The sequence below is a fragment of the Vicia villosa genome, linkage group LG4 (assembly GCF_029867415.1).
Source record: "Vicia villosa cultivar HV-30 ecotype Madison, WI linkage group LG4, Vvil1.0, whole genome shotgun sequence".
Classification (NCBI taxonomy): Eukaryota; Viridiplantae; Streptophyta; class Magnoliopsida; order Fabales; family Fabaceae; genus Vicia; species Vicia villosa.
The window spans coordinates 189,964,489-190,036,577 of record NC_081183.1 but is presented as its reverse complement, the minus strand read 5'-3'; the positions used below and the strand labels follow the sequence as shown (position 1 = coordinate 190,036,577).

General features: G+C 31.7%; 4 protein-coding genes and 1 long non-coding RNA gene across 8 annotated transcripts; 1 reads left to right on the top strand and 4 right to left on the bottom strand.

Annotated features, from left to right (window-relative positions):
- Positions 1-24,921: 24,921 nt before the first annotated feature.
- Positions 24,922-26,104, top strand: LOC131594123 (protein SOB FIVE-LIKE 6-like). Its single transcript, XM_058866217.1, has 3 exons — positions 24,922-25,369; positions 25,685-25,750; positions 25,833-26,104. Exons 1-3 carry the CDS (start codon positions 24,965-24,967, stop codon positions 25,848-25,850), a joined length of 489 nt encoding a protein of 162 aa, XP_058722200.1. The 5' UTR covers positions 24,922-24,964; the 3' UTR covers positions 25,851-26,104.
- Positions 26,105-28,966: 2,862 nt separating this feature from the next.
- On the bottom strand, positions 28,967-35,140 carry LOC131596470 (WD repeat-containing protein PCN-like). The gene is made up of 11 exons (XM_058869125.1): positions 34,830-35,140; positions 34,584-34,727; positions 33,710-34,016; positions 33,566-33,629; positions 33,121-33,231; positions 32,807-32,972; positions 31,731-31,854; positions 30,828-31,402; positions 30,237-30,418; positions 29,874-30,134; positions 28,967-29,452 (listed from the first exon to the last, which is right to left on the bottom strand). The coding sequence occupies exons 1-11, from the start codon at positions 34,998-35,000 to the stop codon at positions 29,128-29,130; spliced, it is 2,430 nt and encodes an 809-aa protein (XP_058725108.1). The 5' UTR covers positions 35,001-35,140; the 3' UTR covers positions 28,967-29,127.
- Positions 35,141-36,402: 1,262 nt separating this feature from the next.
- Positions 36,403-46,042, bottom strand: LOC131596469 (70 kDa peptidyl-prolyl isomerase-like). Of its 3 annotated transcripts, XM_058869122.1 has the most exons (14): positions 45,792-46,042; positions 45,617-45,703; positions 45,215-45,460; positions 44,945-45,025; positions 44,757-44,837; positions 44,217-44,411; positions 42,927-43,046; positions 38,407-38,496; positions 38,105-38,280; positions 37,609-37,731; positions 37,359-37,505; positions 36,948-37,075; positions 36,765-36,864; positions 36,403-36,649 (listed from the first exon to the last, which is right to left on the bottom strand). In XM_058869122.1, the coding sequence occupies exons 1-14, from the start codon at positions 45,973-45,975 to the stop codon at positions 36,542-36,544; spliced, it is 1,866 nt and encodes a 621-aa protein (XP_058725105.1). In that variant the 5' UTR covers positions 45,976-46,042; the 3' UTR covers positions 36,403-36,541. The 3 variants fall into 3 exon arrangements, with proteins under 3 accessions (XP_058725105.1, XP_058725106.1, XP_058725107.1); XM_058869123.1 differs by lacking the exon at positions 42,927-43,046; XM_058869124.1 differs by lacking the exons at positions 45,617-45,703; positions 45,792-46,042 and having other exon boundaries at positions 45,160-45,281.
- Positions 46,043-49,618: 3,576 nt separating this feature from the next.
- On the bottom strand, positions 49,619-54,055 carry LOC131596468 (uncharacterized). 2 transcript variants are annotated; one of them, XR_009282311.1, is made up of 7 exons: positions 53,752-54,055; positions 52,896-52,989; positions 52,687-52,737; positions 52,544-52,592; positions 51,550-51,632; positions 50,553-50,999; positions 49,619-50,477 (listed from the first exon to the last, which is right to left on the bottom strand). It is a non-coding gene; the product is annotated as an uncharacterized LOC131596468 (long non-coding RNA). The 2 variants fall into 2 exon arrangements; XR_009282312.1 differs by lacking the exons at positions 49,619-50,477; positions 51,550-51,632 and having other exon boundaries at positions 50,714-50,999; positions 53,752-54,052.
- Positions 54,056-61,939: 7,884 nt separating this feature from the next.
- On the bottom strand, positions 61,940-62,674 carry LOC131594122 (uncharacterized). Its single transcript, XM_058866216.1, has one exon. The coding sequence runs from the start codon at positions 62,536-62,538 to the stop codon at positions 62,020-62,022; it is 519 nt and encodes a 172-aa protein (XP_058722199.1). The 5' UTR covers positions 62,539-62,674; the 3' UTR covers positions 61,940-62,019.
- Positions 62,675-72,089: the final 9,415 nt, after the last annotated feature.

Here is a 72,089-nt window from a genome sequence, read left to right as displayed (position 1 = left end):
AAGCAACGTATTTTCAAAACTTCTCATCTATTTTCAAAACTTTCATCTGGTATTTGAAGGGCATTATTCCCGGTGAAACTCTTCAGAGACCTATGTGACCTATTGTCCATCTTCACTTCTTCTATTTTCAAATCAACAAAGCATTTAAAAAAGTGAGCTAAGCAATTAAGAGCCCATGGATAACCATGGATACAAAGGGTGCTTAAAACCTTCCCTTTGTATAACCAACCCCCCGAACCCAAAATCTGTCAAAAGGTCTTTCCTGTTCTTTTATGCCTTTCCTTTTTTGGATAAAATAAAAGTCGGTGGCGACTCTTGCAAAAAAAAATAAAAAAAATAAAAGAAAAAAAAGAGCAAGGAGTCAGTTCGCAAAAACCGAGTTTACAATATTTCACTTTCACCTGAATATGCAAAGGTAAGGTCATTAGTGAGTCGGAAAATAAACTTGCAAAGCCTGATGTAATGGAGTTGGATGAAGAAGTCAATTGTAAGGGAGAGAATAATGGTTTGAAAAAAGACAAGTGTTAGGGAGGGATAAGTGTGATGGAAAATAAAATGAAAAAAACTACTTTGTGGGGAGGATCACTACATTGGATGAAGATAGAAATGATTAAGGAAACACTCATTACATTCTACACTAGGAAAAGACATTTTTTTAATAAATCATTATGACACCTAGAAAGTTGAGTTTCTCTGCTAGTCCCCTCTCTGATGCTTTCACTTCTCAACAACATGAAAAGAGATTCCTCCAAGATTTCGCCAATACAACCATCTTGAGAATTCACACCCTAGATTCATAAGTCTTTAAAGAATGTAAATTCTTTAATATTTTTAAGGAACTAAAGTTATCCACCTATCTATAAAGTTGTCGCGGCGCAAAAATTGTCGAGTGAATAAACGCTTGAAATCAACAAGAGTCTCCATTGAAGTTTTATTTTTAAAGGAAACGTCGATAAAACCTTTGAAGAACAAAAATATGGTTGTCGCAACCAAATTCAAGTTCACAAGTCAATCATGTGCGGGGAAGGCATCAGCACCCCGCGACATCCGTTGTATCCAACACGAATCGTTTAATTAGTTTTGCGAATAAGAGTTTAGGTATGTTCCGTACTGGGTATGTTTGTGAGGCCGCGACCTAGACTGAATCCTGGATACAAGGGCATATGTCCTAAAGACAACCGATGTCCACTTCTAGGAAGCATCCGGGTACCTTAGTCGAATAAGGTATGGTAGTCGGGTATCATATAAATATGTCGAATACCGCTCTTAGACGACATTCGGGTACCTTAATCGGTCGGTAAAAATTAGTCGGTTGGCATGAATAGGTTGCGTACTAGGGCATGTGAGGGGTCACAAACTCAGCTCGAGTATAACGCCTAACTGCCACATGTTGCTTGGCTATAACTGATGATTGAATGCATCATTCATGACTCTACATTTAAGACGCAGTAAAACGTCTGTAACGATGGAAGTCCAAAATACATCTCTTTAATGAGGTTCTAAGGACTAAATTAATGTTATAAAAGGGGCTCTCGCTAGAGGGATAAGCAAGATACTTCTCTTGGAACAAAGTGTACAGTACATTGCTTCCAAATTCCCTAAGCCATTCATAACAACATCGTATTCCAAGGCTTCCCTTACCTCTAAGGGCAAGCTCGACCTTAACTGAGTTTTTACACAAGAACAAGGTACAAACATTTTATTTTTCTTCAAGTTATTGTGATGTATTTACATAAAGAGATAATAGAGGAAATTAGGATTTTTATTAGGGTGTTTGGCGAGACATTGAATCTCTCTCCTACGTATCCCCATGTGCGAAGGGAAACTCAAAGTTACATAGTTTTGGGTAACAAATATTTGTTTGTTGGTCAATTTTAGAAAATTATGTTTAAGTCGCATTCAAGCGAAAAACATTGCTTTATACCCATATAGGGGAGTAAGGAATATTGCTTGCTCTGTGATAGAATGGATAACATGATATGGAATCTCTCAAATTATGTTTTCATCGCATTCGAGCAGAAAACATTGTTTGCTACTCGCACGTGGGAGGATTGAAGTGTTGTTTGTGCTACACGTCGGTATGAATAAAACATTATTCGTTTATGAAAAGTGTTTGTCATGTTGAGGCGGAAAAAGTAGGTTTGATTGGTTGAAATTGTTTTAGGTGGAAGATGAGTATTCTAAAGACAAGTTATATGGATTGTATCCAAATACCCAGGGACTAGGATGGATATTAAGTCCAACTAATCCTTTCTCATCCAATTTTATTGTGAAAGGTTGATTTATGAGTCTTTGAGACGATATTACAATATTCAAAAAGTCATTGCAAGGTAAATGACTCTCTACTTATTCTGATAAATTAATTTATTATTATATACTCAAATAAATATAAATCTAGTCTTATGAGTATATTTTTTTGGGCTTGAGACTTCACATTCAAGAAGTGGGTGAATTGCATGGTTTAGAAAAACATGATATTGAAAACAAAATTTTAAAACATTTCACAAGTTTAAGTAATGGAAAATAAATAGTTAAGAGAAGAAGAATAACACAGAGAATAGTAGAGGTTCGGCCAAATCAAAATGACATACTCCTCTCCCCAAGACTTGGTATTGAGAGTTTCCAATACTACTTGAGAGATTTTAGTAGGAAAGACTTAGAATCCCTCTTATAAAAGGAAATGGTAGTTGGCCTTCAACCAAATATTACAAGATGATAGATATGAATGTTTGTGTCTTTTTATTCAATATAACACAAAGAGTGAAATGACCAAGCTTCCTTCTCAACGGTGGACTGAAGTGGTTTGTCTCTTTTCCACAAACACATACCTTGGAGCAGTTAGTCTTTAAGTTCCAAAATATTTGAGCTCAATTCCTGTGGTTTAACAAGATAACCAAACAAACTTTGAGATTTTAAACAGGACGGTCTCTTAACCTATACTCCTCTGATTTAACAGGATAAGAAAACAACCTCTGAGAGTTTAACTTGGCTAATCTCTAAACCTATATTCCTCAGGTTTAACAGGATAACCAAACAACCTTTGAGATTTTAAACGGGTTAATCTCTGAACCTAGAAAGATTTTAATATCAGCTAATCTTCAACCAATTTTGGTTTTAACTGGCTAACCAAGAATTAAAGAAGACTTTAATATCGACTAATCTTCAACCTAAACCTAGGACTAATCATACAATCTCCAACAAAAGCTTTTATCGTGTTTAGCTTCTAACCATAAATAATCCCTAATTGGACAGTATTTAACCAAGGTATGTATAAATGATAGGGTTAAATATACAATACCCCGCTGTAATATAGCCGAAATTCGCTTTACCTCCTGTAAAACAAATTTTTTTGATCACCCCCTTAAAATGTTAAAATACATGTCTTTTGCCCCGTAAATGCACAAGTTACCATCCTGGAATATATATTTTTATTTTACCCCCCAGATTTAGTGCTTAATTTGTACGTTTAGGGGGAATTAAAAATATATATTATAGGGGTAATCCAAAAAACAAATTGCAGTGGGGTAAATCGAAAATCGCCTACATTACAAGGGGTAAATTAGTATTGACCCTAAATAATATCCTTAGTGAAATTTTACAATTCTACCCTTTCTAGAATTACACAAATAAAATCACTCACAAAGAGACTTTCTTCACAAAAACATTTGGCTATAACATCTTGTGAGAGAAAGTAAAAATAAAATTTAGAGAAAGAGTGAGAAAAGGAAGAGTTAAAACATAATTTTGGATGAAATGAAATGAGAAAAGAAGACTCTATTTATAGGAAAGAGGTATGCTCAAAATGAAATTTGTATTCAATGAATTTTACTATTAGCTAATCAATTAGACAAAGGTGTTAATCGATTAGATTTTAAAAAATAATCGATTATAAGTTTCCAAAATGGAAGTTTAAGATATATGGTCATTGCACAATATTAAGGTGTTGTCTAAATGAATTGGGGTGTAATTTTGAATTGACCTAATCGATTATACCAAAGTCTCAATTGATTAGATTGGTTAAATATTTCCCTCTAGCCATTTCCATAGTTTCTAAGTCATTTGGCACAATTCTAAGACAATTTTTAAGATTTTTTTTCTTGATAAAATATGTTTGAAAAAGGTTTTAGTATGTGTGTTCTTATAGCCATAAACTTTTATTGAAAAGCCCCTTTGATGTTACACAAGTTTACTCACTTACTAAGTTAGGAGATTAACTCATTTTCTACAAGCCCTTTTTCAGATATTATCTTTTGTGTTGATATTGCTTGAGATCACTTGAGATTTTTAGATAAACACACTTTGCATGCCTTCCTTGAATAGTCAAGTTCATCAAACTATTCGATGATAAATATTTATCATGTTGGATCAGTGGAAGTGCATGTATACACAAATTAGATTATTATTTTATATTGTCATATATTCTTGTGTGCATCATAAAATATGACATATTTTAAGAAGACTTCAAAATATACACTAACTCTAAGAAGTCTTATTTTATTATACTAAGACATATATTATTCTATTAATCTCAGAAAGCATCATAATTTTATGTTTAGGTCGATATTGAAAAGCCACAATAATTCATTAGCATGCAATAATATTGTGTTATTCTATTTTCAACGTCCACACTCTTGAGGTCATAAATACAAAAGTTCATGTATAATATCAATATGATAGTGTGTTATGAATGTACTTAGGATTGAATTTAATTACTCTAATAATAGGGTATGCCCATATGTAACTACTATTCTTAGACCTGTGTGGATATTCCATGACCTATAATTTAATACTCATTAATTAGTATAACCACTAACCATAGACTTATGCAAATGAGTTAGTCTTTGATATTTTGGATTAGTGGGAGTTTATCATTGCATTCATATGCTTGGACAATTTTGTATAACATATTTCTCTTAATCTAAATATGTTACTCTAAGTCTTTAACATGTATGATTTGTTTTCTTATCGGATACAATATTTGCAATGTTGAAGCTTACTTCTCTTTCTATTGGTTAGTGTTTTGTCCATAATTGATATTCTAATATTAAAATTAATATTTTTTTAATAATTAATTATTGTCATTTAAGTGGGAGATTGTTAGATTAATTATTTAATAAATCAAATATGGATTGATATAATTAATTATTAACAAATTATATTATGGTCAATTGTTATAAAACACTAATTTTTGATGAATTATTTGATTGTATTTTGTGTCTAATAGACCGTGATGGGTTGGACCATTCAGTTAAGTCCAATGAGAGGTCTCGGCCATTTATTTAATTAATTGTTGCCCCATTAGACGATTAACATACATTGAAAATCCTAAACATAAATGAGGGTAGTAATTGTATCATACTCACTTCTCCGACGGCAATCTCATCAACCTTACAAGTTATGTTATTCATGATCTACCACATTTATAAATATATGCTATAATTTGTATCAATCGATTATAAAAGTAATTTATATCAAATTCTTCACATAAAGCATAAGGGGATAGGAGAAGTTGGTGTTAAAAGGAAAAGTTCACGATGTCCTATCAAACCCCACCAACAGCCGAAGGAATAAAACAACCATCAGTAACCAATCTCGAATATTGTCCCAGGCCAATTGGGACAGGACCACTCGAACCAAGAACTGGACGCATCCTGTTTTATGGGGCAGTCTCATGAAAGAATATTGGGAATTACTTAATGTACTCTAAGTATTTCTTTCATACTTAGTTTAAATCCAGAATTATTTCTATAATCGAAAATGCATCTACGGACGCCTTCCAAATACATCAAATACATACGTTAATGACTATTCTGGTTTGAGATAAAAATAGTTATGAAGTTTAACCGTCACTACCTCCATAGCTCATTAATGCCTCTTTCTTTCATGTTCTTCATACACAAAATCAAGGCAATGGATGAGCTAAATATTTCATCTACATGTTTGGAATTCCACAACCTCATCTTTCATACACAAATAACACGAAGGATTAAAATACCATGCAACCAATTGAATTAAACTAGACATTTATTTCTAGAAGTATACTTTTAGATTTATTCTGGAAATATATTTTTGGACAATTTTTTTTCAAAACGAGGGTGGGACTCATTTACGTATGGATTGTGTGTATATGGGTATATGGTAAATCAGAAGTACATCTCTGAAATAAAGTTATAAAAAGATATGGGGTAAGACTCAACTGGGGTGTGTTTTGGTGAGACTCAGGGTACGTCCAGAAATGCATTTCCAAAATCAATGGGCTTTTTGGGAATTTCATAGGAGTGTTTTTCCACCATTTAGTGTGGGATAAATTTTTTCCGTAATATATCGTATGAAAGAGGGACTTGTGGTAGACATAACTTCACTCAGGCCCAATAACCTTAATAATGTTTGATTGTTGTTAACTACCTATGAATCACAGACACTCTGAACACGACACCTACATTGAAACGATGACATTAGTAATAATTTTAAAAATTGAATAAATTAAACGTAATCACAAGTGTTAGTATCGTTGACTTATGCGAACACAATACACATTTTCATAGAGGTGTCGGTGTTACATACTTCACGACATCGTGTAGTACTCTCAAACCCCATCAAAATCTAAAAATATCAATTTTTATGTCCGGAGATTGAAATCCGAATGTACCATACTACAACAAATAAACAAATTTCTTCATGAGAAATGTACATCTCCAAATAAAAAATATATACTGGTTTCAATACCCAAATAAATCATATCAGAATCCAGATTTCAATCTCCGGATCCAAATACAAAATAACTTGTGTATGTGAGAATAAAATGATGAATTTAGAGTTCAATCTCAAACAAACCCCTAGAGCAAATTGTAAATGTTGCTTGGGAGTGTATTTTGTAACAAAGGGATGAGACCAAATTTCAATATCCACAAAAATCTCGAGACTATAATACAAATCCTTAAATAGTATTGTGAACAATAATAAAACACGTGAAAACGTTGTTTCAATCCATTAGCACTACATCATTGCAGACTGTTATGAATTAGCTGTTTACCACTAGTGCCGAGAACCTGAATGGAATTCTCTTAATGAATTTTTTTATGAACATGGAGGAGACTGACAAGTATGTATACACGCACTAACTCATTCATGACATATTCTTCATACGTAATAGTTTTTTTCTCACACAAAAAATTATACACATAAGTCATTCATAACTAAGAATAAATTTTTATATCTCATTCATAAACCAAACATCAGAAATAAATAACTAAACCATTCAAAATGTTTACATCAAGATAAAAGTTAAAATACAATTATTGGGTATATAACACCTCGGTTCCTCCTCTTCCTCCTATACTGCAACACATTTCATGCCTATGATAACATTGTCTATAAAGTGACCTCTCGTGACTCCCTTCATGAAACTCTTATCTAGCTATGATATCTCTCCCAAGAGCAACAATACAATGACATATAGGCAATACATCAACGATATGGTCTTCCCCTAGCTTGTTCCTATTCTAGTAACTTCTGTTGAGCTGACCTAGGGGGATCTCCTTCTGAATCTGGTGTCAAGTAAGGATGGAACACTATAAAATCATTTGATGTAACTATATACCATACTCTGTGTTTCGTGCACTACGATCATCCTCTGGCATAAGATGCTCATGGTAGCCAACAAATATCTCATTAATATCTCTACGGAGGACAGTGGCAGTTGCAACAAATACATGGTATCTAGGTATGCCCTACAAACACCCAAACTGAAGTTGCCTTTGCCTCATAGAGTTTATGTTTTGTTTCTTAACATTTAGTTTTTAGTTTTATTTTTATTTTTATCGAGTCTCCTCACATGATTGTTCATCTTAGGGTTTAGTTCTTAATTCTTTTTAACGCAAGAATAATTCAAACTGTTTGATTATAGTCCGAGGAATATACTTGTGGTTAAATTATCAAAGTTTTGAATCAAAAACACATTTGAGAATGGTTCAAGTCATGTCAAGTTTAGATTTTGAAAATTTTATTCATTTTGCAAAAATTAAGTTTTTGGAAGTGTAATTCAAATCACAAACTTAAATGATTTGAATCTTAAATACAAAATATCCAGGAATTTCTTATGTGAAGTCATGATTTGAATCACATATATTCTGACTCGAATCAAACATATTTCTAAAAATAAGATTTGCATATGCTTTTGTGATTCGAAACGCAACAATCCATGACAAGAATTAGAGAGGTTTGATTTGAATCACAAAGTGCTAAACTCGAATCAAACATAGATATCAATTTTTGAGTTTTGGTTTTGGGTATATGATTCGAATCAGAGGTTTTCTTGACTCAAATCACAAAAATGCTTAACTTTAGTCATAGGGTCAGTTTTTCTTGGTTCTTGGATCTTGATTCAAATCATTTGATCTCTTAACTCACCTCATACTCTTTGCTTGTTACTTAAATAAAATAGTATTTTTTCTATCATTTTTGTGCTAGATCTCTAGCACATATATAAACCTTTTTCTCAATTCCCTTTCACAATGTTGGAAAACATGCACATCCAATTTATGATTTACAACACACATTTCTCTCAACTTTGGAAAGAGTTTTTGAATCTTGTTTTGAGTTTTGAAAATGAAATATCTTCATCTTCAACCTTTTGCATCATCTATTTTTATTTGGATCTAGCTCTCATCTTAGGATACAATATTTAGGAGGAGGATCATTATTGTGATTAACGTTTTCTTTGAAGATTTCTTGAGGATTTCAAAGGTTTGCAACTATCTGTGTGGTTGTGGTGGGGATTGAGAAATCCATCAGAAAAATAAGGAGTTTTTTTCTTCATAATTACTTTGATAGATATATGTGGAAGCCAACATACAAAGTTGGAGTTCTTCTCATCTTCAGACAAGTCAAGGCTCAAGATACCAGTTGTTTACAGATTTATGGTAAACAATCTCTAGCCTCTAATTAAAGTTAACTTGCAGGATCGGATACAAAATCCTATAACATAGTGCTAAGATTAAAATGGTTTTAGTGTTTGGATTGGATGTAAAACTGGATGAAATAAACCTAGGTAAAAGCTTTGAAATGCAGAAAGTAGAAAAAGTAAAGACAATTGGAAAAATAGAATGCAAGATTGAAAATTTAAAGGTAAATTGCTTTGAAATTAAATTGGAACGCATGCGTATATTTTCAGAAGTTACTCGTTTCTCTCTGATGCGGATACTTTGAGTTTTTCCTTGCAATGTTACAAAATGCAACCTCTAAAACTGGATGTAAATTGTGTTTATATAGACATAAAAAGTAACTGCTACTTAACGTTCGACTATTCACATTCTGCCACGTATTAATTTCATGCAAAATTTCTCTTTGACACTTCCCTACGTCTTTGCCAACCGCTTGCAAAAGCTGTTTCCTTCAATTGCCTACGGAATTCGACGTGACATTTGGTTCAGTCCCAAATAATTTTCCACGAATTTCAACTAACCCAACTGTGATCCTTCTAACAATATTCCTTGACACCTCCACTTTCGGCTAACACTCTTTCCCTTAGCCTTTAAATTTCAAAAATCTCACACCTTTATTCATGCTTTGGTCGAAAAAGTCCTAGTCGAAAATTTCTGGCTAACACTGGATAAAGATCACTGTAGAATAGAGACTTGGAGCTACAATCTTAGATCCGGAAGATTTTATATTCGAATCCCAATGAAGATTTTGCAAGAGCTCAGTGTCAAATATTATGTACAAGACAACGAGGATTTGGATCGAAGATTTTTATTTTCAGCATTGTTCAATTTGTGACCGTACAAAACAACTCTATATAAATTTGTCAAAATCATGGTGAAAGAGCAAAAAAGTTTCAATGGACAACCATCGGAGACTAGAGTAGGTGCAAACAAGGAAGAAAGTGTTGAACCAATATATAAACCTGGTGCAAGCTTCTCTATCCATATTTTTTTAATTTTCTATATAGTTACATGTTTAGGTTTGTCGCTTTTCTTAGAATTAAACGTGGTTAGGTTTATTTGCATTAATTGTCATCTCGTTCATAAGTGTAGGTTTTGCTAGATTCTGACTTTGAATTATTCTTGTTTTTTATTAAACCTTAAGATTGTAATATTATATTTCTTTGTTGTATTGAAATTATTTGTTTACACACCTTGTGTGATACAATTGTAATTCAATAAACCTATTGATTAATTTTGGTTGATTGTTTTATCTACTTTCAATTTTGTATAATGATTAAGTGTTGTGTATATCCCGTCCAAAAGCATATATGTTGTTGTATGCATGTTTTTCTACCACACAAATATTTTTCAAACTCTGACTTTTTGAAATAACAATTTTTAACAGGTCAAATTTTTTAAGGAGGTCTATCCAAACCCCTTTCTAGACCGATTGAGGATGGGGATCTAGGGCCTCCAGCTTGTCCACCATATGAATCCCTTATTAGCATTGTTGGATATGGTGAATGTTGTCTTCCAAAGTTTGGTTCTGACACCGAAGGTCGTCCATAGCGGCAAGCATCTCCGCTATGACGTTTTCCTCGTCATTAGAGTCATCGTTGGCCGGAGTCATGAGCGGTTTTAAGGCCCGGCCAGGCTGGGCACATGCCCAGGCTCTGGTCCTTTTTTTTTTTTTTGGATATTAGGTTAAAAAATTGAGAAAGAAGAAGTAGGGAGAGAACTTTGTGGTTTGATTTTGATTAATAAGGTTCAATTTTGGGGTTACTGACAAATCTCCTCATGAACCAAATATGATTAAGCAGGTTCAATTTATGTTCAATTTATTCTCTGTACCAAAACAATGTTAATATAATCATGTTATGGGGTTTGATTTTGAAAGTCCTGGAAGATTGATTTTTCAGATTGTTGTTTTTTTAAACAACTTTGGTATCTTTGTTGTCTACACCATTTTTATTGGTAACTCAATATGACTATGGAATTTTGCTTACATGACCCCCATTTTACAGAAACTTTGTTAAATGTGTTGGTATACTAGTATGATACGCTTAAAACTTGGTGTATACATGTAAATCATACACTTGCATTCATATTGGATCCAAATTTGGTTTTGCTAATGAGTAATTATGCTTAGAAACTTCAATAGAGTTAACCTATGGTTTCTTTTGTCTTGAAAAGTGGACAAGTTGAATTTTAGATTACTTGGTCCACATGTGATGTACTTTTCTGGAACATCTTCATTTGGAATTCATAATTTCGGTTTATGGAAGGATGGTTTGGCGAATATTAGTCGACCGGGTGGACTATTGTTCTTTTTGTGACAACTCTTGTAGTATTTGCTCCTTTAGGATTCTTTAAAAAGATAGGTACAAGTATGTTACATGATTTAACTATCTCATATAGTGTGTTATTATTGTGAATTACAATTTAGCTTTTCAATTTCATTTTTATGTTTGTAGATTCATTGAGATATACTTTTGGTTTAGCAGTGGCTATAGCAATTGTTTTTAGCAGTGGCTATGGCAATTGTTTTTCTAGTCATAACTGTGGGAATCATGTTTGTTAAATTGTTCAATGGAAGTATAGAGAGTCTGGTTGCTTCTGAATATCGTTGATATGGCATCTATTTGGAACCTCTTCACAACAACTCCAGTTCTTGTGATAGCATTTGTTTGTCATAACAATGGTAATCTATCTTAATTAGTCTTGTAATCTTAAATAAAGTCAACCTGCAAGAGCTTTTTCAGCAATGAAGATTATCAGGTTTAAATTGTGCAATAAGATTAACGATGTGTGTTTGAACGACTTGATGGTATGTTACACCGAACGAGAGATATTCAAGTCACTTGATGATATTGATATTATTCAAACGTTCATCGCAAAGAAGTCTTGCAGAGGACATTTAGTGTCTTTAAACTTTTGCCCAGACTTCATAATTTTTCTGGCTCCGCCACTGGCCGGAGTAGCCATCTTCTCGTTCACCATGGTGTGGGATGAGTGTAAAGACAGTACTCTGGTTTAATGTAGTGACAGTGGCCCAAGTCAGTTTTACCGAAACTCCATGGTGGGTGTCAATTGTACTAGATAAAAGTATAATGAGTGTGACAATTCCCAACAGATAAAGGCTATCAGAGGCTTTAAGACTGTTGAGGATTAGAGCTAACTCACACAATGAAGTAAGAAACTCTGTATGGATGGTTCTCTCTATGTGTTAGAGGTTGAATCTCTTTTTATGATAATAATGACGTATATATAGTTCAGGGGACTGAACTGAGTCTCTATAATTCAACAACCACTCTAAACGTGAATGACTGATATTCCGAAATCTCAAAAATATAGTAAAGTCTCATAACTTCAGAAATAACGTGTGTTGACCCATTAAACACTCTACATATACGTACGACCATGCATCATGGACGGAAAATCTAAAGACTTAACTTAAGTGACTCATCTAATAAATAGGCACTAGAACCCAAACAAGGGCATCCGAACTAACGTAAGAGTGAGTCAAAAAGATAAAAAGTTAAGAGCATTCCCCTCATTTTGTTCCCTAAACTTCTCTAAATTATAGTTCTCAAATATATATTTTAGTTGTAATTTGTCCAGACTTATTTTTTCATTGAATGCTCTACACCAATTTCTTTAGTGAGTTATGAATATTATTAATGAGAAACAGTAAAAGTTAGCCATATACTTCAACATACTATTTGTGTACATATATGATAAGAAACAATAATAGTTTTAGTTATATTTCAACATATACTATTTGTGTATCTATGATTAAATTAAATTTATTTTTTATTTTTATGGCCATATAACCCGGGCCATGTAACCCGGCACGTGACTGGTGATCATGGCTTCAACAACTAAATTAATATTAGTATATTAAAAATATAATAAATAAGTTTTTTTTTTTTTTTGCATGGTTAATTGAGTCAGTCAATTGAATATATGTTGAAAGTTAAAACATTTTACAGCACTTTAAATTTGTAAGAAACTAGCCGTCTACCCGTGTTGCACGGTAAAATAAAATATATACTTATTTATAAGATAATTAAAAAATGTAAATTGTATATAAAAAAAGTTCATATATTAATTAATTTTTAGAAATCAACTTATTATCTTACATATGTAAATAATAAAAATCAAAATTAAGCTATAATAATTAGAAAAACTATGATAAACAAAATAAAAAAAGAATAATAAAAAAATGAAAAGAAATTTTGGATTAGTTGGATAACTAAAGACGTATTGTAATAGAAGGTGGATTTCCTTATTTTTCATGTGTGAGAGTTTCGTTCTATTTGTTTTAATGGATTATGATAGTTTATTTTATTTTAAATAGTTTAAATTAAATAAAAAAATAAAATCCATATTTATAAGATAATTAAAAAAATGAAAATTGTATATAAATAAAAATTCATATACTAATCAATTTTTAGAAGTCAAGTTATTATCTTACATACGTAAGTAAATTTTGGATTAGTGAGATAGCTAGAGACATTGCATTGTGATAGAAGGTGGATTATGATAATTTTTTTGTCTTAATGAATTATGATAATTATTTTAATTAATTAATTAATTATTTATTTATCTTTTTTATATAAATTTAGAAAATTTTTGAATTAGGAAATAGAAATATAAAATAGATCAAAAATTAAAAAAATAAAATAAAAACCATATATTAAAAAATAAAAAATGTTTCTAAGTTACTTTCTCATACAACTCGACTTCTTCAATATTAATAAAAACATTAATAAACAACAGTAAAATATTAATAAGATATTAATTAAAAAAATAAAACTATGAAAAGAACACTACAAAATAAAACATAACCAAAATTAGACAATAAATTAGAAAATAATATTAAAGTAAGAAATAAGAATAGAAATCATTAATTTAGAATAATTTGTAAAGATCAATAAGATCATTTACAACCTATTTGATAAAATACAAAAAAAATAATAATAATAAAACCGTAGTAAATATTAGAAAACAATAATAAAACTAAGAGAACCCAACAAAATAAAACATAACCAAAAATTTTAAAAAATTATTAAAATTAGAAAGAAAAATAAAAATCATTAATTTAAATTAATTTGTAAAGTTCATTTACAACCTATTAGATTAACCAAATATATCAACTAATAAAACAAAATATTTTTGAAAATTTGTGATAAGTCTATACCTAGAAAGTGAATTAGCTAGCGACCATCAATAAAATTAGAAGAAAGTAAAATAATATAATGTTAAATAATAATTAAAAAGTAATAATAAAATAAATAAAGAGTAAAATTCTCTTTACATGACAAAAAATATATTTTAATTCATCTTGAAACTCATTCTATTTCACAACTTGATTTATTAAGAAAGAACCTTTACTAAGAAAATGTATTTTAGAATGCTTCAAAATCACCTGCAAATAAACACAACTAAAATTAGTAAAAAAAGTAAAATTAAAAATAAAATAAAATAAAATAAAATAATATTTAAACAAATAAAAATAAGTAAATAATAGAAATATAAAATAGAGAATACAAAATTACCTTAATATAAAGTGAAACAAATAAAAATAAATAAATAATAACAGTTACCTTAATACAAACTGAAATCTAGTCACCTAAACAAAAGAAAAAATGAAGTAAAATGAAGTGAGGTTGAGATTATCATAATCTAAACAACTGTAATGGAATAAACATACACATTCATATTCATATAAAGAATGACAAATTGTATCTATAAGTGTTGAAAGACATAATAAATATGCAGTTGTATTAGCAGAATGTGTTGATAGTCTTTGTTTAGTAGAAGATTACTTAGATTTCACCAAATTTGTATCTTTAAAAAAAAATATGAAATAAGATATGATGTGGTCTACGTAAATAAGTAGAAGAAGTTTTGAAATAGAATTAAAAGACATGAGTGTGTAGAAGGAAGAGTTCTGGAAATTGATACATAAATTTAAATCCATCATAGCTCATTTGAATGATAATGCATCCGAACATGTGAGTAATGCATCCCCACGTTCTATATACATTGTTATGACATGGGAGATGGAGAGAAGTGGTTTTTTTGTTAGTGGGTTATGATATGGTTATGTTTAATATGTTTAATGTTTTAATGGGTTTATTTAAATTCAGTTATTAATTAATTAATAAGTAAAATTAATAAAATGAAATTATTTCAATTCAATATTTAATGTGAGGGTTAATTTAACGTGATGGTTAGTTGAAAAGTGAGAGTTAATATTTTATATATTAATAATTAATTTAATAATTAATAGAAACATTGGTGAATGGGGCAAAAAGAAGAGAGTAAATGAATAGTTTTTTTTTTTTGTTTTTTGTTAATTTTAATATTTTTAGTTAATTAATTTATTATAGATTTTGGCGGGAAATTTTTTGGGGAAGAAGTTGTAGGATTATAATTTAGTATGATATGTCTAAGATAATACACTTTCTATGCCAATTGCTACCTGAATAAAAAAACTACACCTAAATAGAGTGGAAATTTCTTCACCCACCTCTTAACCTTTTTGCTCACCCCTGGTGAATTTACCACACTACCCCTAGTTTCGGAAGTTCATTTCCGAAAAGGTACTTTTTTTTGAAAAAAATGTGTTTTCGGAAATGAACTTCCGAAAACGTGTTTTTTTTAATATAAAATATTGATTTCGGAGATGCATCTCGGAAATAAAGTTACATTTTCAGAAAATGTAGTGTTTCGGAAGTTCATCTCCGAACTCACCCCCCTTGGAGGAATTCGGAAATGCACTTCCGAAAAAAGGTCTGGACAGAAGAAAAATAACAAACAAGAACGATTCGCTTTATTTAATCGGATGAAGACGATGGAGGAGACGCTGCAACAGGTTAGAAAGTCCTGATCCTCTAGAAATCCATACCACATTGTAACTTACCAACATAATAAACAACAACAAAAAACTTATGAGCAAACTATACTTACATCATAGTGGTGTAGATCCTTATCAGCCACTCGCAACTGAAAATGATTAGCACGAACTTGAATTTTCCTTCCCAATTTTCCTTCTCAATTTTCCTTCTGAGACGACGGAGCCGACTCTAGAGTAGCCTTCTGTTTAACTTCGGCAGTCAGGCTCTCGATGGAGATCAGAGCCGAACTCAAGGAAGCAACCGGCGCTGCGACAGATGGAACAAACGGCGCTGAAACAGATGGACGAACAACCGGAGCTGCAACAACAGACGGAGGAGAGGTAACCGGGGCCGGAGCATATGACGGAGGAGGTGGATGTCCGGAGGAAGAAGGATTGGAGGTACGTCCACCGCGAGAGCCACGGCCACCACCACCACGGCCTGATCCTGCAGCATTGATGGATGATTGTTGAGAATGTGCAGGAGATGGTTGACTCCGGCGATTTTCGGGATGATTTCCTCCACCGCGGCGAGACATTATGATGAAAGCAGTAACAAGAGATAGAAAACGTTAAAGCAAAGAAGAAGACTTAGGATCGAAAATGATTGGGATATTTTGAAAGAAAAATGGGTGAGAAGCTTTTAAATAGGAAAGTGTTTTAGAAGTTAACCGTCTGAGAGTGGTGGGGAGAAGGAAAAGGGAACTTCGAAATTTCAAAAGGTTTTTTATTCTTTTAAATAGGGCGTGGCTGTGGAGCTTCCCAATTTTTGTTACGTAGGCTTTTAAGTAGGAAAGTGTTACCACATTTCTTAGAAGGTAACTGTCTTAGAAGGCTTACGTAGGCACATGTGTCCACATTTCTTACCTGATCAGGGGACGTCATTACAAAAAAATCAAACAAAGGGGTGCGTTGGGAAAGTCAAAGTTCTATGTTTATAATCCAGAAGATGGATAGTGTTCGCGGCGATGAAATCCAAGAATCTACATATTGAAATCAGAACAATCCAAAAACTAAGATGATAAATCCAATACAAAAACATTGTGCGATACAATCCGAAATCGGAACAAAACAAAACAAAACACGTCAAACAAAACAAAAACACGTTATTCTGTCCGACGAGCGTTACAAAATACACATCAAACAAAATAAAAACACGTTATTCTTCCCGACGAGCGAACTCCTCCGAATGAAGATAATTATACCAATCCTCATCCCACTCAGTATCAGAACCATCAGCGTTGATCACGCCTGAAGACTGAGTCTGCACGTCCGAGCCATGGACCCCCAGGGGACGAGAAGCAGAACCAGTCAAAACCTTCTTCTTCTCCTTCACCTCCTTCACCTCATTCACCTCCTTCTTTGAAGAACCCTTTCTTCCCTTAGCGCCACCCATTCCTGCGTAAAAATGAAGAAAGAAAGGTCCATGAGACCTCCTTTTATAAAAGAAGAAAGGGACACAAACTTCAAAGAAACAGGCACAATAAACAAAGGCGTTAAAAATAAAGTACTTGCAAATTAAAACGGACACTCCCTACCCTCTCTAGAAGACGCAGTCCTGCGTGCTGGTTGATTGTCTGACATGTTCCTGTAAACAATTGAAATCGATTAATATGCGAGACAAAATAAAAAACAAAAAAATTTGAACTTCTGATACATTTCGGAAGTTCATTTCCGAAAACTGGGATGGAGGTGTTTTCGGAAATGAACTTCCGAAACACCCCTGCGATGGAGTTTTCTGCAACTTCCATGGCAGACCCCTAAACCAAACTTCAAACCAAATCAAAATGCTTCTAAACAACCTAAATACTACTAACAACCTAACCATATATCATTTATGCAATTAAAACCCTAAATAACATGCATTTGAATAATAGATCTAAAAATTTCAAAACTTACAAAGTGTTAGGATTGAGGGCTTTTGAATGTTGTTTAGCAGTGTGATTGGAGCCTTGATGCAGCTTTGGAATTCTGTTTGCACAAATTTTCGCCTTTGCCACTTTTTGTTTTGATTTAGGGTAAATGATTGGGGGAGGGGGAGTGTTTTGATAAATCTGCAGAAATCGCAGTATTTCGGAAGTGAACTTCCGAAATAATGTTTTCGGAAATGAACTTCCGAAATAAGTCATTTTTTTCAAAAAAAAGACGCTTTCGGAAATGAACTTCCGAAGCAGGGGTATTTTGAGATTTTCGCTGGGGGTGACCCCCATAGAGAGGTGGCTAAAGAAATTTTCAATAGAGTAGCATATCCAATTGTACACCTAGATATATTTTCATAATTTCTAGATAATTAAGTATACTAGTAAAATTAATGTGAGATATATGATTTTACAAGAGTAGTTATTTCTGGTCATTGATTGAACTGAATCTTACTCTATTGCTTATGAAAAAAATCTTGCAAGTACGTTTTATTCTTTATAAAATTGTGTCTTAAGTATTTCGCCAACATAAGATAGAAATCACAGTTAAAAAATATATATAAATATTTAATTAGAAAATATTTTCTGAAAGCAATCCTAAAACCCAAAACGCTTCAAATATAAAGAAAGTTGAAGTATTTTTAAAATTTTGAAATGTTTTTAGGGGTTTGGTAAATCAAATTACCAATACGAATGTGTGTTTGAATATAAATTGCAAACATTATTAATACTAAATGTATTGTCATTAAATTATGGCACACTGCGTAGTTTTATTGAGGAATTCGGCACTATAAGTACTCTAATATTGGATATAATAAAAGTTAATATGTTTAATAAAGAATCAAGAAGTTAGAAACAAGGAATGTTGGTGGAGTCTAAGGCGCTTGTCCCATAATATCTTGGAAGAAGCATCCATAAGAAGTTCAACATTAGAAATAAGTCATGAAAAATGTCTAGAGATATGTAAAGAGGAAGATCAGGTACAAGAAAGATTAGAGTGTTACTATTACCATGAGAAATGTCACATGAAAAGAGCACTCAAAAAATGGTGATGCGAGTAATTGTTGTGTTAAGGTGGGTATTCATTCAAGTCTCACATCGAGTAATGTGGAAAAAAATATTATAAATATAGGGAGTTAATTTGAGTTAATATACCACAACCGTTCTAATCTTTTTGGAGTATTGGGGATTTGTGTGTTTGGAGAGGGTTTAAAATTTTTCCATTGAGAGGGTTTTTTATTTTTCCGTCCAAAAATAATTGTTAGAGTTTTCTATTTTTTTCGTTCAAAAAGAGTTAAGATGATTTACAATTTTCCATCCAAAAATTGCAAGTTTGTAATAAATTTTTTATTGTGAGTTTATTTTATTTTTTTTGTAATTATTTTTTTTAGAGATTTACTCAAGTTATATTCCCAACATTATGCATCAAAGGAAAGGTTTTGATCAAGGGAGGAAATCACAAGTTTGCTATCATCTTATTTGATTTGAGTTTTATTTTCTTAAACAATATTATGGCTACATTGAGGCTGTATATTCTTTTGTTTGATGGGAGAATAAATTTTCCTTTATGGCAATGCACGACACAAGACTATTTGGTCCAGCAAGGTCTAGATTGTGCTTTGGAAAAGAAAAAATCAAGTGAGATGAAAGAATCATATTGAAATTCAATACAAAAAAGATAGTGAGTACAATTCGGTTGGCACTTGCTCCACATATTAAAGTGCAGTGTTGAAAGAAACCCCTCCAAAGAAATTGTGGTATTTGTTAGAAAGCAAGTTTGCATCAACCATATTAACCAATAGATTGATAATGAAAATGAATTTATACTCATTTAAGATGGAAGATGAAGATAATGTATTTGACCATATTAATAAATTTAATGAGGTGGTTTCTAGAATCATGAATGCATAGGATGATATCAAAGATGAAGAGCATGTGCTATTTTTGTTGGCTTCACTATCCAAATCTTACAAATCATTAGTGAAATCAATGTTAGTAGAAAAGAGTGCACTAGAGTTAGATGAAATAGTGAAATCATTGAAGAAGAGTCAACAAATGAAGAGTGTTGATCAATCTCCTAACAATCATGTAGTAGTAGCCAAAGGAGAACAAAGAAATAAATATGGTGATCTTATGGTAGAAGTTTTCAACCAAGAGATATGAGTTATGTCAAGTGTCATTACTGTCAACAATTTGGTCACATGCAATCTCGATGTTCAGAATTTATAGAGGATGTGTGAAGCATAAAGAAGAAGACAATAAAATTGAAAAAACGCTCCTTTTGTAAATATGGTTAGTTGTGAATACGATTTTTTAATTTGTGAGGATGAAGATGACTATGAAGTGAAGTGGTGTGAGACTTTGAATGAAAAGAGAATATGTTATGTTAAAGTGGGTACTCATCTAAGTCTCACCTCGAGTAATGTGAAGAAAAAAGGAGTAAAATATTATTATAAATATAGAGAATTAGTTTGAGTTTATTTACCACAACAACTCTAGTCTTTTGGCTATATCAGGAATTTGGGTATTGTGTGTCTAGAAAGAGTTTACAATTTTTTCGCACAAAAATTGTGGTTGAGATGGTTTTCTATTTTTCCGTTTAAAAATAGTTCTTGAGAGAGTTTTCTATTTTTTTTGTTAAAAAATAGTTGCCGAAAATTGCAAGTTAGTAATAAATTTTTTATTTTGAGTTTATTTTATTTTATTTGTATTGAACTTTTGGAGGTTTACTCTGGTTACATTCCTACCAGTAACATAATTTCTACCATTTTTCAAGGTAGTGAGGTAATATTCGTTTGAGGATGGTCGTGTTAATTTGACGTCACAAAATACTGGTAGGAGTCGTGGATTCTAGTTCATCATTCTATGTAACCTCGAGAATGTATTTCTTTTCTTCCTATACAAGCGGGTGATTTTGGTCATGTTAGGATGGAGAATGATAATATATTTAAGATTATGGTAAAATAAGATATTTTCCTAGACACAAACATCGTCTGTCACCTAATTAACTTTGAAATATGTGAGAAATGTTCCTTATATGTGTATTAGTCTAATATTAATGTGAAGAAGATTATACTAGTGTTTTTAGGGATAAAAATATTAAGATGGAACAAAGTTTCTTGGGAATGGTCTGATAAAATAAAGGGAACACTCTTTATGTGGTAGAATCCAAAGTCAATAATGGGTCATTAATTTTCTTGAAGAAGACTCTTCGATCGAGCTATGACATAAACAAATTGAATATATGTGTGAGAAGGGACTTCAAGTTTTATCCAAAAAAGGTATCTTAATAGATGTGAAAGGTTTTAAAATGTCTCTTAAGCCATGTACAATTTATGTGGTTGGTAAATCATATAGAGCTTTATTTTGTTACAAGGCCCCATGTAGAAGACCAAATATGATAGACTTTGTGTGTTCTAATGTTTGTGTCTCAATAGACACTAGTACTCATGGAGGTGTAAGGTGTTTTTTTTTTACTTTTGTTGATGATCACTCCAAAAAGGTTTGGGTGTATAACCTCAAAAAAAGACCGGGTGTTAGTAGTTTTCAAATAGTTTCATTCTAGTGTTGAGAGGGAAATCGGTAAGAAATTAAAATATGTTTGCACTAACATCGGAGGAGAATTTGTGGGAGCTTTCAAACATTACTACATAAGTTATAAAATCTAGCATGAAATATATGTTCCAAAAATGTCTCAACGCAATGGAATGCTTGAGATGGTGAACAAAACTATTGTATAAAGAATGAGAGCAAGGTTATCTCATTCCAAGTTACAAAGACTTTTTAGGGTGAAATTTTGGTGAATGTAGTTGATTTGATCAACTAATTATTTCATCCAGCTACGTTGAATAGTAATGTTCCAAACAAGTTTTTGACATGTAGATGTATTTTACAATCATTTTTAGGTGTTTGGTTACAAAGAATTTGTTCATTCTCGATAAGATGAGATATCGAAAGTCGACTCTAAGTCGAAAGAAAGCATCTTCTTAGAATATGAAAATGAATAATTCTGATACTGATTATGGAATCCTACTGAGAAAAAAGTAAAGAAGTTGTCTTCTTTAAAACACATAATATTGAAGATATTCATAAGAGAGTTAAGTCTGTTGTTTCTAGAGAACATCCAATAGACTTGAATCCAATTCATCTTCTAGAATATTATGGGGGAAATGAAATAGAAGATACTAGAGATGTAGAAAATGAACCCCTAATTGATAATGATCTAATTGAATAAGTAGCATATGATAATAAAACTGGTGGTAATAATATAGATATGGTTAAACACTGGGAGCATGAGAACAAGAAATTCAATAGCTCTATTTAAGTATTTCACGTATGATGCATACACTGCAAATTAGATATTCTTTTATGGAATTTATCTTACACGTTGATGGGGGAGAACTGCAGTCTTATGACGAAGTTATGATAATAAACCATAAGGAGGAATTTGTTGAAAAGTGACTCCAAACACAAGGAGAGGTGAATTGTGATATTCGAATTTTAAGAAAAATTAATTTATAAAAAATGATTTTGATTTAAAATAATATATTGTATAACATAGAAATAAACAGAGATGAAGTGATTTTGTCAAAAAAAAAAAAACAGAGATGAAGTGACAGAATAAGAAAAAAGAGAAGAGACGGAGAAATAAGCAGCAGAGTAAATATAAATAACATGGATAGAAAGAGATAGAAAGATCACACCAGTAATTTATTCTGGTTCAACATAAACCATTTGGCCTACTATAATCCCCAAGAGTTTTTCCTTGAGATTTTCACTAAAACCATCTTGAACTTTTATATTGGATCATCCCAAATAACCTTTCAAAACAACTTGATCTTTTGCATATAATGAACCCAAAAACTTATCACAAACATCCTAGAGAGATTTTACACAAGCTCGATTCAATAACCTTCTACAAACAACTAGAGCTTTTACACAAGTTCGTCTCAATAATCTTAGACCAAGATTTTTACAAGTTTGTATTGCAACCTTCAAATTTATTACAAAATAATCACAAAAGAACTACGTGCTTTAATAAACAATTACATTATAATACCAATACAATACAACTCTCATATGAAATTTTTCGCTCTCTTGGCACTAAGACAACTCAAATGAAAAACGGCGTCACTTAATCGATTACCAGCCTCCTTAATCGATTAGGAGGTGTTAGACATTATTTTAATCGATTAGAACAAAACAAATTACTTGATCTTTAATTAGTTGTCCATATAGATTTTAAGAAGTTTTATAAAAAAGATGAGAGATTTAAAATATTTTTTATGTATATGTGCGCGCACCACCATTATTATAATACCTCAAGATCTACTCTTATTTCATTTACAATTAATTTATAAAAATTAAATAAAACATTAAGCGCTTATCAAACGAACTTTCACAGTTCTCACTTAAATTCCTTTCAACTTAATTTGACTTTGATAGATTTCAACTCGAACTTAATTTCAATTTCTTTTATTGATTTAACTTCATGTAACACTTTATTTAAACTTCTTCTAGCACTTTCATTAATATTAATACAAACCCACTCATTAATTGAGAATTTGGACAAGACAACTATCTACATGTTGACAAACATGGTAACTTAGGCTGCATCACATGCTTTTTTGACCGTGATCCTCCTCCACCATATCAATAATTGTGACACGACACTTATTCTAACCGCAACTTAAAACTTTGCCTAAAATGTACAATTCACAAACAACCAACCATGACCACCATATATTACCTTTCTTTTATAGAAATTGAAGCTACAAATTTGACATTAATCAATATAATATGCAATTGTTTTGCTATGCAGTGTGTGAAAAAAGAAATAAAGCTTATAAAGTAGACAAAGCAAAGGAATCTTATTGTGTTTGTATGTAAGACTTTGAGTTTGTAGTCGGTGTGGAGTGGTATGGCATTGTTGCAATAATCAATTTTTGACTTAATTTTCAATGTAAAGGAGACCATAGTAGCAATGCTAGGACCCCTATGAAACCTTATAGTGATAACTACCAAAAATAATAAATTATTTGTTAATATATATCTCTTTCTTTTTTTTTTTTTTTTAGATAAATCATTAACTTTTTGTCTAAAAAAACATCACTATCATTTGAAGGTAGCATAGCATGGTAATGCAATGGTTCCATAATTTATCCACTTATCACATTCTTCACTAACAGACATCTTTGTACACAATAGCCAACTGGCAGTATTGATTCATTCACATAGAGATCAAATAAAAGCCAAAAGGATTGTGCAATTGCACACAATGATTGCCGTACCTATTCAATAGGGGGAAATTTGTCTTAAAATGAGGGTTAGTTTCAATTTTTAAAATGATACTAATTCTAATTATCTATAATTATATTATAAAATATAGTAATAAAGTTTATATAGAAGTAGAAGATAGACGGATAATAAACTGTATTATTAGTCTTTTTAAATGGAAAAACCAATTATTTAGAAGATATAACATTGATAATAATTAGATTTTTCCATTGGTAAGGTTGGCTCAATTATTTTCAAGTGAGAATTAAATCAAATTTTACCTATGAAATCTAATGAAATATGTTATGAACTAACTCAGGTATTAATAGTTTTGGAACGTGTGACCGGAATTTCATAAAAATAAACGGATTAGAAAATAGACATGCTCTAGAGAAATAGGTAATTTTAATTTAGTGATATTATACTAATCATTAGATGGGGAGAATCATATTTATCCTAAGAGACCGTCATCTTATAAGATGTCTTGGATCTTTAAAACCCTAATTATAAAGTTAAACAAATATGAAAAAAATTCATATATATACAATTTTAAATCTTAAATATCATACATAGAGTCATTATTGACTTTTACATATACACATCGCACCGAAGAAAACAACATAATAAAACCGTCTTGTAGAGATAATCCTCATCACAAACACTAAAGTTAAGGGTGTTGTAACCCTATCCTTATATATTCCCCTTTTAATTTATATACATTTAATACCTTATAATAAAGTTTATTATTTAATTTTTTATTCATAAATTTTTAAATTTTTAAAAATGGTCAAATAAATTTGTTAATGTGGGACTGAGGGAATCATAATAAGGACAAGAGTAAGAAGCTATACATATAGCAGTTACCTCTTAGACTTGTATCACTCCATCTTTCACTTGATCACTAATATTTAGAACTAGAAAGAAAGAAAAAGTTGAATTGAATGGATAAATCTATTTCACAATATAGTAATGCTAGTGAATCAGGTTGGACTCACTACTTAGACCAATCCTCTATTTCTGAGAGCTATGTCCAAAGGAAAAGTGAGAATGTAGAGTATGAAGGAAAAAGAACAAGAATGAAAAAGGAAGAGAAGTTTGAAGAAGATTCATCAATGGTGTCTGATGCTTCTTCTGGACCTCCACATTATGACAATGAAGAATACTATTATGAAAATCTGTATCATCATTGTCTTTCTACTACAAACAAAGAATCCAACAAGAAGAAAAAAGTCAAAGAATCCAACAAGAAGAAAAAAGTCAAAGAATGTGACAAAAGTCAACAATCTTCACATCTTGATGACACTGCTAGCTCCCCATATTTCAATTGTCCCAACAAGAGTCATAAGGTCTATTAATTGGCTTATAATTTCAACTTATTTAGTAACATTTATGAGACTCTTTAAAAGAAGATTTAAATAAGTTTTTGATCCCTATAAATATTACAGTTTTATTTTTAGTCCTTCTGAGTTTTGGCAACGGTTTTTTTAAAAAAAAAACCGTTGCCTAAAGACAGGGAATGACAAAAAATGAAAACTGCAATATTTATAGAGACCAAAAATTTATTTAACCCTTAAAAGAATAATCAGTTTGTCACGGGTTCGAACTTGCGTCATGTTTCTACACAGCTACTAACTAAGCTGGTTTATTTTGTTGCTGTATAGAAGCAAGACAGTTTCTCTAAGAATGGAGCAGTGGAGAATGCATTCCAATTTGCAACAAGAATAAAGGTACAACTCTAGTTCAATTAGTAATATTTTATTAATCATTATTACATGATAGTAATTAATTATTATTGCACATTCCATTTAGTTGAGGGTGATTAGGTGATATTGATGAAGAAGAAAGAAAATGGAAGATTTTAAGGTAACAATTGTCACTACTATTGCATTGTTGTGGGAAGAGACCAGAAGAATGTCAAAGGAGAAAAACTGTGCAATCAAATGTCTGCCAAAAGGAACACTTTTTATTTCCTTTTCTTTTTTACTTTTATTTTATGTTCAGTGCAATTTAATGTTTGTCAAAAGAACCTCAGTTGTTAGATAGAATTTTCAATCCAAAAAACTCCCTCCTACCCCCTTCTTAGCTGCTATTATTGTCATATTTCAAACATTTAAAAAAAATTATTTTCATTGTATATATTTTATTTTACAAATAGTTTAATAGTAAAATTTTAAAATAAATGTATGAGATAGATTGAATATATTCGAACTAATATACTTACTACTAATACACTTATTTAATTCAGTTTATAGTTGCACACTCATTGTATACTTGTAAATGCTTTCATAAATAATTGGGGAAACATTAAAAATAACCAAAATATAGGTTAAAAGAAAACTAGGTTAAATAAATACTTAACCAATTATCTAGAAACATAATAATGTGGAACAATTAATGAATCAAATACTCCCTCTGTTTTCTTTTTACTTTTTATACATCATCCCATTACTATTATAAGTAAAAAAAATCTTCAATTTATATATTATAAACAAAAATCAATTATTACTAAATCATTTAATATTGTAATTCCTTATATACTTTTATATTTCATTTTTCAACACTTCATTAAATTTAATAAAGGGAATATTATAGTAAATTTAATCAATATTTTATACAAAATCTAAAAAGTTAACTACACTTAATTGACTTAATTGACCAAGATAATCCATAATAATATTTTTTTATTCTTAATGTTATTATTCTAATTTATAATAATTTTAATTATTAATTTTTTTAAAATTATCTATTTCTCTCTATAATAAATAACTAAAACCATGTCAGGCAAATTTAAAATTAACGTTGCATTAAATTTATAAACAAAAAGTTAAATATAAAAAATAAATAATAGAATGTGCTTTGGACGTTAATATATTTTTATTTTGACTTTTTCAAAAAATAATATTAGAATGTGGTAAGAAATAAAGAATAGAAATTACTCCAATAACCTATAATTGTTTAACTCTGCCCAAATTTTAAGTGTTAAAATCATCTCCATTTTTTATTCCCTCCATTTGTCTATTACTATAATTTTTTACTCCCTTAGTCCCTAAAGTTTTTGTTCGTAAATAACAACTTTTTTTCAACATTTGATTGAATTCTCTAAATAAAAATTGTCTCAAATTTATAAATCCATTTATAATTCTAATAAAACATTAATATTTATTATCCACTCCTTCTATAATATTCATTAGTCTCTTTTTCCTACTCTTCACATTACTATACTACTCCGGTCGGATTTTGTAAACAAAGATTCTCTTTTTAGATTGATTATCTATAATATTCATTAGTCTCTTTTTCCTACTCTTCACATTACTATACTACTTCGGTCTATTTTGTAAATAAAAATTCTCTTTTTAGATTTATTGAATAATGAATTTATCTAATCTATATAAAGAAGCAGATACATTAATTATTCTATGAACCTAAAAAGAAAAACTTTGCTAATAAGTAAGGCTAGAGAAATTATTTCTTTATAGAATGAGTATAACATAATCCCTCCTTAAATTATAAGACTTTAATCATTTTTGTATAGAAAAATATTATGTGTAACTCCACAAGATTACCTAACATTTATGCTACTGAAAAAAAAATTATAAAAAACAAAGATAAATGTAGTTTGGAAGAATCATTAATATTATTACACTCATAACGTAAAGCAGTAATAGATTTTTTTTAGTGAGTGTATAGGCCTATTTGTTTTGACTATTTAATTTTTTCTGTGTCTTTTTTGAAATAGATTTTACAAAAAGTGATTTTTATGTAAATTTATTTGAAATACGTTCAAAATTAAATAATTTTAAAAAAAATTTTATATCGAAAAAATTTTTTAATAAAAATATAAAATATCTAAAATAACATTTTAAAAATAAATATTCATCTGAAGCTTTTATGAAAAATTCCTCCAAAAATTATTTACACAATTATATAACATTATAAAACTCATTCTTTAAGAAAATTCAAAACAATCCTTACCTATAATTAGGATAGAGGGAGTAACAATGATCTATAGTTACTACAAAAGTAATAAATACCTCATCAATTATATAGAATTACAACAATTAATGAGAAAAAATGTATTTAAACTCATACTCCGGTATCTGTTATAAGAAAAAAATTGTTATTAAATTTCATCAAATGATGATGTATCACCCTTGCAACTAGTATTTCTCTTGGCTATGGTTATGAATAGGGGTGGCAAAACGGGCCGCCCGCCCCGCCCGCCGCCCGCCCCGCCTTATGCCCGCCAAAAAACGAGCGGGGCGGGCATGCCCGCAAGGTAAAATGGGCATCAAAATCATGCCCGCCCCGCCAAGATGGCGGGTTGGCGGGCGGCGGGCTTACCCGCCTATTTTTATTTATATTTTTTTTAATAGATTGATATGCTTTTTTTACCTTTTAATTAAACTTTTCACTTATTTTTTAAAACAATTTTTTATAAAAGTAATTTTTTAACAAATTTACTCTAAAAAATATTACATATATTTATAAATAAATGTATAAAATAAACCATCAAGAATTGCAATTACTAGAATTAACTAAAAAAAGAGTGAGTTTTGGAGGAGGAGCGGGTTTTGGCGAGCGGCGGGCTTTGGCGGGGCGGGTATGGCGGGCGGCGGGTTTTGGCGGGGCGGGCTTTGGCGAGCGGCGAGCCTAAAATCCCAACCCAACCCGCCAATTTTTAGCGGGTGCGCGGGCGGCCCGGCGGGCCCCGGCCCGTTTTGCCACCCCTAGTTATGAATGCCACTTATTTTTATATAAAAAGCATAAACAGTCAGTATTCCATCCTTGCAAAAATTTCGAACACAAATATTAACAAAAATGCTAACACATCGTGCAAAACTAATGGAATTAATGGCTACCGTTCCTTGTAACTTACACATGTTACATGAAGCACAAGATTCTACTGTATCAAACACAAGAGAGAAAAATTTAAAAAAAAAAAATGAAGTGTATAAAACTAATATTAATAGAACAAAATTGATTATGACAACACAATACATGATTCTTCATCCCAGCAACGGAGAGAAAGAAAATGAAACAGCAAAATGGGACATTTATCACCATGATGTATCCCCTAAAGCTGACAACAATTCGATCTCGAAGCCTATGTCCCATAAATATGTCTGTGGACAGGTTGAACTTCTAAGCTATTGACTACATCAGACCATGGTTTTTCAATCATAAAGAAGAGACTATTTGAAATATGCGATAGGTATAAGACTCTATCCTTTTCTAATGGCAAAACTTCGAAGTTATCAAAGTTCTTCTTTTCTAATGGCAAAACTTCGACGTTATCAAAGTTCTTCCTAAATTTAGTCCTTTTCTTACCGTTTATTTTTGGTGAACTCTTGACTATTGAATCTTGAGTATGTAACTTTTCCCCTTCATCTTGATTCACGGGCAAGCCAAAGTCAATCAAACACATCGCTCTGAAGATTGAACAATTTCAAAAGATGAGAAATAAGAGCAGCAAAGTATAAAACAAGATACATATTACTCTCGTAGTTTCTATTCTGACGAGGAAGGATTACAGATATTCTAAAATCCTGGATATTTGGATTATTAAAATATCCCAAATAAACATTGTTTTATCATTCGTTCGTGTAAAATCATATCATCTACTTATAGAACTGTTAGTGCTGATTAAACTTCCAACTATATCCTTAACATACATAAATTCAACAATTACTACACTTTAAATTGTTAAATAAGAAATATCTCATTTTATTATTATTTTGGAAAGGTCTATATTTATTTTTGTTTTGGAAGGAACTGATTTTGACAATAACACCAATTAGCTCAACAATACAAAATGTAACCTGTATATTTTAAAAATAAAAAAAAACATACCTGGAGCTATAGACCATTACTGAAGATGAAGTTGACGAGGGAGGGAATGAAAGTCCGATGACTTCACCCGGAAACTCGTGAAATCTCTTGGGAAGAACAAATGTATTTCGCACCGACCATTCCCCCAATTGTCTGGCCTCTACATCGAATGCATACACTTGATTTGAAGAAGTTGTAACTATCAGTACATTGCTGTTCTGAGGTGGAAATCCAGCAGCTGTAACAGAGGCGCCATCTAATCTCGAAATGAACCAGTGCTGCCTGTTCAACAAAAAATATTTATTTTATAAAAGATGATTACGTAAAGCAATTTAAGTAGTAAGTGTCTCAATTAAAAAGAAGTTAAGCAAATTAGGGAAATACCTTAGTGTTTCCAAGTTAAATACATATATATCCCCAAAGCAATTGACAGCGGCCAACCACTGTCTATCAGAACTAGTACACAATTTTGTGATGGGTGGTTCGGCTGGTGATAATCCATCATCTCGTGACTCACGAAATGGTGTAAAAGTATGTACCAGTTCCGAGCTATTGGCATCCACAACCTTATAACATTCAAAAGCGAATGAGATCAATGAAACAAGCAAAAGAGATGCTTAATCCAAATATCATATAACTTTAAAGTTTGCACCAACACTTTTATTTCAGAAAGAAGCTAATTCAGAATCAAGTTAATTTTAAACCCTAGCAACAAACATCATGAGAAACAAAAACGGCAGACATCAGAACCAAAACTTAGTAGTTCAGAAATTATCAGATAAAGACATACAGGTTCAAGATCAGAAAAAGGAAATTTTACAATGATTATCAGCAAATGTGAAGGTAAGTAAACATAGAATAGAATTAAAAAAAGTCTAGAAACTCCCAGGAAGTGACGTAAAGCATCTGCACTATGCATAATCAAAAAAATTTACTATAACATACATTTAGAGATGAAGAATATTGCTAACTTACATATATCCTTCTATCAAGGCCCGCTATTATCAACCAAGAAGAGTCGTGAGAAAAAATCATTGAATGGGCAGTTGGTAATCTCTCGGGAAGCTTCCTTTTACCAAAACTCCATGTCATTTTTCCTGCTTCGGATCTCTCTACTTTATAAAGAATAGGCTTTTCATTATCAGAATACGCTAAAAACACCCCTGAGTTAGCAAGGGCACTACAAATTATCTTACGAGATGCCTTAATCTTGAATCGGCCAACACTTTCAGCCTTTGCATAATCTCCAGTTCTGCGAACATTTTTGAGATGTAGCAAGCGGACTTCTATCCAATGTGAAGACTGCAGTAAAAGCATTGGTGCTTGATTGAAGGAAGTATTAAGTGCTACTTGAATTGGTGTTCTCTGAGGCACAGGACAGATACAATGTGGTTTAAACCCGGTGAATTCTTTAACAGCATATGCATAGAGTTTTGTGTCATCCCCGGCTGAGATAAGCATGGGATGCCCAGAATGAGCCCATTTGCGGTAACTAGAATCATCTGGCTTTACTTCATAACGAGATTTTTTGTTTTCAACAGGCCAAGAATCTGCCAAACAGGAATCCATGGTTAAGAAACAAAGATGACAATGTAAAATAAAAAATAGTCTGTTTTGATAAGCTTTTCTAAAGCAAAGAAATTATTTTTTTGCATTGAAAAGAACTCAGTTAAGCTAAATAATTAATTTTCTGATTCTCGGAAAAATACATTAATATACACCATCCACCTTTCTCTAAAAATACATCTCTATAATAACTCTTTTTAACACATAGGAGGACATACAGATTTTGCAAACAAGCCCATCCAAGCACACACTCGTTAACACAATTTTCAGAGTAGAACACAAATATAAAAACAATAGAACTTTATAACAGACCTTCTTGGCTAATTGGCACAGCAACAGTCAAGGCTCGGACATCATGTGAATGACCTTTTTTATAATCAACGTAAACCCAATTCTCTTTCTCCATGGTTGATGAAGATAGTTTATAAAGAACCACCTTCAAATGAAAAATGAAACAAACATTTTATCATCGCTTGATGACTAAAAATTGAGTAACATTTAATCATAATTAAAAAGAACAAAAGAAAGGCCTCAAACAACAGTTAAATGAAAAAATAATAACACTAAAATTTTGACACAAATAACACAATTGCATTTTTCTTAAGAGAGCATAAATGAAGAAAGCAATATTAGTTCAAGATACGAAGACACAATTACATTTTAAGAAAAGAGAAGGGAGTGATTCTGCTCTGTAGTTAATGGAGAATGTAGTGGCGGCAACAACGCCATAAAATGGCATAGCAGCCACTAGGCACTATAAAATCTGCTGTTGCATCGCAGTTTCAGGTAGCGGCTGTAGCTCACACCACCCAGCCAAGTATACCCATAGTTATTAAGCAATAGCTTGCAGCCCTTTGTAACATTCGGGCAGTTCCATACTACTCATGCTGCACTTGTCTCTCGACTGCATCTTCATTCTCTCTAACTCTTGGGTCCATACATGACATATTATTTTTAAATAACTTAATCGGTAGTGGGAGTTTGATAGCTTAAGTTCAGGTACCTTGTCCATGTGGCCCATATGTTTTATCCTGTTTTTTGTTTTGTTGGGCCTCACAATCTAAATAATAATCTCTCAGAATAACATTAAATCATTAATGAATTGAAGACATTCAAAACAATATGATAAAAATAAAATTTAACAATACTAATTCTAAATAAATATAATATTTAGAAAATAATAACTTATCATGTAAAGCAACATATAACATAAAGTAAAAAAAATAAGTAATAAATCAGAAATTGAAATAAAAGTTAAACAGATCACATTGTCAGACAACTCAACAATTACATTACATGGATTAAAATGGAAAAGTTCAATCGCTTTTGGTGTTAAAAAGACCAATTAACAAGGTTCATAACAATTCACAAGTTTTGGAACTACGTACCTTTCCATCAGAACCAGCCGAGAACACCATATTGTGATTAGGTGCTGCTGCCAGAGCATGAACATCTCCCTTGTGACGAGTAATAGGTTCTTGAGAAGGCACTCCTAGTTGGCAGTCCCAAAACTGGACGCTCCCACTGCTGTCTCCACTAACAAGTGTCCCAGACCTAAATAATAATTAAATCAGCAACACGGGTAGGAAACAGGCAGTGGTACTCCATATTCCAATACTAAAATCAAAGCAATAGAGTAAATATGAATTATAGAAGTATGCACATCTTAAACAGTTGAACAAAAAGATGTGGTCGTTGTCACCTTAAATACAGTAGTGACCATATACAAAGTTCATGTCCACTGTCACCACCCAGTCTAGCTGGAATCCTATGGGCTTCAAGACCTGATTTGGCATTCCAGATACGTATTATCCTATGAGTAAACAGAAAAATGTTAACCAAATCATGTCAAATATAAAAAAAAAGTGAATTGTGCAGCTGAATGTTCTTAATTTGTATTTAGCTTTATCAGAAGATACATGTGATCATATTTACCCAAGTCATATCAGTTTTATTTTTTTATAAAGAAAAGTGGACTATGATGCTACATTATATGCTAACTTTTTTTACTGAATTAAACATGCAACTTGGATTCTAATGAAAGAAAAAACGATATAAACTATAGTCCTTATAACTTTGAGAGTGGTGCAAAATCAAAGTCACACAATGATCTATATGACAACACCAAACACAATATTAATACATACCCATCACTACTTCCTGAAAATATGAATTTAGCATCGTCGCTCCAAGCCACACTTAAAACCCGTCCTGAAAACAATACCTTAAATCATCCTCTAATGGGGTTCAAGCACAACATAAAAAAAAAATCAAGACAACGAAAATCTAACCTGTGACCCGGGTCAAGGATTTTAAGTATATAAACTCATTTGTATCAGAAATAGTGAAAATTCTAACACATCCATCATCAAAGGCAACCGCTACTCTTGGACCCTCTAAACTGGATTGCTTTAGAACTTCAGGTGAATCAGAATCGGAATCTTCATCACTTTCACTGTCCTCGTGATCATCAAAACCATTAAGAAATCTCTTTGAAAAACCATTTTCCATGTGAACACCATTGGTTTCGCCATCATCACTTTTAGACAGAGCCACAGCCATTTGCCAGATTGAGACACCATTAGATTCAAGCACCATCTGTAAAAGTATCAGTCAAACAAACAAAATAACAAAAACCTTAACACCAATGATCAAGAGAGTCAAATAAATCGGAAAAAAACACCGCTTATAAAAAAAGATAACACTCTCTCACACTATCAGACAAACCCAACTATATACCCAACATCAAGTAAGCTTAATGAGATTAAAAAACCTCCTTTACGTCTAGATACACTTATTCGAGCTTATCTACCGACATTCAACATATGTAACAAATGAAATTGTTTACACGAACGTATGGAATCAACTAATGACAAACCCATAAACTTTTTCCACCTTAGTTTCATAAGCTCTGCAATATAGAGCATATGCAAACCACTAATAACTTGTATGTCAACAATATTCAACATTTTGTTAGCTTCTACATAAGAACTCAATAAGGTTGTTAATCCAAACAGCCCTAAATAGCTTAAAACTGTCACTGGACTAGAACTTACTCCAATTGTAAATAACCCTATTGAAAACAATTAACTTCAAAATCTTCACTGATCAGTAGAAAACAGCATAACAAACAAAAAACAACAGAGCAACAAGCATATATCATACCGTTTGCTTCAAGTGACAAAGATCCCAAAACGAAACAGAGCCATCAATATTAGAAGAAAACAAACGTCCATGCGGAAACTCTTTCTCCCCGCCAGGACACCAAACTAGCGACGACACAATCCTATTAGGATCACCATGAATAGTCTACAAAATCAAAACAAACACGTCAACACTAACCATTACAAAAATTAACAAAACACCAATTCAAAAACAGTTTAACTGTAACAGTAGTACAAATAGTAGTACCAATTGACAGTGCCAGCCTATAGTATTAGGAGAAACGAGCCAAAGCTCCAAGGAACCGTCCTCACGTGAAGCGGCGACTCGTGAACCGTCGATACTAGTGGCGAGAGCTGTGATTGGTGAGGGTTTCCAGTCTTCGTTTTTGAGCTGGTACTTGACCTTGATCTTGTCCATGGAGGAAGTAATGGAATGAAGAGAAGAGAGTGAAGAGAGTGTGTGGAGAAGAATTGAGTTGAGAATTGATTAGGAAGAGAATAGGGCAGTGAAAATGCGGAACGAGAAGACGGCCATGGCTAGGTTTGTTTTGAGATTTAAGCGCGGTGGCTGGGGCTTATTTATATAATGGGTTTTTTTCTCAGGAAGCCCAGTTGTTTTTTTTTTTTTGAGTTTTTTTGTTATGTGGCCCAAAAAAATGAATATTGAAATGAAATAGAACTATTGTTATGTAACTTAGATGTGTTTATAAATTTTTGTTTATAAGGTTTTTTTAGATTATTGTTGGTTGTAATAGTAAAGATTATAGAAGAGTATAGGGGAATTAATAATTTTGATTAGTTTGATTATATAATTATTTGTATATTATAATTTTTTGGATAGTCAGGTGGGATAACATGTTTTAAGCGAACATCATCATCTGCATAGTAGTGATTTATCGAGTTACCAAATACGTATTAAATAATTTATAAATTAATATTTATTTTTTATCAATTAATCTAATGCGGATTATGGAATAGGTTAACATTTATATATGGTATTAATTATATTTTTATTTTTATTTGAATAAAAAATTAAGATAAAAATACATTAATCGTACAACTTAATTATGTATAAAGTTAGTTAAGTAGACGCGCGCGTCCTGAATTGTAGATAGTGAGGGAAAATAAGAGATTTATATGCATGAAGTTAATGTTAATCATGCAACAATAAATCACTCTAGCCCATTATGTTGGAAATAAAATAGAGTTAAATAAGATATAAACAGTTATTAGAAATAATTTATATTTAAGCATTTTTTTCTTTGTGTATCAAAAATATTGGAATAAGTATTCCTCATTTTAAATTTGTAGTTGGGAAACAAATACATTCTAAATAATCTAATCTAATATATGTAATGTATATAGTAATGAAATTAAAGACTTGAAGACAAATATTTAGAATTGTAGATTAACTTCGGCTAAAATAAATTGTAGGTTGACTTAATAAAAAAATAATGTATACTAGTATAATGTATGCGTCTACCAAGAATATTTTAAAATTTGAATGAAATTGGATGAATTGTCAAAGCTCTTAGTTTATTATCGTTTATTTGTGACTCACATCATTGGTTATTTTTCTTTTTGCCTTGGCAATCAAGGCTATATTTTTGTGTGAAGGAATTGCTTGCCACCCAAGTTATAGACGATGACACCATGTTTGATACTTATGAATACCTGTCCAAACTCGTCTCGAGTTTGTTGGATTTTCTTTTTTTACGATCATCCGCCATCGGTTACAAGCCTTGGAATTGAGACATTTTTTTTAATGTAAAACCATTCATGCCATGTCGAAGGATAGGAATGAATTAATATTCAATCAATATTCACAACTTGTCAAATTTCCATAAATAAATGTCTGTTGTGTGACCATATAAACTTTCATCCGAAATTTTATATGCAGCTACCATCTGCTACATACTGTATACTTTCTTTTGTTAGAAGCATAAAAACTATTAAGATTCAACAAGAATCAATTATTAAACCACCATCAGAAGCAGTTGCACTGTCCCCAACATTGTCCATTTCCGTTTTCACCACTTCATCCTCTTCTTTATCAACCTTCAATCTCTGCTTGAGCACGGCAATAACAGTTTTAATTAGAAATTAGAAATACACTATACAGAATTAAGAAAACAATGGGAACCGAGATTAACAAAAGTTATCAAGTTTAAACACCAATCACCTTGGTTTTATGGGCAAACATATTTTCATACAGTTTGGCGTCTTTTTTGTCACTATCAGCTTGAAGTTGTTTCACTTTCATTTTCAGCATCTTTACCTCCCTGAAAAACGATGCTCACCCGTGATAAGATTTTAACCCAGCAATAAATTTCCCTGGAGAATCAAATCAATCATTTATGTGTACCTGTTTTGGGGATCCACCTCAAGAGCTTTCTTGATGTCTACATCTGCTAAAAGAAAGTCTCCCGTCTCTATATATGCCTGCGCTCGTCTATACAAAGCTTTCACATTGTGAGATTCAACATCAAGCACCTGATGAAAAGAGTAAGAGAAGCATGATATGAGGATTATAATATTTCAAAAAGTTCAAGTCTCGGATGTATTAAAGTTTAACAATAGTTGTATAAACCAGTTTATTAATTCAGTTCCGGTGTTGTGATTATGTTGACACAGATGCATTATTCAACTAGAAATAATGAATACATGGTGAAATCATTTTCATAATTATAACATACGAATATATTCAACTAGAGTCGTTAACTAGTACAATTTCATGCATTAGCTCAACTTTGCCTAATGACTGAGTGGCTGTTACCTGAGTACATAGTTTGATTGCTCCAGCAAAGTCATTCAGTTTAAGGCAACAAGCTGCACCATTTAACCAGCATGAAACTCTCAACGACTTAGCTAACTTTTGCTCATCATCACTAAAGGATCCGTCTTCACTAACAAAATCAGCAGCCTGAGAGAGAAAATGGTATCATGGATTTGGACCAAAAATTATGAAATAAAATAACATTAAATGAACTTGAAAAATTAAAACCATTGCAAAGTAAAGGATTTACCTTATCATACTTCTTCGCTGCTCGCTGATATTTGCCACTTTTAAATAATAAATTTCCTTCATCTTTCTTCCTCCCGGCTACCTCAATTTTCTCAGTATTATTTAACTCCCACGGTGCTTTCTCCTTTGAATTTGAATCAAATAAAATTAAATATTATTGAAACCACTTATGTAGCCAGACACATGTATGTGAGTAAAAATGACAACCTATACAGCACAAAGAAACTATAGCATACTGCGAGTCACTTTGTTTTCTCCATTCTGCAGTAAATGATTTAACTTCCATCACACTCCCTCCGTATCACAATGAATGTCATAGTTATTACGGATAATTTCGTAAAATGACTATTTTCTTTCTTCAATTTATTGCATTTCTTAACAAATGTGTAAAAATCTTAAACAACATTCACTTTGAAACGGAGGGGGTATAGTCTATAGAAAAAAACCTGGATCTCTAATTCAAAGTGCTAATGCAGAGAGGATTTCTTTCTTTTTACCTTAATAAAATCTATCACTTCAATGTCATAGATTACTTTCGAGCCTGGTGGCACAATAACCATATTTTCTCTAACTTCCACATTTCCAAATGCATAATCAGGATGTATGCTAATTATGGCCTTCTCGCCCTTTTTCATTGTTGCCACTGCTCGGTCTAGACCGGTAATCACTTGTTCTACAAACAGAAAAATAAAAATACTAGTATCATCACTTCCTAGAAGTCATAAGCAGTTTACTACAAGGGTTAACAATAACAAAAAGCACGAAGGAGTGTGGTTGAGATATTAAAGAATAAACTCACCCTCATCAGTTACGAATTTCAAGGGCTGTGTTTCATCAATTCCTCTTTTCTCGAATACAGTGCCATCTTCTAGCATAGCTGTGTAACTGACTGCCATGGCAATTTTAACAACACCAGTTAGTAAAATGAGGATCATTCTTACAGTCACGTCATCAAGGGTTTGAAAGTATCCAATAATCCTTTAATTAAAGAATATATTAGAAATCTCTTATCAAGTTACCTGACTACAATTCTTATAATTCCGGACTCATTCTTATTATTGTTAGATCACGATTTTAACAACTTTGCCACCAAAGAAATTACCGGGTCGAGTCGCGGATCGGTACGCTTTCTTTAAGACGTTTCGCGGTACTGCCAAAATTATGCAAAGCAGCTCTTAATAACCACGACGCCTCCAGGATAAAACAGCCCAGTTCTATACTATACGATTACTACTTGCACGGTAGATAATCGGTCTAGAAATACACCCTCAAATGGTACTAGGACCATTCAAATATGGTATGAATACCATCTTAGTATCTGGTATAAAGACCAGTCGTAGTAATTTCTCAAACCAAGAGAAATTTCAATAATTCTCTAAAGAGAATCCAAAAAAAACTTATACTTATAATTTCTCAACTCAAACGAGGAGAAATTAACATTATTCTCTAAAGAGAATTCAAGAAGGTACTCGGAAAATTCAACGAGTAGAAAGAAAGAGGGAGAAGTTGGCGCTTCGACAATTCGAAAGACGCAGAGTTATGAGAGTGAGGAAGGAAAAACTCAAATTAAGTTTTTGGTGTGTTTTGGAATGAAACAAGTGACTTCATTATATAATGAAATAAACTAGCTAAGATTTCTAATCTAAGCAATGTGGGACTAAGAAGTTTTTTCAACTAATATACAATGTGGGACTTCACTTAATGAACTTTTTCAATTCATCTCCCTATATTGGAATATATGCATAATGTTCCAACAATCCCCCACTTGAATTTAAAACAGTGTTTCAGAAATAACGTCAAACGTTTCTAAGATTGTGCATAAGCAGAGGTGTCTACGACTTGAACCTTTGCGTAGCAAGTAGGATTCCGATTCAACAAGAGTGACACAATTGTCTTGAACTCTATCTCAGACATCAAACTCGCACACAACCTTTTCTTAAGGTGTATTCTAATAGCCCGTGCTTTAATGGCCCTGCACGTGTATCCCGGTTTAGTGAAGGCTCTAGGAATTCTGCCTCGAAATTCCATAGGAACCGGCCTCAGTTCCACAATCACATAGGTGAGTCTATCAAGAGTACTCCTGTAGCCTAGGTACTCCCTCATACAAAGTATAGATCTCATTAAGAGTTTCTATTATCTCATCCTCTTATTACTTCAGGATTCATGCTTCTTTTATTTACTCTAGCATGATCAGCTCATATTACTCACAACTTGTTATTACCCATTGAACCTATTTCTTGGGATCTCCAGTCATTTAGGTCGGGTTACCATCATGAGCAACTCATTTCTGTATAGGCATTAGTCCCATCTTTTTTTAGATGTATTATGGACTTTCTCTCTAGCTAATCCTTTCGTCAAAGGATCTGCTAAGTTTTCATCAGTGCGTACATGATCCATTCTTACAGCTCCTTTAGAGATACAATCTCTAAAGGCATTGTGCTTTCTTCTTATTTGACGTCTTTTACCATTATAATAACGGTTCTCAATTTTTGCAATAGCCGCGGTACTATCGCAGTGGATCAACACAACTGACATAGGTTTTTCCCATAAGGGAATCTCAGCTAGCAAGCATCTTAACCAACTTGCTTCTTCACTAGCATTTGCTAATGCGATCATTTCAGACTCCATCGTGGACTGAGCCAGGATAGTATGCTTATTTGATTTCCAAGATACAGCTCCTCCAACTATGTTGAATACATAGCCACTAGTAGCTTCGGAATCACCTGACAAGATATTCCAATCTGCATCACTGTATCCTTCAAGTACAACAGGAAATTTCTGATAATGTAGACCGAGATGTACGGTCCTTTTAAGGTACCTCATGACTTGCTCAATAGCTTGTCAGTGCTTGTTACTCGGTCTACTCGTAAATATGCATAACAATCTTACGACATATACAATGTCGGGTCTAATACAATCAGTGGCATATCTAAGGCTGCCAATGATGCTCGCATATTCAGTTTGTCTCACACTTTCACCAGTGTTCTTAAACAGTTTAACACTTGGTTTATAAGGTGTGCATGCAGGTTTACAATCAAAGTATTTATATTTCTTTAAGATCTTCTACACATAGTGTGATTGATCCTAAGAAATTTCTTGCACGGGTCTCGTGATCTTTATACCAAGAATCTCGTGATCTTTCATATCAAAGTTGTTACTCAACAATGATTTCACATCATTAATGGTCTGAATGTTTGATCCAAATATGAGTAAATAGTCTACATATAGACATATGATAGTGTAAATGCGATTCTCAAGTTTGTAATAAACGCATTTGTCACTTTCATTCACTTTATACCCATTCGATATCATTAAGTTATCAAACTTTTCATGCCATTGTTTAGGAGATTGCTTTAATCCATACAAAGATTTGTCTAACTTACAAACCTTGTTTTTCTTGTTCATGGATCACAAACCCTTCTGGTTGTTCCATATAGATTTCTTCTTCTAAGTCACCGTTTAGAAAAGCAGTTTTAACATCCATTTGGTGTACTATTAAATTATAAATAGCAGCAATTGAAATAAGTACCCTAATGGATGTTATTCTAGTGACAGGAGAGAAGGTATCGAAGAAATCTACATTTTCTCGTTGTCTAAAATCCATGGCTACAACAAGCCTTGTATTTATCAATAGTTCCATCATATTTTAGTTTCTTTTTCAAAACCCATTTACAACCGATTGGTTTGCAACCAGGAACCAAGTCTACTAAGTGTCAGGTCTTGTTAGATTCCAGAGAATCTATCTCATCATTAATAGCTTCTTGCCATGAGTCTACATCCAGAGAAGACAAAGCTTCTTGAAGATTTATTGGATCTTCTTCTACATTATAAGCCGCATAGTCAGGCCCATAATCTTTAGAAACTTTTACTCTTTTACTTCGTCGAAGTTCTATTTCTACATTTTTGTTGCTTTCTGTGCTTCTTATCACAAGAATGTGACTCGATTGAGTGCCCCCACTATTTCTCAATTTGAAGGGAAATTCATATTCATAGAAATCAACATCATTTGATTCTATGATCGCTTTTGCATTTAGGTCATAAAACCTATATGCCTTACTGTTTGTTACATATCTAATGAATACATATTCATATGCTCTATTAGCGAGTTTAACTCGTTTTGGATCCGGATTTCTGACATAAGCCAGACATCCCCAAGTTCTCAAATAAGACAAGATTGGTTGTCTTTTCTTTAATATATCATAAGGAGATATATTACTCTTTGACTTGGGAACTCTATTCAGGACATAACAAACAGTCAATAAAATTTCCCCCCACTAGTGAGGTGCAGCACCAGAATTCATCATAATTGCAACAAAAAATTCAATAAGAGTTCTATTCTTTGTTTCTGCTTTACCATTTATTTCAGGGGAATATGGAGCAGTCGTTTCATGTACAATTCAATGTTATTTATAAAAATTATTAAATAAACTAGAATCATACATATTACCTATCACTACAAATTCTTACTAAATCATTTTCAAATTCTTTACAAAGTTTTTGAACTTATCAATTTCATTCACAAAAATATCATTCTTTATGATGATGGTGTACAAATCTACCCCAATAAATTGACTAAATATTTCCTTATTTATAAGAAGAAGAGAAAACATAAACATGATTCTTTATAATATCAGAAGTATACATGACATTCTTCAAGATTAAAGTCTTTTCATAGGTGGACCATGTTCCACTTCTCCAATATCGACAACATTAGTGGTGTGGGCATCTCCCAACAACACTTTCTTATCTTTAGTATTCGTGTATGTTTTAAACATAACACGATCATAACAACCACGACGAGAGACGCCTGTGTTTATCCACCAACCATCAAATCTATCAACCATGTTGATTTCAATGATCATATGAATAAATTTTCCATTAGCCAGGTTAACTCGTGCATTACGGGCCACACCAAGTTCAAGCATTACATGCTACATCTCTTAGCCATATGACTTAGTTTTCCACAGTTGAAACAAAAGCAAAACCACGTCATTTCTTTGAGGTGGTGGTTGTTGTCTAGTTGGAGCAATTGGGGCCATAGAAGGGTTCCCATTCTTAATTCGGTTCACAATATTGCAGTTCTAATTCTATAATGATTTGCCATATGGCTTTAGAACCATACCGAATTTATTTTTGTTGTTTAAAGCAACCAAGACTTTTCTATTTAATCATGTCTCTGATATTCTTCTTTAATGAGAATAATCAGTCTCTAAATAAAATATTATTTTATTTTCTAACAAGGCATAATTCATAAAAACTTTCAAACTAGGGGCAGTTTGTCAATAATAAAAGAAATTCAAATTGCTTATAAATACATACCTTCAGTGATGATCTTATGAGCAATATTTTGAAGTTCGTGACTTTGAGTTTCTATGGACCTTTCAACTACCATCTGATACTTCACGTAGCTGCTAAAATCATTCTTCTGTTCTCCAGCTTCTTCAATGTCATACTTGTTTTTCAGAATCTCTTAAACATATTTTGAAGTATCACAATTACTGTAATAGTCATACAGATCATTTGTGATTCTATTCAGAATGTTATAATCATTCTTTCTATAAGGTGATTTCATTCCTAAGCTGTAAATTGTTCGCTTTAATCTGTGCAGCAGATTCAGCTTCAACACTATTATGTGTTCCTTTTGATCCTCAAATTTCTTACCGTTAGTATGTTCGGTTGATCCAAAGGGAGCAACAAAATGTCCTCGGTCAAAATGTTAGCTATTTTTTTTCAACATTAAGAAGAAAATCATCATTTGTTGCCAACATTTGAAGTGACATCTCTCAAACATGACGGTTTGTCAAAGAAAGTATCCGCAGAAGTACCAATAATTTCTTCAGTAGCCATGGCAATTCGAAACGTCTTAAAATTGTTAGATCACGATTTTAACAACTTTGCCACCAAAGAAATTACCGGGTCGAGTCGCGGATCGGTACGCTTTCTTTAAGACGTTTCGCGGTACTGCCAAAATTATGCAAAGCAGCTCTTAATAACCACGACGCCTCCAGGATAAAACAGCCCAGTTCTATACTATACGATTACTACTTGCACGGTAGATAATCGGTCTAGAAATACACCCTCAAATGGTACTAGGACCATTCAAATATGGTATGAATACCATCTTAGTATCTGGTATAAAGACCAGTCGTAGTAATTTCTCAAACCAAGAGAAATTTCAATAATTCTCTAAAGAGAATCCAAAAAAAACTTATACTTATAATTTCTCAACTCAAACGAGGAGAAATTAACATTATTCTCTAAAGAGAATTCAAGAAGGTACTCGGAAAATTCAACGAGTAGAAAGAAAGAGGGAGAAGTTGGCGCTTCGACAATTCGAAAGACGCAGAGTTATGAGAGTGAGGAAGGAAAAACTCAAATTAAGTTTTTGGTGTGTTTTGGAATGAAACAAGTGACTTCATTATATAATGAAATAAACTAGCTAAGATTTCTAATCTAAGCAATGTGGGACTAAGAAGTTTTTTCAACTAATATACAATGTGGGACTTCACTTAATGAACTTTTTCAATTCATCTCCCTATATTGGAATATATGCATAATGTTCCAACAATATCTACTGAACCAATAATGAAACTTGGGTCATTATCATACCAGTAACATTTGCACCCTCGTTGGCAGTGAAAGCGCCCTCCCCTTCTTTCAAAATTTTCTTAATCACCATAGAGTCACCAGTAACATTTATGACAGGCTTGAAGGACACCAATTCAATATTAACATGCAGCACTGAGTCTGGGGGAATTGAATGGAATCCGCTGCCAGCTTCTCTCCCCGTCTCCCCAAAGGCATCTACATTCACCATATGAAAACAATTCCAAACTAACTATTTGAGATATTGGAACATAAATATTTGATAATTTAAAGTTCCGTACTACAACCAATTTATCAATACCAATAATGGCGTAGTAACCAACACATTATGATAAAAGAACCAACTAGAAGAAAGTGGAAAATTTCAATGAAATACAAAGATGGCTACTCCATTTCATTTCAATTAGAGTGATGCCGAGAACGAAATTTCACGCCTCTTAAAAGAATGAGGGAATATATGAACATAAAATAGACTGTTCATTTGGTTACAAGAAAGGTTAAAAAACAGATATTATAGGTGTAGTAAAAGAACAAAGGGCGTACATTGAGGTTGAAAAATTAATTCAGCCTTCTCTCCCCTGGTCATAGTCATGATCACTTTCGGCAATCTAGGAAGAACGTGACCTTCAATCAACAAAATAATTTGTCACAAAGACTGAGAAAAAAAATGAAATTATATTCACTGTACAGTGAAATAAAATAGGAGTACTGTAATAACTCATCAATGTTACCATCGTTCACATAGAATTCAACTCCTCCTTCCGGTGTTTCTGCAACAACAGTGCCATCTACTAGTGCCACCCGATACTTCACTATAGTATCCAAAAAGAACAAAAAAGACTAATAAGCCAACACAATCTTCAATTTTAAAACACAGGACAAAAAAAGAGATACAAATACAACAACACAAAATCTCATCAAAACAGATAACATGATAACGCTCAACTTGTTGACAAGTGGGAAGAAGCAAAAGAATTATGTATAAGCAGCTGTTAGAATACCAAGAACTGCATCAAGGTCACCAGGCCGATCATTCCCTTTCCCCTTCTCCATAATTTTCTTGATAATTCCACCATCTTTGCAAACATCCACTACAGCGATCCAAGAAACAAGTTCCACCTCAAACTGCACAACCGAGTTGGTGCCTCGCGGAATACCTCCTGACTCAGCAACAGGTAATGTAAACAATGCCACCTCCCCCTTCTTCATGGTGACAATCCCATCATCCAATCCAGCATACACTTCACCTATCAATCAGACCCACATTAACATTACTGAATTAGCTCCTCAAACACAAACAATCAAAATGATGATACCCACATAAAATTCCAATAAATAATTAAAAAAAAACTTTTTTTAATTAAATTATAACAAAATTAAATCACTATTTACTTTTCACTTACTTTGGCCAAGTGTGAATGTGACAGGAGAATCCGAAACCCTAGTGGAACCCAATTTTCTTCCATCAAGCAAAGTTCCAACATAATGAACTGCATTCGGAAAAAGGAACATTATGGAGTGTTAATTTTAGCTTAGTGATAGAAAAATAAGTAAAGATGAGTGTGATTAACCACTAACCAGTAACATGATCGTTGAAATTGGGGGTTTCCCAACCGATTCCGCGTTTGAGGAGCTTCTTTTTTATGGGTGAATTGGTAGTGAGTTGTCTCTCTTCGCCAACCTTTTGAGGCGGAGCTGATTCGATTACCTCGCCTGGTTCTTCGTCGAGTTCATCTTCTTCGATTTCTGTTAACACTGCCATGGTTACTGTACTGGTTGGTTACTCACCCTTTTTCTTTGTCTCTGGGTTTTGACGATGAAGTGATGAAATGCAACGTTCTAAATTCTAAATTTATTCATAAATAAAATAAAGAATATTTTTATTTGAAAAATAACAAAAAAATAAATAACAATATTATTTTTCAACAAGGAGAAAATAATATTTTAAAGTTTATATTATTTTAAAATAGAGAATGAAATTCTGGTTACAGGAGACTTAAGTGTCATATAAGGATGTCTTGACATCTGATTTGACATTAAAAGCTGCAATGGTAGGATAGGATCATCTTCAATTTTTGGTTCAACACAAGTATCAACCAACAACTGACAAGCCATCTGTGGAGCCTAGTGACAACCCAAATGTTGCATTGTATCAACCAACAGCTGACAAGCCATCTGTGGAGCTTAGTGACAACCCAAATGTTGCATTGTATCAAAAAGCATCTGCCATGCCAAATGTAGATCAAGGTGAAAACATTCCTAAAGTAGTGTAAAGTTAGACTCAGTCTTGTGTTGTAGACACAAGTCAGTCTCATTCACAAAAAAGGAAAGCAAGGCAACCAGTCCATGCTAGGGGCGGCAAACGGGCATGCCCGCGCCCGTTTAGCCCGCCCCGCAAAAGCCCGCAAATAAACGGGGCGGGGCGGGCATAGTTGAAGATGCGGGCCTAAAACCTAGCCCCGCCCCGCAAAAAAGTGAGGGCGGGGCGGGCAAAGCCCGCGGGCATTGCACCTTTTAAGCCTAAAAACATAAAAATTTATGAAAATGCACATGCCCGCAAAAGCCCGCGTTGAAAACGGGGCGGGGCGGGGCGGTCACATTAGAGGGTGAGGGCCTAAAACCTTGGCTCGCCCCGCACTAAAGTGCGGGTAAAACGGGCATGCCCAACGGGCCGGGCCCGTTTTGCCACCCCTAGTCCATGCATTAATGAGGAGGAGTGAGAAAGTGAGGTTGAGCTAGTTCAAGAAGTCAATTATAGGTCCAGGATCAGTTGACCAACCAATTACAATAAGAAAACCTGAAGAATCAACAAGTGCTCACGAGTCTAACCTTGGAGTGTCCATTAGGTCTTTGAAGTCTTGGAAGAAGAAAAAATGCAAAGATTGATTAAGTAGTCATAGTTGGGATATATTTTATTTTTTGAAACGGTTAAAGACATGTAAATGTAATGTTATTTTGTGCCATGGTTAAAGACCTATACATCTTATTTTGGGCTGATGTATCAGTTGTACGAGACATGCAATGTTAGTTTTCTTTATGCTTGTAACAAACCTACAATGTTTGGTATGATGTATCATACATAATGTCATTTTGTGTTTGAGTTAAGTTATTGTTTGTACTGATATAGCAGCATGGAATCACAGGGCGCTTTTGAGAATATGCAAACAATTCAAATGAAACATTCTCCATTAAACCAAAATACTGATACACTTCATAATTCAACGAATACACTTTTAAGAATAATCCTATACTACATTACATAAACTGATCCACTTTTGAAATCATTAACCTAAATTACATAAACTTATACACTAGTGAAAACAACATCCACAATAATGCAAGTGCAACCATCATGTTATAACTCATTTTCTTCTCCATTGCAAGTTTTTTCTTCAATCTTATAATCTTCTCAGAACTTCCATCTACTCCCCAATTATCCTTAACAATTTCATTCAAAATTTCCTTTAAAACATCCTTTGTCATATTAGAGCATCTATAGGTAATCAATTCATTCCTCTGAACTTCACACACTCATCACCCCACAAGAACAAACCACAACCATTCTGCAAACATACTTATCACATAAATATGACTTACACATAATTACACACAAATGATGCATTGTATATAACTATAAACAATATCCAAACACTTACCAATGAATTTTTGCATTTCCAGAATTTTTGATTAGGGTTATCAATGGTGTTTGATACCCACATATTCATTGACTCGTTACAGCCACAAGTTGGCAAGCAACGTCCCACAGAGTTACCAACAGATGATGCATTGCTACCACCCATGACCTGGATACGAACACGATCTGGAATGAGAAGGAAGAACACAATCTAGAATAGAGGCGACGAAAGGAGGCGAGAGAAGGAGGCAATGAAAGGGGGCGAATAAACCATAATTTCACGTTCTGGATTAAGGATAGGTGAAAATGATAAAGCCACTAGGAATCTGGTGAATTTTATCAATAATTTGCCATGATGAAAATGTCACGCTGTAAACATTTAAATCAAATAATTCACATTGGAAAATAATTGAGAATCTGGAAGGAATTTGGTTGCACAAGTGGCAAATGAGGGGTTTTGAGAGGGAATCTACATAAGTTAGAGGAATAAAAAAAACTTTTATAAGGTCTAAAATCAAATTTCGCTAACATTACAGAGGTTTGTATATTTAACCCTAGTTATAATTGTTTAAAGAAAAATATGATAACAACATTAGACTAATATTGTCAAATTAAAATGCAACAATACTTTTAGAGATTATAAAATTCTAAATATTCCCAATAAACTATCCCTTCATAAAGATTATGCAAAATATTTTTTTTTATTTGTAGAAATTTAAATAAGCACATAGAGAGGGGGTTTTAAAGACTACTGCATAAAATTTAAAACTTATCCTAATTAAATTATAGTTAAATAAAATTGGTAACTTCTAGAGTGAGGGCTCAATTAAATTCCTCATCATGAACCATGTATAACAACCATTAGATTAAAAAATTTCAAAAAATTTATCATACACCACACTATATTGAATCTCATTTTCTTATTGCTTATTCTTTCTTTGTTTTGAGTTTCTGCTGTTGGTACCACATAACAGCAGCAACTCCCATAAAAAATATCAACACATATCTTAATGTTTTCTACTAATCTTTGAATGTTTCATGACAGCACTAAGATATGTACTTTTAAGAATTTCAACATCACAGTCGTTCAGTCCCTTTTTACCCATCGGTAGGGGTGTTCGTGGTGCGGTTTGGGCAGTTTTTACGAAAAAAATTATCCGAATCGCAAGAGAAAAAGCGTGCGGTTTGGTTTGGTTCGGTTGGCTTTTAAAAAAAATCAGAACCAAACCAAACCAAACTATTGTGGTTTGGTTCGGTTCGGTTGGTTCGGTTTTTTACAAATATTTTATTGATCCATAAATACACATATAGATGACAACATAATTTTGTATTTGGACATTCATACACTATCAAATAACAACAAAACTTGTTATATTTTGACTACAATTTTTCATTTAATATGTAAAAATTAAATTAGACAAAAGTGGAATTTTAAACATAAAATAATAGCATAAAATAATATAAAAATTATTATAATGAAACAAAAAATAGAAGAGACGAGAGATTAGTGAAGGTGAAAAAGAAAAAAAAAAGTGTTGAGAGATTAAAGAAGAAGATGTGCGATAAAAAAGAAACTGAAATACGGAAAATTTACATAAAAATGAGAAGGTGAAAAAGAAAAAATATAAGAGATTAGAGTTTATAAAAGAAGAAGAAGAAGAAGAAGAAGAAGAAGAAGAAGAAGAAGAAGAAGAAGAAGAAGAAGAAGAAGAAGAAGAAGAAGAAGAAGAAGAAGAAGAAGAAGAAGGAGGAGGAGGAGGAGGAGGAAGATGTATGTGGCAAAAAATGTGCGATAATGTTATTAGAGATTTGAGAAGATCGGGACTGAAATTATGTGTAAGGAAGAGAAAATTGTTGGTAATCATAATGCTAAGATATAAGAGGTTTAAATTTGGGTTGGATGTGAGTTAAGTAAAATTTAGGTTGTAATATAATGCGGTTTTGTTAAAAGATTCGGTTTGGTTCGGTTTACAAAATACAAACCGCAAACCGAACCAAACCGTGTGATTTTGTTAAAAGATTACCCAAACTAATCCGAACCAAATGCGGTTTTTTGCGGTTTCGATTTGGTTTGTGATTTTTTATTGGGTTGGTTTGGTTTTGAACACCCCTACCCATCGGTACGGTAGATTTGGATCTTGAGAAAATGTATTTTCAACATTAAAAAAAAAAACCCAAAAGAATTTATTGGAGAAGATGACAATAATTATACACTTGAAAAATTCTTAAGTTGTAAATGGGTTTTTTCTCACACTAATAACATGGGTATTTCATAAAACTTTGCAACTATAGTGTTTTTCATTCTAAACTTCGATTTTATTCACAAGTGCTTAAATGGTGAAATGATTTTGGGCCCTTTTAAATTATATGGTATCGGAAATTGAAACACAACCTATGAAATGTAAATTCGATATGTTTTTACCCATGAGATGAAGATTGTGAAAGAAAAAAAAAAAGCATTAAAATTCTTGAGTTTTGGCTCTGAAAATCAATTTCATTCTTCTCAATCCCAATTTACACAAATAATGTAAGTTGAGTTTTTCATGGTAGAAAAAGATCAATTTATGGATAAATATTTGTAGGCAGTGGAGACAGGTCAAGGAGGATGCAAGCGGTGGGGAGAGAAATATCTGTTGAGAGAGATAAAGAGAATGAATCGATTGCGGTAACACTACTAGAAATAATCTGTTTTCCTGTGGATTTACCTGCGGAATTGAGCTAAATTTCCGGTTTTTTGTCCACAGCTAAAACCTTCGTGGGTAATATTTTCCGCAGGAAGATCCGCAGGTACTTTCTGTCCCAAATTAAAAAAAAATTTAAATATTTTTTGAAACGTTATAAATTATATATTAAAAAAACCAGAATATAAAAAGATAATTTTAATTTAAAATATTTGAATTTATATAAGACAAATTCATAAAACAAGTTACTATAAAAATTGCTACAAAATTATAAACATCAGGACATTAGATAGTAAAAAAGAGTGAGTTTAAAACAAAGTAACCAATCTCAGCACCAATTCCATACTCCAAATTAAGTGAGTATATAGAACTCAAGTTTAATGAGATGAGAATTGGGCAACCTTCATCTTCATAATGGAATCATCCTCTTCATTCCTGCCAAGACAGCAATCATCCTCTTCATTCCCGTTCCTGCCAAGACAGCAATCAACTGATTTTAATCTATTTGACAACTACAATACAAAGTTATAAACTTTAAGAAAATATAGAGATGGGAGTAGGGGATATAAGACAAGATCTGAAACCAAGTGGAAGGCTAATTTCATTTCATAACAATGTTTACCTTTGGGATTGAATGAGAAAGTGAAAAAATAATAATAAATAATGATAATAAAGTGTGTCATTAGTATTCATCAAATGAACAAAAAAATTTCCTCTATACTTGTGAGAATTGTAACTCAAGCCAAGTCTTCAAACATTTCCTCTATACTAGCTTATAGTATAAGTATAGAATAAGTATTTCTTTGTTCCTTTGTTGCTTCTTGTAACATACCCCACTAAATCAGCAACAGTAATTTCACTCAGCGCATATACCCAACTCTAAAACAAAAGCACATTTACCCAACTCTAAAACAACTCAGTATATCAATACACATTGAATAAAGACCAAACAACTTGACACAAAAACATGTATAACCATAATTTATTTAGGTTGTGAATAAAAAAAGAATTGCATACATACAGTTGAATTTCTTTTGGGCTATAGTTTCATTGTTGAGAGTATAAAAAGTTTCTCACTGCTTCAGCATTGAACCGAGCACTATACTGCAAACAACAACAAACCGCTATAGTTAAAAAACACGCCATTGCGGTCTATGATGATGCCAGCCCGCCATGATGGGCTTCCCTTCATAAATTTCCTATGGCAATTGTCATTTAATAGCACTGTGGACACATCCAGTGTGGCGGCGCTATACCGCTATAGTATAGAGGAATTTGGACAAACCGCTATGGTTTCGCAGTACACTAATTAGTACAAAATTTTGTTAAATAGACACTGTAGTGCACTCTTGGATAGAGGAATTTTAACAATCCACAATTGACAGAAGGTGCACATCATGAGAAAACCAACCCCATATGGATTACATATTGCATTATTTTTATGTATAAAATAATCATTCAAATAGTGATAAATAGGAAATGGTTTTTGACTTTTCTTACTAAAAATGTTTTGTCGTCCTAATCAATTCGTTTAGACTTTGAATAAACTTTTAGGCAAGTTGTTTTCTATTGTATGCTTTAAGTTAAAAGTAATCAAGAGTGATATAGTATCTCTAATCCATGCAGCTACCACTTTGTTTTGGAACACGTGTTAGTTGGAAGAAAGTTCTAACTTCTACAAGACAACCAAGTTGAATCCTTAGATAGTTACGTATAACCCATAAACTCTCCCCTAACTTCATTAGTATGCGGCACCAAAATATGGGGTATGAGCTGAACCAATTTGTATACTCAATACATTGAAGGAGTAAATGCATCAAAACATTGACCACATGGATCCATTTTCCCTCAGCAAATCACGCAAAGGTTAATTTTTGTAATTTAAACATTCCAAATCTCATGTTAAATTATGTAAGCTACAGCTGCATTTGATTGGTTTAGATACGTATGTATTAATAAAACAAGGAATAACCAACCTAGTTGTTAGGTGTAAGTGGGTCATACTTATTACTAACCTTGGCTGAAAGAGAGAACACAATTTCTGGTAAATGCCTTTGACATCTCCTGAATCCATGACAGAGTATGAATAGTTAAAGTAGTTTGTAAGTTCTAGAAGTGTGCTAATTGTGTAACACAATATAAATGAAAATCACAGTACCTGAGCAAGTGTAACAATCTCTCCTCGAACAACATACTTACATTTCAGAACCTAAACAGCAAAAAAAAAAAAACAATGTTTCAAACAAGTAACTGAAGATTAAATATAACTGCCAGTAAAGTGGAGCAACTATTTAACCAACAACATCACTTCTCGAATCAATTTATGCAATATTTCACGCTACAACAATTTGTAACTTGAAAATATACCTTCCAATAAACTGATCTCAGTTGGTAGCCAAAACTGACCTGAAATTCTAGCAGAAACCTAATCCTAGGAACAGAATGTCACAAACAAACTACCCTGCAACATAAAAAATCAAAGGCATAGAAATTTAGCCATTATAAAAAGGAAATTGGACTATAATATTTACAAACAAGTACATGAACCAAATCAATAATATATGATAGCAAGCAATACATCTAACCAAATGTAAAGGCTAAGACTCGAGGGTGCATTGTAGCAACTATTTTCACTGCCTTACACTAAACTATATTGATTCTATGAAGAATAAAAAGTGATCCTAAGTTCCTCTTTATGCAGGTATTGTAAAGTGTCTTAACTTTGGCTCTCAGGTGTTGAGTTCAGTGTGATGCATCATGTAAAAGGCTGAAATCAAGGTAAAATCAACATTTAACCTTTTTCTAAAACGTGAGTAATGGCAAATCCTTAACATGAACTCTTATGTGTGAACCAGTTGTGTGCTGAAGTGCATAGATCATAGATTTTTAACTCAATAATAAACTCTTTGCAGCACAACAATTCAGGATTAAGAACAAAATTCAAGATTCCTTATATATTGCAGACACTTGTGCATATATCACAAAAATTCAGGATTCCTTATAAAGTTGTTTTCACTTGAAATTATAAAGAAGTCAGATAGTGAAAAACAGAGCCAAAACCAGAGTAAACTAACTCAAACAAGTTTTCATTCTGAATCAAAATCAGAGCCATTATTTGTAACATAAATTTTCCAAAATAGCTGTCAAAATTGAAATTGAGGCTTAATGGAAATTAGGGATTTCAACACAACAGACAAGAATTCTAAGGAAATAGAATACTCACGGAACGGATGAAGTTTACAGTTGCCTGAGCGATTCCGAGGCAGTATGAAGAGAGAATTGAAGTATGGTTGTTGAAAACTTACTATCACGCCGGAGGAGACGAAAGTGCACCGGCGACGATCTGATCAACTCTAGAGTACGCTCGCATGAAGAAGTGCTTGAAACCGATCGGAGCAAGAATATGAAACTTATTTTTCAATCGGAGATGGTGGCGGCGACTTAGGGTTTCGAATGGAGAGAAGGGTATTAAGCGTTTCTATTTTTTTTTGTTTTACTCAAGTTTAGTAGAAAAATGAGAAGAAATATTTTCTCATTCTTTCTTAGACCTACGTGTCAAACTAAGTGGAAAAAAACCATCTATACAAAAACTATATTTCTATTAATATAATATTTAATATTAACTAATTATTAATTAAATAAATAAATATCATTCTAAATATTCATTAGAAGTAGTTTATTTTGTTTATGTGTCTTAATTTTAAATATTTGTTTGAGTAGGATTATAAAACATTTTAGTTATTTTTTACAATCTTTGTAAATTTTATAAATTTATTGTTAATTTTTTTTAATAAATTAAGGTGTTAAATACCAATATAAGATGAAAATGAAACAAAAGAAGAAATCTATTGGAGTGTAATAATATTAAAAGAAAAAAAATTATATATAAATTTAAAATTTGGAAATAATTTTAAAATATGTTAAAAGATAATCTGATATTAAAAGAGAAATTAATAAATTATATTTAATAATTGTTTCATTAAGGTATTTTCTTAGTGGTTGATTAATTGGTCCAATATAAGTTAGATATTAGGTTTGATTCCTGTTCTAGAAATTTTATTAGATTTTTGTTTCCAATTTTTCTATACATTTTTTAATTTTATTTTTCAAAATCATCATACCATTTATTAAAATACAAATTGAAGAATTAGATTAAATTTAAAAAAAAAAGTTTTTATTAAATTTAAAAAAACCACTATTATTTTTTTTAAAAAAATTATTTTTTTTAAAAAATTTATTTTTTTTGCAAAAAATAACATTTTATTTTAAAAGAAAAATATTTTACATTATTTTTAAATTAAAAAAATAAAAAATATAATACCAAAAAAATCCGCAGCAAAATCCGCAGAAAAGTTTCCTGCGGAATTACCTGCGGATTATGTAATGTAGTTTTGTTTTAATAAAAAAGAAATTCCGCAGCAAAATCCGCAGAAAGTTTTCCTGCGATATTACCTGCGGAATCTGTAATTTTGGTTGGTTTTTTATTCAAAATATATTTTCTGCAGCAAAATCCGCAGGTATGCCTGCGGAATTTTCTGCAAAATCTTGATCCGCCGGAAAATATATTTCCTTTAACTTTTTCCCAGGAAAGTCCGCAGGCATTACTGCGGAAAATGTTCCGCAGGAAATTCCGCAGGTAAATCGTGTATTTCGTAAGAAATATTTAGATTATGTATATTTGTTTAATCCAACTGTCTATTTAAGTGGAACCAGGTAAAAGACTTAATTGAGTCTCACTTTAGAAGTCACCAATAAAATTTAATAAAATATTTATTATTGTTGAACTATACTAAAATAAATTACATATTTATTTGGCAATACCTACAATTCTTACCAATTCACTTACAGTAATACGAAATATGCTACTAAATTTGAATGATGCAGTGGACATTAAGAGATATACCTATATTTTTAGTTACATATTTTATTTTATTTTTGTAGATAGAGATTTGCAGTTTTAATTTCAAGTAAATCAAACTAGCATCCATTTAAAATATCAAAGTTCAATTTCGGATCCTTTACCATTTCAACCAGCGTATAAATTTGACTTAAAATGCCATACAAATTGAAATTGTACATTTTCTTGCCAAAAAGTCATTGATTATTATTCTATTTTATATTTTTGACAATATCATACTAGTACTAGTTATTTACATGTGGATAATTTAATTTGATGCCTAATAATAACTATCTTAGCGACAATGTTAGGAAGCAACTCAGGTTCTATCAAAGAAAAAAGTAACCAAATTTGATCATTACAATGATCTAATCCAAACGTCATAACTACATGTTTTGCTGTCCAAATCAAAAATAATTTGAAATGTATATGCTCTAGCTCCCAATTAGAGAAAATTACGGCGGGTTGGAGACGGTTATTACCTTTTCTAAAATTTAAATCTAAATTCTCAAATAATTTTTGTTTCCCGCTCCAAACTCAAACGGAGATTGAGAATTAAAATTTAAATTTGACCAAAAATTTATTAAAATCTCGATAATCTCCGCCTCGCCACCATCGATTTAGTAAAATCAATTTTTTAAATAAAAAATTTTATTTTTTCCAAAATCAAATTATATTATAAATAAAAAATAAAAAAATTTTAAAAAAAATTATATACATTTTAAATATTTTAAATAATAAATAGAAATCAAAATATCAAAAGATTGGCCACATATTTAATATTCTAAATTATCAAAAATAAATAATAATATACATAACGAAATAAACAGGGCAGGTTCGAGGATGGGTACTAGTGTCCCCATTATCCGACTCGTTCTCATATTTTGTAATCAGGGAAAACCCATACCTGAATTCAAACCCAGTCAAAGTGGATTTTTTTGTCAACTTCGGGATATGTTCGAATGTATACCCGCGGGTACGGGTTTTGTTGTCATGCCTACTCTCAATGTCTATTAGTATGATTGATTAACTTGTTCTTAAGGGTTCTTAAGAGTGTGTTTGGATGGAAATGGATAAAATGGAATGAAGCGGAATCATAATCATGTTATGTTTCATTGTTTGGTTTTATAAAAAATGAATGAAATAGAGTGGAATGTGATGAAACTCATTTCATCCAATACCACTAGTTTAGTTCATTTTTTTATTTCACTTAAATTGGAGTGTATTCAATGAAATGAAATAAATTAATAACACAATTTTAATTTCGTCCTTCAAAATTTTACATTAATTATATTAATTTTTGTGAAATAAAAGGTAATAATGAAATAAAAATAATATAATGCTTTCCGCTCCATCCAATTTCTAAACAATTGAATGAGATTTCTACTCCATCCTATTTCCAAACAGTGGAATGAAATATTAGTCCCACTCCGTCATAAAATATTCAAACAATAGAATGAAGTTTATGTTTCATTCTATTCCGCTCAATTCTATTTCATTCTGTTCCACTCCATTCTATTAATTTTAAATTATCTAAACTGTCTCTAAATAAAAATGTTTTATTTTTAAAATTTAATGTCGGACTTAACTGATTCAAATAATTAATTGTATCACTCTTTGCAAGAATTTTTTATTATTACATAAAGTTCGGGTGATTTAAATTTTGGAGCTAGTTATGACAGATCTCAATGACATAATTTAATAATTCAGAAGCATTTATAGAAATACTTACAAATTATTTATCAAAAGAGAACTTTATATTGACATTGGTAGATTTTTTTATCAATATGTGAAGGATGGAAAAACACTTAGAAAGGGGGAGTTTGAATAAGTGTGACTTTAAAAACTTGTAAGATAAAAACAATGAACACAATTATTTTTATCCTGATTCGTTGTTAACGAAACTACTCCAGTCCACCCCCTTAGAGTGATTTATCTCAACTGAGGATTTAATCCACTAATCCAACCGATTACAATGGTTATCCACTTAGAAAACTTCTAAGTCTTCTAGAGTATACAGATCACAACTTGATCACTCTAGGAATTCACCACTTAGAAAACTTCTAAGTCTTCTAGAGTCTACTGATCACAACTTGATCACTCTAGGAACCTTTTACAAACAATATAAAATAATGTTTACAAGAGTAAGATTGCTTCTTATAAAGCTATAATCACAACAGTGATATTTCTCTTAAGTTCTAAGCTTAACACTCACTAAATATTACAAGAGTTTGTGAGGTTGAAGATGAAGTTCGTGAGCTTTGAATTTGACAGCGTTTCAGTATTTTTCACAAGTGTTCTCTATGCTGCTTTTGATAAGAACTTTTATATATAGGCGTTGAGAGAAGATGACCGTTGGGTTGCATTTAATGCTTTGTGTGAATAGTACAACACTGCATTTAATGTTTCACACTTTTGTCAACTACCTCGAGCCATGCTTTTGCTGCTTTTACTGACTTTGCCTTTTGTAGCTTCTAACGTTCCTTTTGTCAGTAAGAGATTAGACTTAATAGTCTGTCATCTTGTACTTGCTTCTGGACTCAGATTTGTAGATAACAACATTTTAATTTCAGAGTCAACAACTTGGTGCAGAGCATCTTCTTGTCTTCTGACTTTGAAGAGCTTGAGCGTGATACCATTCAGAACTTCAGTGCTTCTACTTCTGACTTCATGTTCTTCTGATGCTTCATAGTTCATGTTCTGATTATGCTTGACCATCTTCTGATGTCTTTCCAGAGCATGTTCTGATGTAGCCATCCAGAACCTTCTGAGTCAGTGCTTCTGAGTGCTGATTTATGCATACTCTTTATGTATTTTCTGAAATGGAAAATGCAAAGGACTAGAGTACCACATTGTCTTATACAAAATTCATATATAATGTTATCATCAAAACATAAAATATTGATCAGAACAAATCTTGTTCTAACAATATGTAATGATATATTAACTTCAAAATTGGTTACAATTGAGGTTTAGTGTTCCAATAGTAAAGATTACATGAAACAAAAAATTTAATTAAAACAAAATAACAAATAAAATTATTGATATTTAAAAAGAAATAAAAATTAAAAATAAGATTTAACTATAAAAACAATCTCTTTTTAGTCCCTAAATAAAAAATGTATCGCATAGTTATCATCCAAACACAATTTTCTAACCCTTTTTAAGTTTGACTTTCATTTCCATACTTTAGCACAATGTTTTAAAAATCGAACCGGACATTAAACCGGTGAGGGTACTGGGTCACTGGTTTATTGGTCGAGCCACTGGATCACTAGTCGAACCGCATGACTAAACCGGATTAAACTAGATAACTCGGTTAAATAGATCGGTCGTTATAAGAAAATTATATAGGTATAAAATCTGTCGAACCGAATGGTTCAGTCTCTACAAAATATAACTAGCACTTAAATTTTTTGAAAATATCGTATTATAAAAAAATTCACAAGTTCATAATTTAAATTCAAATTTTACACATAGGTATCACACACAATAAAATAGTACATAGTTATAAAATATAATTGCAAGCAAAAGTTTAATCGCAACATAATCTAATTGAATAATTTATAACAAAATAATTCCATTGTCTACTAAATTTAATTTCAATAAAAGAAAAATTGTTTCAATGTTGGGATCTCCTTCTTCAATATCAAAATTATCGTTAACAAAATCAACCGCATCTGCAACAATTTTTTTATTATTTTATTTTATTTTTTATTTTAATTTTTAATTAAAGTAGTCAAAACGACGTTGCTTTAATTTTTTAAAATTCAAAAAATTAAAAAATGCATTTAAACCGTTGGTTTTCCCGGTTTTAGCGGTTTAAACCGGTTTTGACCGATTCACACCGGTTCAATGACATTCCCGATCCAGCTATTGAACCAGACCGGTTACCTGACCAATTCCCAGTTCGACCGGTCCGACCGGCTGGTCCGATCCGGTTTTTAAAACACTACTTTAGCACCGTAGCGTTTGGTATCCTAATTGATAGCTATGTGTCTCTATCGGTGATAAGCCAATCAAAGTCGCAAATATCTGTTTAAATATATATTGTATTGAAAAGTATTTGTCTTGTTCTTACCAAAGTTGTTAGTTTATATATGATCTTATAGTCTCAATGTTCTTAAGACTAATTGATGGGCCGTTAAGATCCATGTCTCATTGTCTATATGAGGCTAGTTAATGGAAATTAACTCTTCTTTTTTTTACTGAAGAAGTTCTTTCCTATAGTTGATCTTCTATCCTTTTTTCTATGACCGACCATGAGAGACCTATGAACCCGCGTGAATGAGTTGAGGAATTGGTGGGTATTAATAAGTTATGGTTCTCGTTTGTTCTCGAACCGTGCATTTGCAACCCCAACTCTATGAAGGCTCTAAAGTACTTCGAATCATCGGGACCTTTGCTAGGAATTTGAGGGTCTAGGCCTTATGATTCCCTGCGGCGGTGGTTGCGACTGTACATAACTTTGCATCGGGGATCTTGTTTATCTTTTCATGATTTCACAACCTTTAATCTCTATTTGCTGCTTCTCTATTTCTCGTTATACATCATCAATAAAGAAAAGTTATGCAACATAGGTTATTCTCTAATCTTTGTCGACAAAAGAGATTGGAGACAATACTATCTCATGTGATTTGTACGAATTCTTGAGAACGAAATCAGAAGTTAGCTTTTCCGTCTTAGGGTATTGCTTCATTGATTTAATTTTTTATTAGATGAGATGTGATTGTGAAATTTTGCATGAATCATATGTCGAATCCCACATACCACACATTGTCTCGTTGTGGAATGAGAGTTGTGAATGAATAAAGGTGGTGGACTCCTGACATGGTGGCGCAAGTCGCTCAAGCGATTATACGGGAGTGAATCTGCAAGTTTAACAATTCAACGCCCAAATCAATAATTGAATCCAAAAAAGAATAAAATGAAGTATGAAAAATGTATGTGCCTTTTAAATCTTATGTATGTAGATATATAATAATATGCGTGACAAATAGTTTTTGGACCTTAATTCATCTTAAGCTCATTTCTTAAAAATTGCAAATAGTCTTTTACTTATTGGACTCTTAATCGTCTCAAAACTATATTTATGTATTTATTGAGATATAAACTTTCTATCATTAATTTTATAGATAAGGAAAAACAATAGACAAACTAACTTTTATTTTTTTATATATGAGTTGAATCTTAGGGTCTGTTTGGTAAAAATAGGGTTAATTGATAGCTTATAGTTTATAGTTGATAACTGGTGATTGATAGCTTATAACTTATGGCTGATGATTGAGATTGATAGCTGATAAACTAATTGAAGTGTTTGGTAAAATTAGTAGTTCAAATAACTTATAAATGTAAAATGACATAAAAGATATTTAATATATAATTATTTTATTTTAAAATAAATTATAAAGGATAAAAGTGAATTTTTATTAAAATAATAAGGATAAAAAAGAAAGAAAAAATGATAGGCTATAAGCTAAAACGCTATTTAAAATAATATATAGAAAATAAGATATAAACTAGCAAAATAAACTATAAGCTCGAAATGAAATACTGTTATTAAATAGGTCTAAATTGTCATATAACTATAAACTATAAACTATATGCTTAAAATTGTGTCTTATCAAACAGAACCTTAAGACATTCAGAATATTTTCATAGATATTTATTTTATTGATTATTCAGTGGCAAAATTTTCACGTAATAAAATTCAGGACTTTACAAAGTCGGGCCGGTTTATTTAACCTATTAGCTGTGTCATTAAATTTTATTGAATTGTCAATATACTCTGTAAATTATTTAATTAATACTCCCTCTTAACATTAATTTGGCGGATCAATTCATGAATGCTAAGCCGCCATGCAGACTTAGATTTTCAACTTATACCTCCAATTAAATTATTCCACTTCACTAATAAATAAAAAAACATTATTCCACTTCATTTTAAATGGGTGGGATAAAATGAGAAGGATTGACCTGTTTTACCATTTTAAAAGAACATGGAATGAAAAAGTGAAGTAATAAATGAAGAGAAATATTGTTTTCACTTTTCAACATCAACATAAAAATTAAAAGTGCTCTCATTTAATTGGTATAAAAACACATTAAAAAAAGAAATTGAACATAAGCATAATGTTAAATTAAATCATAATTAATTGATTCAATGGTGATTATCTGATTAGTGTTGAATTTGGTAGTGAAGATTACGGTTCGATTTTCCACAACTCAGATCAAAAGGGGACTTAACTCATTTATACTAGACTTATCCTCCGAACGGGACTATACAACTTTTGATAAGCCAAAAGAAAAACATTAGTGTTAAATCAATAACGCGTTTTTCAAGAGTTTATTATAATTTTTTTATGTGAGAATTATTCTATGCAATTACATACCTAATTTATACAAATAAAAAATTGCAAAAAAATCCAAAATTAAAAATCTCATCTCATCAAATCATGAAATCATTTATAATTATCTATCCAAAACACAAGATTCAATTAAAAAGAGATTAAGATTCAATTAAACCCCACTCTTAATTTTACAATAACTCACAAATATTACAAACACCAAAAAGTTTCAATTCAACAACTAAATTCAGAAAACACCATTCCTAGTTCTATTTCCAACAGCATAACTCTTAGATCTAGGATAAGACTCCCCAACAAAACCAACACCATTCCCAATCCCAGAATCAAACGGCATGTCTTCATCAATCTTAGCCATCCCAACACTACTAGACTTAGGTAACTTTTTATTCATCTTTTGTTGTTCTTGTTGCTGTCGCTGTTTCATAACCAAATCCACGTCAATTCTATTCCCCAAAGTCCTAGCAGAAGCAGCTCTAACAAGCTCAGCAAAATCTTCGTTATCATCAAGCCTTGATAACGACGATGCTGATGATGATCTTCTCGATGATGATGTTGTTGCTGCACTCTGACTTCTTGATAAAGAGGAGAATCTACTAGCATCATCCATTGGATAACTACCGTAATTCATGCTTTGTCCGCAGTTTGTTATGCCTCTTACGTATGCGTCTCTTGCTTTTCCTAGTGCTCTTATTGGTGAACACATGATTCTCATGAACATGTTCTTACTATGTGATCCCTTGCTCATTTTTCTTGTGTTTTTTTGGAGAGAGAGAATTTTGAAATATGAATGTGAATGTGTGAAATTTTGAAGTGAGTTTTGTTTGATATATAGGTAGATATTTGTTTGTTTATGATATGAAAATGAAACCGGGAGCTGAAGAGACTTTTTCAAAGCACACCGGATTGAGAAAACGTTAGGAATAAAGTAATCAAGATAAGAATGAAACGTGTTATTCAAAACTAGGAAGTTTAGTGTTTGATTTAATATGGTTTTAATTAATGAGTCTAGGTGTTGAAAATTGAAAACGAGTTAAATTGGTGACTTGGATGGAGTCTAGATATGGGACATGGGTTTTATTTGGGACTTTTAAATAAATGTTATGGGTGTGAATAGATTACTTTGAGTGTACTATTAATATACAAACTACTTATGTATAAATTATTTTTAAATTAAAAAGTTATGCATATGATATGAGTGACTGCAAGTTAAAAAGGGTCCATTTCAATGGATAAGAAATAAGAAAAATAAAAGTTAATTAGTAGGGATAACAGCTTATTTGATTTATTCATATTTACATTTAAATTTAGTTATTAAAAATTAGTTAATTATTACAATATGATTTTAACCAAATTCAAATTTTAAACATATTATTAATATAGTTTTAATCAAATATATATTTTAGAAGCTCATATTTAAAATGATAAAATATTTTAAATTAATTTTTTAAAAATATATATTTTTAAAAAAGTTTTTTCCTTTCAATTTTTTTTAACAAAAATATTTTTAATTTCTTTAAGCATAATAACAATTAACAAAACAACATAAACCAATACCCAAACACCATGTTCCAGTAGATCCGAAACTTCCGGTGGCGGGAGTTTTGGTGGCGGACGAACACCGTGTTTACTATTTCAAAACTTTGGCCCAGTTGATGGTGAAGATGAACTCGAAATTGTTGTTGAGAGCACCTAGTAGTTGTTGATGGAGAAAAGCGAGAACACGGTGGAGGTTGAAGGTAGATTGTGGCAAGAATCTAATAGGAATGGATGGTTCGACAAATAGGAGGTGAGAGAAGGACAACTCACAAAGTGAGAGAAGCCTTCACTAGAAAAGAAAGAGCCTCCACATTAAAGGAGAGAAATTTTAAAATTGAAAGAGCGGCGACGCTCACCCACAAAGTGAAGCCCTAATTTTAGAGAGAGGGAAGAGCTTCTCTCTAAAAAAAAATTCATAGTTTTATTATTACAACATAATATATATGTATGTATGTTACTGTTGTTTTTCATTATTAGACATGAGAATGTATCAACAACGTCAACAAATATGAATTGGATTTGTTAAAAGTGCATACTCAATTTTATAAATTTAAGATGTCAATTTTATGACTTAAATTGTTGTGAAAATCAAACTGTTTAAACACGCCAAGAATTAAGATATGAGATAAAGAAGAAAAAAAAACTAAACATTTTTCGCAGAATAATAATATACCAACTAATATGAAAGCAAAATCATAATAATAAAACCAACATAAAAGATGATAATCAACACACATAAAATTGCTTATCCAATTCAATTAAAAAATGATTTATTATGAAAAGGAGAAAAATTGTCCGATCCACTACCACTCAAGAGTTTTAATCAAGATATTAAAAAGTTACAAAAAAAATTAACTCAACAAGTTCATAAGAATATCATGTAATTTCAACTCATTTAAGATTGAATTTTCTCTTCTTCTCAATATATGAATATATGAATCTATCAATATCAGGGTGTTCATAAGTGTTTTATAAATCTTAGATAATTTATAAGAGTGTGTTTGAATGAGATAATTGAGAAATTTTAAGAAATTCAAAATTCAAAATAATTTAAATTCTCCAATAAAATTCTAAGTAATTTGGATGGAACATTTCTAAGATGTTTTTTAAATTTAATTGTTTGGATGAAATATTAAAATGATTCATTGTTAAATTTTTGGGATCATTTTCATAAATTTTAAAATTTTTGGGCTAAATTTAAAAAATGAAAAATAGGGACTAATTTGCAATTTCTGAAAATTTGAAGGGACTACTTTATAAAATTTGTAAATTATTAAGGACTTATTTGCAATTTTTGGAAATTTTTGTGGGTAAATTTGAAATTTTTATAAAATATGAGGATCATCTTACAAATTTTGAAAAATTAATAATAAATAATTTAACATTTGTATTATATAGAGTGAAGGAGCAATTTTAAATTCTTTACTTTTTGGTGTCATTTGAAATTCTTTAAATTTAACTTGAATAAAGTACATCACTTTAACAATTCTCCATATTTTTCATTCAAACAATAGATTTTGGTAAGTCATTTTTAATTCCCTACAAAAATTACTTTCTCTCAATAAAATATTACATCCAAACACACTCTAAAGATGTTATAATTCATAGAATTAGAAATTCATAAGAATTTGTATCTCTAACCTTCTATCTTTAGAAAACATCTTTCTAGAAATTCATAAGAATTTGTATCTCTAACCTTCTATCAAAACATCTTTCTCTCATAAATAATGTTGATAAACTACTTAAGAATGACATAAATTTTGAGGTGATTTTCGATAACACTCTCACATTTTCACATCTTCGATAACACTCTCACATTTTTGAAAGCCCACATATTTTAGAAAGCCCCACTTTTTGAAACACCCCATATTATTTTGAAATGTCTCTCATTTTTGGAAGAACAAAAAACTTCAACTTTTGTCTTCAAATCGACAATGATCTTAATTTACCCATTAACCACCTTATTGCTCATGTCAAACTTGATAAAGTCTAAGAAATGCTTGAAACTTGACCTAGGTAATAATTTGGTGAGCACATTCATTGAATTATCTTATGAAGCAACCTTTCCACCATAAACTCATTCGACTCAATTAGGTTTCTAATAAAGTGCAAACAAATGTCAATTTGATGAATGTGTTCACCAAATTAAGTCAAATGTGGCAGACACGGATATCGTGGTATCCATCCCCATGGATATCCATTTACATCCCTAAAGAGAAATAACTACCCATTCCCTACTCTCCCGAGAGGGAAAATATTGTTATTGATTTCTTGGTGCCTAAGATCCAGGCCCAAGAGACTCATCTAAATATCTTAACCCAAAGGTTAAGAGAGGACATTCAACCCTCTCTCTAAAAAACACCACCAACAAAGCTTTTCACCTTCCATACGCGAGCTTGCTCTAACACCACAACAATCCTAAAAAAACTCGCACAACCCTTAACTATAAGGTGTTGTCATATATTGTACTTATAGAAAATACAATATTCATCCATGTTCATCTTAACCTCACCAAGATCTTTCATCTCAAATTCTCTATTCAAAGTCTCATTAATCTTATCGATCTCTTCCTTTCTCGAGCTTTCCATCGAGATATAAGCCAAATATAGAAGTAGGTAGAAAATGAATTCCTCTTTCCTCTTCAAAGTGTATACACAACTTTCACAACCACTTCTCACAAACTCATGCTTTAATAAAAATTCATCTAACTGATGATATCATTGTGTAGTGATTTTTATTAAACCATATAAATATTTATTCAAAAGACTCACTTTAAACTTTTCCTCTATAAAACCTTCATATTTCTCCATGTATATTTTCTTTTCATGGTTTCCATGTGAGAAAACAGCCTTGACACCATTTAATACAACTCAAGGTTACATTCATAAGGACCTTTATAGAATAATGTTATATCACATGTGAAGATATTTCCTCCACTTAGTGAAACCCTTTGTCACAAGTCTTGATTTATACCTTGATTTTTCAATCCTTTAAATACATTTTGCAACCAACCACCTTTTGTCTCTCAAGCAGTTTTACAAGTTCCTAAGTATGGCTCTTCTCCAATGAGTGCATCTCATCATTTACCCCCTTAAACCATTTATTAATATCTTTGATCTCAAATGCCTCATTAAAGGTCTTTGGTTGTGAGTCTTGAATTCTTTCATTCATATTCAACTAATAATAAATAGGATTAGTATTATACCTTTAAAGTGGTATAATCTATTTCCTTACCCAATCATGGTATAATTGATAGTCTGAAGGCTCTATTGGTTTCACTTATCTTAAACTATAAGTGGGATCCAAAACTTTCTCCTTGTCTCTAGTCTTTTAAGCAAATACCTCCACCTAAAAATGAGCCATCTCCAACTTAATTTTTGGGTCTTTACATTCCACGTGTTTGCACTTTATCCCCATACAAGTATCATCCAAAGTAACACCCTCGTTTATAATGAACTTTTATAGATCTGGTTCTATATCTCACATTTTTTTTTATCCTTTTACACCTTTCGGACAACTGATAAAGACATATTTCAATGGTGTTATGTCAAGTTTGTCTTGTTTGATATGTGCAAATGTCGACTCTTCTTTGAACACGTGTGATAAGAGAAGTCTGAGTCTATGACCCAAATTATCTCCGTATCTAAACTAGTTACCACTAATGCACTAACACTCTCATAACCATCCTCATATGAGGAAACTACAATATAAACATAATTACCTTTTCTCCCTTTCTCGGAACAATTCTTTTCAGAGTGATGAATTTTTATGAAAAATGAAGCATTTTGTACTTTGATGTGTCAAACCCTTGGTTTTCCATACTTTCACTCCTCCATCTTAAAAAAATTCAAGCCTTATATACTGTTATCAACTTTTAACTCTTTCGTCTTGGTTAACTTCTTTGTTCTTATAGACGATTGGAGTTCTTTTAATGGGGTAATGTCATCCTCACCATAAAGAAGGACATCATTTAAATGCTAAAAAAGTATACTTCCCAATTCTTTATTATATGTAAATTTTAACTTTTTAGGTTCATTAATATATAATGTATTTAGTCTATATATAGTCTAAATACATCAACTATTTAAAGAATCCAAAAGGTCAAAATTTGTGTATAATAAGAAATGAAGGGAGTAAGTAATAACCTCAACAAGAGTAGAGTCTTGTCATCGTCATCAAATTTGACCTTGATATTTTTTAAATGATCAAAATTTTGTAAAATTTCGTCAATTACTCCACAATAGATTTGTTATGTTCCAAACTTGACCATATGAATAAAGGACTTGGTCATATACTATGACTCAAACTTGACCTCTATTTCTGTTATAGTCTTACCCATTGTAATTTCCCTTAAAAATTTATGTATAAGGCACTAGATAATGGAACTCTTGATTTTATCCATCATCACAATTTTATGCGCATATGTTAGGTCCATCGACATCAATACACCACTTTCAATGCTTCCTTGCCGAATCAACATTTCTTGTATCTTTACTTTTCTTAATCCAAAATCAATGTATTCTAAAAACTAGTATGAAATAAATACCGCAAGAACAAAAACAAGATTAAAGATGAGAATCAACACCCAAAATTATTTCCTCAGTTTTATCCAAAAAGGATAGACTATAGAGAGAGATACCCTCCGATCCATCATCAATCGAGAGATCACAAATGAGTTGTAATAAATTATCTCAACAAATTTATAAGAACATCACCTAATTTTCATCCATTTAAGATCATAATCACTCCTCCTCTCAATACGTGAATCACTCTATTCTAAAATGTTTAGAAGTTTCAACCCTTAAATAATCTCTAAAGATCTTTCAATTTTCAGGATGAGAAATTTCTAATAATCTCTCTTTGACTTTCTAGAAAACCTCTTCCTCTTGGAAAAAAAAAGATTTTAAGACAAAAATATATATAAATATAAATGATGATGTATATTTATAGATTAGTTATTTATATTTGGGTTAAATATGTTTTTTTCCCTATAAACATCTCAATTTTGGTTTTTAGTTCCTATAAAAAATGTATTGACTTTTAGTCCCTATAAAATTACTTTTGCACTCACTTTTGGTCCCTCTACAGAGACTAAAACTGAGTGCAAAATTAATTTTATAGGGACTAAAAATCAATATTTTTTTTATAAGGACTAAAAACCATTTTGAGTAATTTTATAGGGACTAAAAATATATTTAACACTTTATATTTTCATCCTATTTTAATTTTTAACTCAATTCTTTTAAATATAAATTTACAACCAGAAAACACAATATAATAAGTGTTTGGATTTACCAGTCATCTTGTGACTTAGCCAAATCTTATCAATCGTCAACAATATTACAACACACATTTTTTTTATCAATAATAAGCAAAGTCAATACTACAATAAATAGGTCGGTTCGAGTCAGTAGGTCATAAGACAATTTAAAACAATCAAAATTGTGAATAATAAATAACATTCTATTTCGTGAAAATTCAGACTAATTCAAAATTTAAATTTTAAGCAATTGAAGAAAAAAAATCAACACACACAAATTTTAAATTACATTATTAAAATGAACAATCACAATCTTATAAACAAATTGAAATATGTAGGTTTAAAAAATAGAAATCAAAAAAATTACTCTAAGTAAATAAGTTTAAGAGACTATTTTTCCATCCTTAATGAAGAAGAACCACCTCATAGAAACATGAAGATGCCCATCTTAATTCAGGAAGTACATCAAATTGATGTACATATTTCACACTAAAACACATTTTAAGTCACACTAAAACACATTTTAAGTGAGACATTATTTTATTTTTTCCAAAACTAATTTAGAAATGTATCTTCAAATAAGTTTTTACAATAATTTTGTTAATTTAATAACTCGGTGACAAATAGAGAAGAGTAGTTCCGAATTTGTCAAACTGGAATTTAAAAAGAAAAAAAACATCACCTTGTATGTATTTTATAACTCAGTGAATATTTCAAAAGTGCAATTTTAGAATTGTCAAGCGGAAAATTTAATAAAACACCAACATGCATGTTTTGCTTCATTCATGATTATATTGTCATTTCTTCTTCAAACCCGACCAAAATCTCCTTCCACACTCAATCAACTTTTCTACTTCAAAACAATATTTCTCTATTTTTCACATCAAAAAGAGCAAAAGGAGTTAAAATTTAAGGTAATATACATGTGTTTTCTTCCTCATTACTTCCAAAAATCTGGTTTTTTGTCTGAAAAACAAACGTTGCATCCGAAAATACATTTTAGAATTATTGTTGGATGTCATACAAAACTGTATTTTCGGATTAGTTAAATGTCGACTTCAATCAGTTTTTAATCATTTTCTATTATAATTGGCATGTGATATGATGCACCCTGATGTTGTACCAAAAACTATTGTGTCTACGGATGGGAAACCAATTGATGTCAAGGTAGATGTTGGTAAAAAAAAATTAGAAATGAATAGGAGTTTGTAGTTCGTGAACATATACTCTAATGAGTTCGCGCGGAGGCTACCAAATCGGAGTTTAACGCTGTAATCGGGTGGTCACATAATGGTTTTGATATAAAACAAGCATTTGTGACACTGAGATGTGAAAGAAGCGGCAAGTACACAAATCCTATTAGGAAGTTGAAACGGGATGACATCGGTTAGAGAATATGTTAGTATCCTATTAAGTTGGGAGAGTACCTTATAACGAATAATACATGGAAATTTAGTGTGATTTATGGTATACATAATTACGACATGTGTCGCAAGTTAGCCGGTCATCCTATTGTATGTCACGTTAAACTTGAAACAAATGAATTTGTGTCTAACATGTTATTGAACATGGTGCAACCCAAAAACAAACTTGCAACTTTGAAATAGAAAAAACCTCAAAATGTCTCAAATATCAAGCAAGTATACAATGTTTGTGCCTGAAACAACAAGCAATAAGAGGTACAAGAACTTAAATACAATAATTGTTGAAGCTTTTAGATTATAACCATTATGTATCTAGGTATAGAGTATACGAGGATCGAGAAACCGTTCGAGATATATTTTGGACTCGTCCTGATTCTATCAAGTTGTTCAACATATTTTCCATTGTGCTTATTATTGATTCAACATAGACATTACTACGGAAAAGGCATTTAACAACGATTAGGATAATCGCGCAGGACCAGACATTGTTATGTAGCATGTGGTAGTATATGCGGTACTTTCAAGCACAGTCCAATGACCATCGTAGTAAACAGGAAAGCACGCACTCTTTAACCATGGTTATTCGTTCCTAATAACCGTTGTGATATTATATGTGAATAAATGTCAATCGTATTATACCAGAATCAACACTGCACCATTTTTGAATTGTTATCAAAACTTGTAATAAAAGTACACAATAAATTTGAACAACTCGAGACATGTAATCTTTCCAACATCCAAAGAGAATAAAAAGCGTATATAATTAAAGAAACAATAATGAGCATATTTGGATTTTAAATTTCCAAGAGAAGAAGATGAAAAATCAGAAGGAATAATATAAAAGCGGAAGAACCAAAACACAAAAACAACTTCATTCATAGGAATCAACATGTGTTATCCTGCTCAAGCTACCAACAATGTTGAGAATCCAAATGTTGTTGTAGAGGATGTTGTGGTTCAAAACCAACATTAGATTCAAGATGTTGTTGAAGAGGGTGTTGTATTTAGACTAATGAGAGCTCTCAGGGTGAGGAGAAGAAGAATGAGAAAAAGAAGAAGGTTGAGGAAAACAATTATTATTTTTTATTCTGATGATGATGATGATGAGGCCGACTATGATTAGTCTAATTTTATTTCAGCGAGAGGGTTTAGATATGACTATGGTTTTTGATTATGCAATGAAGTTTTAATCTTTTTGTTTAACTTTCTTAAGGTTATCAACTTAAACAAAGTAAATTTTAAACATAAAGTAGATAAGAATCAATGTAAAATTTTCAAATTGCAAACCCTACTTCGACTATTGTATTTCATAACAAAGTAAATATTAAACATGAAGGAGATAAGAAAACACAACAACTTCAAATTTCCAGAAAATTTCTCTGACTTCAGTTTGTTCTTCAAATTCTTGTTCTTCTTTTTTGAATCTTCATACATAATCTTCAAATAGCTCACAACTTCCAACTTCGACTTCATATTACTCTCATCTTCATTTCTCAAATTTTCTCTCATGTCTTCATCCCATATGAATAAATTATATGTTTCATCACTCTTCCAAAATGGACATCTCCAAAAAAGTCTTCCTTTATTTTGTCCCTTCTTGCATTGATACGAAACCATACGACTATCACAACCACAAAAAATTTCAGATCTAGATTTTACAGTGGAAGAAGACATAGTAAAACCTTTGGATGAGTTTGTCTTCAAATGCGACATTTGATACGGAATTAAACAACAACAATGAGTATGGGTGTTCTTGTCTTCTTTCCGACGATGTCGACGATGTCGGTGTTAGGGTTTATTTCTTTTTTCACTAAAAAAATGGATACATAGTGTTTAACATATATAAAGAAGCACCAGTATGTAACAACAATTTTATAAAGGATGTGTAGTGATACACCTATCATTTTTTAATTAAATATAAATAAAATTGAATAGGCGCGCATTAACGTAAAATAGATTAACTATTTGAGGAACTTGAGGATCGAACCCAGGAAAGTTGGGTTATATCACCACGGTTAGGTAATTAACCGTAATTATAACCTTAAATTTTTTAATAAAAAATAAAAAAATTGTTAG

Excerpts from the sequence above, each read along its gene's own strand:
- LOC131594123 (XM_058866217.1), top strand. The coding sequence starts at position 24,965 with ATGGATAAATCTATTTCACAATATAGTAATGCTAGTGAATCAGGTTGG. Across the intron at positions 25,370-25,684 it reads GTCCCAACAAGAGTCATAAG|AAGCAAGACAGTTTCTCTAA; the intron begins GTCTATTAATTG and ends GTTGCTGTATAG.
- LOC131596470 (XM_058869125.1), bottom strand. The coding sequence starts at position 35,000 with ATGGACAAGATCAAGGTCAAGTACCAGCTCAAAAACGAAGACTGGAAA. Across the intron at positions 32,973-33,120 it reads TGGTCACTACTGTATTTAAG|GTCTGGGACACTTGTTAGTG; the intron begins GTGACAACGACC and ends ATTATTATTTAG. Across the intron at positions 31,855-32,806 it reads CGGCTGGTTCTGATGGAAAG|GTGGTTCTTTATAAACTATC; the intron begins GTACGTAGTTCC and ends TTTCATTTGAAG.
- LOC131596469 (XM_058869122.1), bottom strand. The coding sequence starts at position 45,975 with ATGGCAGTGTTAACAGAAATCGAAGAAGATGAACTCGACGAAGAACCA. Across the intron at positions 45,461-45,616 it reads CACATTCACACTTGGCCAAA|GTGAAGTGTATGCTGGATTG; the intron begins GTAAGTGAAAAG and ends TCTGATTGATAG. Across the intron at positions 38,281-38,406 it reads GAAATTCGTAACTGATGAGG|AACAAGTGATTACCGGTCTA; the intron begins GTGAGTTTATTC and ends TTCTGTTTGTAG.
- LOC131594122 (XM_058866216.1), bottom strand. The coding sequence starts at position 62,538 with ATGAGCAAGGGATCACATAGTAAGAACATGTTCATGAGAATCATGTGT.